The 72,089-nt window shown below is 41.2% G+C and overlaps 1 protein-coding gene and 1 long non-coding RNA gene across 2 annotated transcripts; both read left to right on the forward strand.

Annotated features, from left to right (window-relative positions):
* The first annotated feature begins 31,473 nt into the window (after positions 1–31,473).
* On the forward strand, positions 31,474–32,881 carry LOC111920387 (growth-regulating factor 7). Its single transcript, XM_023915956.3, has 3 exons — positions 31,474–31,741; positions 31,829–32,165; positions 32,239–32,881. The coding sequence occupies exons 1-3, from the start codon at positions 31,549–31,551 to the stop codon at positions 32,747–32,749; spliced, it is 1,041 nt and encodes a 346-aa protein (XP_023771724.1). The 5' UTR covers positions 31,474–31,548; the 3' UTR covers positions 32,750–32,881.
* A 1,016-nt stretch (positions 32,882–33,897) lies between these two features.
* LOC128132263 (uncharacterized) lies at positions 33,898–37,237 on the forward strand. The gene is made up of 3 exons (XR_008230528.1): positions 33,898–34,244; positions 35,040–35,104; positions 35,673–37,237. It is a non-coding gene; the product is annotated as an uncharacterized LOC128132263 (long non-coding RNA).
* Positions 37,238–72,089: the final 34,852 nt, after the last annotated feature.

Raw genomic sequence — 72,089 nt, forward strand, 5'->3', positions numbered from 1 at the left:
GTCGATGAATTCATGTATATTGGTATGGTTTTGAGAGATTCTCTCATTGGTTCTTTGATAACCGAAAATTTGGCCTTCCTGGGTTGAGCTTCATCTGTGCCTTCGTCAAAGTTTGAAAGTTTTTTTTTAATGTCGCAAATCAATGCTTCTTCATTTTGGATTTTTATAACCATGTCATTGACATAAACTTCAATGGTTCTACTAATTTGGTTTGCAAACATTTTGTCCATCAGGAGTTGGTACGTCTCCCTTACGTTCTCGAGGCCGAATGGCATCTTCTGATAACAAAAGGTGCCATGATCACTATGGAAGCTCGTTTTCTCTTTGTCTTCTCTTCTCATCTGAACTTGGTGAAAGCCCTTTTGGGCATCGAGGAAACACTTGAATTGAAATCCTTCTAGGGGATTAAACTTTTGATCTATCTCTGGGAGAGGGTAGTTATCCTTTGGGCAGGATTTGTTTAGATTGACATAGTCAATACACATTGTCCATGATCCATCATGTTTTTCACCATCACTGGATATGCTATCTTGATAGGGAAAACTACTTCTTGGAGAATGTGTAACACCCAGAATCAGAAAGACCAAGAAAGGAAAGGAAAACCCTAATAGGGTCCAACTCGTCGAGTCCATTGGTGAACTCGACGAGTTGGAGCGGGTTTCGTGTCGGGATTGAAGTGACCGACTCGGCGAGTCAGGTCTGGGTTGGGAAACCCTGATTTCCGGGCTTGGTGCCCTCTTTAAGCATCATTTCCGGCCTTCACCCCAGCCTCCATCACTCCCTTTACCTTCTCTCGTAACCCTAAGCCTCCATTGTAGTACTCTCAGGTTTCCTTTATCATTTTTGGGTGCTTTGAAGCTAAAAGGTAGAAAGGAACCTTGGGTGATTCAAGAAGTGGCAGTGGACTCTGTGTTGGTGTGCTATTTCAGATCATTGGAAGGTATGAAGCTCATACCTTGGCTTTTATTAATTTAGATCCCCTTTCCTAGTTAGATTTTGTCATTTTTGGGCCATTTCCAAGGCCAATTCGTGTATTGTGCCTTTGTGAGCAAAAAGAACTTCGGATCTAGGATTGTCTTGGCCCAGAAACCCATAAAGTATCAGTCTTTGGTGTGTTGGTGAAGCATGCTTGTCTCAAACTCTAGCCCTAGAGTGTTTTAAGCCTATAGCTCCTTGGTTTCACGTAAAGTTTGCAACTTTACGTGAGGAATAGACTTTGGAAGAGTGGATCTATGAGTTGGAGCCCCTGCATGGCTCGAAAAGCCACTGTATGGATTAAGAACTGAAGCTACTCGGCGAGTCACATGGGTAGGCTCGACGAGTTGGATGAAGACAGGCAGGAACTCGACGAGTTGGAAGAACAACTCAACGAGTCTGGTCGCGGAACCCCCAACCTTTTTGGTTAAGACTCAAATCAGTGAGTTGAGTGGTGACTCGGTGAGTTGGTCAGGATGGGACTCAGAGATCGTCGAACTCGACGAGTCTTGGGGTGACTCGGTGAGCTGAGTGGTATTTTGAAGGTTTATGATTCCAAGGACTCGGCGAGTCTACGAGTTGACTCGGTGAGTAGGGTCAACCTGGAAGGTTGACTTTGACCAGGACTTTGACTTGGACCAGAGTTGACTTAGTTTGACTTCTAGAGTTCAGTTTGGGACTAAGTGTTATATTGATATTAGTAGCTCGGGGAGCTAGTGGAGCAGCGATTCAAAGAATTGTCAGCAACAGTTAGAGGGTTATCAGCAAAAGTTCAGCAGTGCAGGTGAGTCTCCCTTGTGTGAATGGGTCTACGGCCACAATGCTGGCCCATGTAGTCAGGAGTAGGAAGACTCGGGGGTTAGCCCTTGGCATTGTTTACTTGTATGATATTCAGGACCAAGGTCCAATGTCGGGCGGGTACCCAAGGAATGGTTGGCATGATAGTTTATACTTGTTGTCTGTGTGATGCATGTATGTGCCTGGTAGGGAGGTGAATATGGGTGAGGTCCCGTATCTCACCAATAGCAGAGTATGGACAGTGTTCCATATCTCATTAGTAGCAGAACAGGGGCGAGGCCCGAGATAGGTATGGAACGAGTGTGGGCGGGGGCCCGTATCTCACTTACAGCAGGAGCTTGGACGGGGTTCCATGACTCACTAGTAACAGGATAGGGGCGAGGCCCAAGACAGGCGAGGCCTTAGGATAAGAATACAGTAGGGTATGTTCAACTATGTGTTATATGCTATTTTGTACTATATGTTTAGAGGGCGGGGCCCAGAGACAGGCGGGGCCTAAGAGAAACAGATATGTATCCGAGCGGGGCTCGAAGCCAGGCGAGGCCTGGAGCAGCGGGGCCGTTGTAGCGGGCGAGGCCTAAAACAGCGCGTGTGGCCCAGTATGTGATGTAGGTGTTTGTGAAGGGTATATGGTAGGTTGGGGAACTCACTAAGTTTCATGCTTACGGTTTTTAGTTTTGGTTTCAGGTACTTCCGGTAGCGGAGGGAAGAGCTCGGGGTGATCGCATGTTACACACCAATAATTAGACAGCCTGGGATGTTTTACTCTGATGAAAAGAATATGTTTTGAATTGATACTCTGAATTTATGTTATGAGTTATGATATGGTTTTTATAAATATGGTATTAGTACTGTTTTAAAGGAAATTTTTAGTCGCGATTTTTGGGTCGTTACAAGTTGGTATCAGAGCCTTGGTTTGAGGGATTCAGACATACTCTCGGGTGTGTCTGAACTTAAACTAAGGGATTGGTATAAAAGTTTTCAAAATGAAAATGGAAGTTTTGTAAAAAGGGTTTGAGAAAGAAAAAAAAAATAGAAAGCAAAAGAATTCGAAAAGAAAAGAACTTTGATAAGAGAAAAGGGTGTGGTGCATGCAATCAGCCGAGCTCAAGTAAGTACCCCAAAATACCCATACAAGTTTATGTTATGGTTATCAGTTAGTAGAACAACATGCTAGATTAGGACTAAGGATCTAGGTAGGATGCCTCATGTGCCTGAAATATGTGCTTTTGAGCTGCATGGTAGTACTGGTTAGATAGTAGTAGGATAGCCTGTTTAGGTTATGCCTGAGTTTATGAGCTTATGTCGCATGCTAGTACAGATTATTGATATGGGATTATGATTGCTTGAGTATGTTATGGTTAGATTTTCCCTTGTCTGGATGTTGATTGCTTTGTGCATTGTGGGATTCTGGGTGATGGGAGTTAGCCATTAGGTGAATACGTCACATCACATGTGAATAGGGTTGAATAATCTCAAAGTGTTGGATTTGGCCCTATTGCGCAGCTCTCGTTTGAGTCTAACCGTTGTAGGGACGAGTCTTTTACTTGAAGGATTATTTGAGCCTCGTCACATGTGATGGTAGTTAGGTGATGGCTAATGGGCATCACAAGGAAGCCTTCAGCAGCTGAGGACTGGTTTGGGTGGAGTCAGAGGTTTCCCTAGGGTATGCCTAGGATGAGATAGTGCTGGGAGCTGTAGTAGTAGAAAAAGGGACCTGGTGGAGTCGAGGCAGTTCTTGAGGAAGTACGGATAGATGTGGAAGGTAGTATGGGCTCGTACTACTGAAAGTAGATGATCCGTATTCGATTCGGGAAAGGCCGAGATGAGACCAGGAAACTTGTAGTGTGTGTGATTCCTTAGTAGTGACGAGTATCGTGATAGTTATTGTGATGTTTTTTCAGCATGGTGACATTGCGTGAGAGACCAGTGGGCGGATCAAGCGCCAGAGAGGGTTCAGGCTCGGGTTCAAGAGCTGAGCAGTTCGAGAAGCGGATGAGGGAGTTGATATCAGCTGAGGTTACGCGCAGTATCCTAGATCAGACTCCAGTGATCTTTGGCACGATCAAGGATGGTATACTAGAGATCTTGGATGAGAGGCTGGGAGCCTTCCGTACCGAGATGTGGCTTTGATGGGAGCGCGTACTTTGACATTCCGAGAGTTTAGAGCTTGCGGAGCACCAGATTATCATGGGGCTAGGGACCCCATCGCTAGCAGCAGGTGGTTGGCCGATATCTCCAACGCATTCCGTACGAGCCGGTGTCCCGAGGGGGACAAGGTCAGACTCGCCTCCTGTCTTCTGAAGGACAGAGCGAGGGATTGGTGGGAGGAGGTTGGACATGCCATTGGTGATGATGCCGCGTTGGACGCGATGACATGGAGCAATTTCTTGGCCAGGTTCAGGGCTGAGTTTTCACCAATTATTGAGGTGCAGCAGTTGGCACGGGAGTTTCAGGATTTGACGTAGACTACTGAGACTGTGGCCGAGATCACCGCCAAGTTCAGGGAGAGGGCCCTTCTTGTTCCGTAGTACGTCGCAGATGAGGAGATGAAGAAGGCCCGATACCACGAGATGTTGAGGGATGACATCAGGCAGTTTGTGAGCAGGTCCAGCTGCAAAACGTTGGAGGATATGATCGCACGAGCTAGAGAGAGGGAGATCGATTTGGAATAGATCCGGAAGAGGAAGTCGGATGAGGTTCAAGTAGCCACAGGTTCGGGCAAAAGGCTCAAGGGGTCAGATTCGAGATCGAGGGATTACCAGAGCCGAGGCCGATGCGGGAGGTGCGGCAAGACGCATGAGGGTGCATGTAGGAGTGGTAGTGGTGGAGACTCAGGCTGCTTCAAGTGTGGCTGGACTGGTCATCTAAGTAGGGATTGTACTGCTACCACCACACAGGGATCAGACCTGATATGTTTTCACTGCAGTCAGCGGGGCCACAAGAAGGCCCAGTGCCCCAGTTTGCTTTTGGTAGGATGGGTGATAGCACCTGCCCCTGCAACTCTGAGGATCAAAGATGACCGTCAGGGCCGAGTAGAGGTGCCTGCGGTCGGAGGCAGGGCTTTTCAGATGACTACCAAGGAGATGCAAGCAGCGTCGGACGTTGCAGGTATGCGACTTTCATTTTTTTCTTTATTCATGATTATATTGTTATGCTTTTGCATCGTTATTGGTATAAGTATTTTAGAATTGTGTAGCTTGCTTGTGATTTAGTTATATGCCATATGCATACCTTGTATATTAAAATGGTAGTTAGGGGTCGTGCCCTATGGAAGCAGGTTACTTAGGATGTAGTAACTATAGCATGCTTGTGTGGAACTCAATAGTGACCCACTGGATTCAGAAAGGTGTTACTAAGTGATGGATCGGTTAGATCCCTAGCTGTGGCAAGCTTGGTTTTTTAACAGATTGATTGCGGTATAGCAGAGAAGATTGGGAATTCTTCTCAAGCATTGAGCAGTGAGGTATAGGCAGGATCAGAGTGGGGGAGAACCCTCTGAGTATACAAGGGTAAGAGCACGTAGATCCAGAATGAGTACACGACCTCTGAGAAGGAAATGAGGTAGCACAGTGATTGATGGATTCAGGAGTTCAACGTTGGGAGTTTGAGAAACCTCCCAACAGTTAGTTCATGTAATCGAGATGGTTAGTATCTGGTTTGGAATTCGGGTTGGAGGATTGCCTGTAGGACTTGAGGGAGTCGGAATGAGGATCTTGAGAATGGTTAGCATGGGATGTTTTCGTGTTGGCATTCAGTGGCAGAGACAACATGAAGAGGCATGGTAGAGCGGCGGGGGAGCCGCAACATTTTTCCAGCAGCGAGCCAGTGGTGAAAGGTGTTGTAAGACTAAGGGTACGCCGTAGCATTCCCTAGCAGCTTAGTTAGCGGAGGATGGGCGGAGGCCCGTATCTCCTAGTTAGCGGAGTTTGGGCGAGGCCCTTAGCTCCTAGTGATCAAGGTAGGAATCAGGAATGGGTAGTTGATGAGAATAATATGGAGCTAGCCTACATAGCCCATGAAAGGTGAGACCTTGGGAGAGGCCGCTCCAGGATGTAGTTGGGTGAGACCCATGGGCGAGGCCTGTATGTGAGTAGCATTATAGGTGAGGCCTGAGAGCAGGGTTGCTCAGTAGTATAGTCGGGTGAGACCCGTGGGAGGGGCCCGTAAGTCTTAGTAGCACAGGTGGGACCTGGTAAGGACCTTAGGGTCAAGTTAGGGGATCGAGGATCCCAGGACTTTCAGCGCCAGAGTGGCGAAGTAGAGGGAGCAGTATTAGGTAGCCAAAGTTTATTCAGAAGTCGCTGGGAGCGACTAAGAGATTGTGATAGGACTAGCGACCGGTGGTAGCCCGGTAATCCAGATGTTGATAGATTAGTAGGGACCAGGGTGGTCTCGGTTCATCCGGAAGGCGGATAAGGGACAACAGAATTTTCAAATCAGGGTGGTCTGGGTTACTCCAGATGCTATGAGAAGTTTTCGCGGGGCAGACAATGAACGAAGAAGTGCTACGCCTCCTATAGCAAAGGGTATGTTCCTGTAGTTTTAGAGGAGGTTTTCGTTTTTGGATATTTTCCTTGGGAAGGCCAGTGATCGCGTAGGTCAAAGGGAAGTGAACCCTAAGGGGTTCAGTATGAGTGCTCGGGGAAACACTGGAAGGATTACCAATGGATCAAGACGTGTTCTCTGGATGGTTGAGGACTGTCATTGCAAGAATTAGAGTTTATATGCATGACCAGGCGAAAGGCCAGCAGAAGTAGTCAGCGGGCATTAGAGTTTTTCGGCAGGGTGTTGAGAGCAGATTGCAGAACGATTGGCCGTAGAGAAACTTTCAGGATGAATTTTAGTTTAAGTGGGGGAGAGTTGTAACACCTAGAATCAGAAAGACCAAGAAAAGAAAGGAAAACCTTAAGTCATAGGGGTCAACTCGTCGAGTCCATTGGTGAAATCGACGAGTTGGAGTGGGTTCCATGTCGGGATTTAAGTGACTGACTCGGCGAGTCAGGTCCCTGATTTCCGGGATTGGTGCCCTATTTAAGCATCATTTCAGGCTCACCCCAGCCTCCATCACTCCCTTTACCTTCTCTCGAAACCCTAGGCCTCCATTGTAGTACTCTCAGGTTTCCTTTATCATTTTTGGGTGCTTTGAAGCTAAAAGGAAGAAAGGAACCTTGGGTTATTTAAGAAGTGGCAGTGGACTATGTGTTGGTGTGCTATTTTAGATCATTGGAAGGTATGAAGCTCATACCTTGGCTGTTATTTGTTTAGATCCCCTTTCCTAGTTAGATTTTTGTCATTTTTGGGCCATTTCCAAGGCCAATTCGTGTATTGTGCCTTTGTGAGCAAAAAGAACTTCGGATCTAGGATTGGCTTGGCCCAGAAACCCATAAAGTATCAGTCTTTGGTGTGTTGGTGAAGCATGCTTGTCTCAAACTCTAGCCCTAGAGTGTTTTAAGCCTATAGCTCCTTGGTTTCACGTAAAGTTTGCAACTTTACGTGAGGAATAGACTTTGGAAGAGTGGATCTATGAGTTGGAGCCCCTGCATGGCTCGAAAAGCCACTGTATGGATTAAGAACTGAAGCTACTCGACGAGTCACATGGGTAGACTCGGCGAGTTGGATGAAGATAGGCAGGAACTCGACGAGTTGGAAGAACAACTCAGCGAGTCTTTCGAAGATTGTCGTGGACTCGGCGAGTCTGTTCTTGGGCTCGACGAGTCTGGTCACAGAACCCCCAACCTTTTTGGTTAAGACTCGGATCAGTGAGTTGAGTGGTGACTCGGTGAGTTGGTCAGGATGGGACTCAGAGATCGTCGAACTTGACGAGTCATGGGGTGACTCGGTGAGTTGAGTGGTATTTTGAAGGTTTATGAGTCCAAGGACTCGGCGAGTCTACGGGTTGACTCGGCAAGTAGGGTCAACCTGGAAGGTTGACTTTGACCAGGACTTTGACTTGGACCAGAGTTGACTTAGTTTGACTTCTAGAGTTCAGGTTGGGACTAAGTGTTATATTGATATTAGTAGCTCGGGGAGCTAGTGGAGCAGCAGTTCAAAGAATTATCGGCAACAGCCAGAGGGTTATCAGCAAAAGTTCAGCAGTGCAGGTGAGTCTCCCTTGTGTGAATGGGTCTACGGCCACAATTTCGGCCCATGTAGTCAGGAGTAGGAAGACCCGGGGGTTAGCCCTAGGCACTGTCTGCTTGTATGATATTCAGGACCAAGGTCTAATGTCAGACGGGTGCCCAAGGAATGGTTGGCATGATAGATTATACTCGTTGTCTGTGTGATGCATGTATGTGCCTGGTAGGGAGGTGAGTGTGGGCGAGGTCCCGTATCTCACCAATAGCAGAGTATGGACGGTGTTCCATATCTCATTAGTAGCAGAACAGGGGCGAGGCCCGAGATAGGTATGGAGCGAGTGTGGTCGGGGGCCCGTATCTCACTTACAACAGGAGCTTGGACGGGGTTCCATGACTCACTAGTAACAGGATAGGGGCGAGGCCCAAGACAGGCGAGGCCTTAGGATAAGAATATAGTAGGGTATGTTCAGTTATGTGTTATATGCTATTTTGTACTATATGTTAAGAGGGCGGGATCCCAGAGACAGACGGGGCCTAAGAGAAACAAATTTGTATCCGAGTGGGGCTCGAAGCCAGGCGAGGCCTGGAGCGACAGGGTCGTTGTAGCGGGCGAGGCCCGAGGTAGGGGGCGAGGCCCGAAACAGCGGGCATGGCCCAGTATGTGTTGTAGGTGTTTGTGCAGGCTATGTGGTAGGTTGGGGAACTCACTAAGCTTCGTGCTTACGGTTTTCAGTTTTGGTTTCAAGTACTTCCGGTAGCGGAGGGAAGAGCTCGGGGTGATCGAATGGCATACACCAATAATTAGACAGCCTGGGATGTTTTATTCTGATGACAAGAATATGTTTTGAATTGATACTATGAATTTTTGTTATGACTTATGATATGGTTTTTATAAATATGGTTTTAGTACTGTTTTAAAGGAAATTTTTAGTCGTAATTTTGGGGTCGTTACAGAATGTTTGCATTCACCATCTTTGCCACCTATGCATTGATTTCCTTGTTCTTATCCCCTCTTTTTTGGTTTGATGGGAGTGCTCCCTGGGATAATATTCAAGTTGTGCTTGATGACCTCACAATTGACTCCTGTCATGTCTGTAGGTAGTCATACAAACACCTTGGAGTACTACTTTAGGAGGGCGACGAACCTTACTTTGGCTTCTTCCGATAAGATGGCTCCAATTCGGAATTTTTACTCTGGGTAATCCAGGTGAATGATGTGTTTTTTTGTGTGGTAATCTTCCTTCTACTTTTTCAGGGCTCACACCAACTCTAGTGCAGCTATGACTTGGTGGCAGTGGTACATACATGAGTTAGTAGCAATGATTGCGGCTGACCCGACTTGTGTGCTAAACTTGAAGATACCATTCATTGTTGATGATATGGCCTATAGCTGGAAAGCGTTGGTCGCCCGAGCCAAATGTTATGCTCTGCTAGAAGGTGTGTCACTGAGAATTCGATTGTTCGTGTTATCTTATCTCGCCCATCGTGACTAACTAATGTGAGCAGTAGATGTATGGTGCCCAGTAGCTCTAGGCTATGCCCGATGAAGCCTAGCTTTTCTTCAATGTGTTCTTCTTTGTCTTCATAGCTTTGTAGATTCTTTATTCAAACATTTCATCACTTTTTTTCAACTTTTTTTTTTTTGCTTTTTTTTCTTTTCTCTTTTTTTTCAACACACTTTTTCCATTCAAAACTAAAAACCTAGAAAAACATATGCTTAAGCAAGGGAATTTAACTTCATCCTTTATTGGTTAAAGGCATTAGTCTAGTGTGCAATGACTACTTAAGCTTTCCTGGATACATTTCTGGTACACGATGCTAAACATGTTGCGATCCTCAAACTAAGCGAGGTTGTGTTTTTGTCCCATAGAATAAGGGAGGCCACAAATGCATTATAACATATATAGGCTCAACTAAACATTTGAGTCCTCATGGAATCATCAAATATAATACTAGCATGAACCCTAATTGCTTTTACCAAAATTTTCTAATTTAGCCTTAGCAATTTTAGTGCAAAATTTTCAAAATTTAACTAAAATTTTAACTAATGTAACCAACCCCCTACCCCACACTTAATTTATGCAATGTCCCCATTACATATCACGCTTCGTAAAGAACAATAAAAATAAGGAGAGAATTGGAACAAACTCCTCTGGGATAGTAGTGGCAAGGTTGATATCTCTTCTCTTCAACTCCATCTTCAATTGACTTTAGACATGGGAACAACTCATCCATGTCTTGGGTGCCAAAATCTCGTGTGGTACAGTCTTTATAAAAGCTCCAAATATAAGAGAAAGACTCTTGGAAATGCTCGGAAAATGATCTTCAAAGAATAGAACCAATGCCCATATCAAATGTCATCAAATCTTCAACTCAAAAGTAAGAAGAATGAGTGACTCATCGAGTAACTATGTAGACTTGCCGAGTTGAAGCGTAAATGGCAGAAGAATCGTGAATTTTCACATGGACTCGGTGAGTCCATAAGATGCACTCGGCGAGTAGACCGCTGTGTGACAAAAATTTTATTCTGCCCAAGTCCGTTTCTGATGTATGGGGGTTATATAAACTAATAATTTCCCTCATTTTTCTTCAGGGAATAAACACTCTATAACCCTTCTATCAATTGGACTCATAGCTTGACTCAAAACTTCATTTCCTCTCTCGCCTAGACTCGATTTCTCGCTTCGTCAGCCTTGACTCTAGACCCTCACATGCAATCCTAAGCTTCAAACTGAAAAGATCAAAACAACACACAAGTAATAGAAAAAGGAAAACAAACATCAAAATTAAATTCCAAAATTACCCTAATAAACTAGAAATTTAAAAAGAAAAAGAAAAGCAAACTCTAATGACGGGTTGCCTCCCGCAAGCGCTTCTTTTTGTGCGAGTCTTTAGCTGGACTCTCAACTTAATAAACTTCCAATAAACTAATGCCCATCCATCCCTTTCATTGAATAACTTCTTTGGTGGACCAATTTGTAAAATTTGGCTCTTTGCTTCTATAATTGGCCAAACGAGCTTGAATATATAAAACCCAAGAATTCTGACAAGGGTTGGGACCGTTCAGGTACTAATCAGAAATGGATCACGCTTCAGAACTTTCTCCAAAGTTGGAGTCGTCACCCCACACTTAGAAACACAAACCGAAAAAACAGGGTGCCATGTCGTGGTAGTGGTCAAACCACAACTTGGTTCCTGCAATTCAACTTGTTCTTGTTCTTCGTCTAACCCTTCTACCAGCAACCTTTCCAGCTCCTCCAAATCTCTTTCTGGACTAAATTCTTCATATTGTAACTTTAGCTCTTGTGACTCAAATTGTTGTTGATCGTTAGACAAGAAGTTATCTAACCATCTTCCAAATTTCTTCAAATCATCATCTGAGTGATAGTCCTCATCTTTTTGCTCATTTACCTGCACTACTTCCTCAAGAAAAGAATCAAAAGCATCGAGATTTGTAAAATACATAATAAATAAAAATTAAACTATATAAAAAAAATAAAAAATATATGATAACAATTAGCAAATAAAACTAACTATTTGAACCGTTCCCCGTCAACAGCGCCAAAAACTTTATGTGTGTGAAACAAACTAGTTTTAATCCTACTAACTTAGACACAAAATAAACACACGAAAGGCAGTGTACCTATCGATTAGTAATATAGTTCAAGCAAGTAGAGTATCGAACACAGGGAACGGTAAACAATTAAAATAAATGCTAATATTATCTAAATAAAACAAGTAAAAAAAGAGTTTTCATTAGTTTTGCAAGACTAGAAACTTAAATACTTTACTAACACGCAAACTAAGCAACTAATAGCTAAGAAAACAAAGATCAGCTAAATTCAATAACGAAGGGAAATTCTGTTTAGTTCAACTCAATTGATCCTATGGTTGATATTATGGTAATGGTGCAATGGATTAATTCCTCTATTGGCTACCGATTCAAGTGATTAGATTCACGTTCGCTGCACTAATCCTTAGAGAACAAACTAACTCAAACAGTGGCCAGTTGTCTAATTTAATTCAATTCACTAGGTTATTTATTCGGGTTAATTTAGACTTGTAATGGTTAACTAATTTGGTCCTTTAGTTAACCTCTTGTTGATGGTCATCACACAAGCTCACACATGATTTTACCTATTTTTCTATTAATTCTAGTTTCACAGTCATTAATCCTAGTCATATAACAAAGTGGTCACATAAATTATATGAGGTAGCAATTAAGAGATGTTCATACAACTTAATTAACTTCCTAATAACAGAAAAATAGTTTTCAATCATACATAAGGTTCTTTAACAAGCTAAAATCAACAAAATTACCAATATTAAATCAATCCTACCATAAAATCAAACCATAATCACAAAATTATCTATCCTAAACAGAAGTTATGAGTTTTTAACTCATATCTACAGCAGAAACAAGCTCAAAAACGAAACCAATTGGTAAAAACATAGTTCAAACAAGAGATTAGGTAAAGAGTAAAATTGATTTTGCCTTGATTCTCCTTAAAATTGAATTTAGGGTTGATTCCCTTGTTTCCCACGCTCCAGCAGCACCTTTAGTCGACAATTGGCCTCCAAGGGTTTTTCTATATGCTAGGGTATCGATCTGAAAGTCCCTTTATATATATTTTCACAAAACAGAGTCTACTCAGTGAGTCCAGTGACCTACTCGCCGAGTACATCACTTACAACCAGTGTACGACAAGTCAACGCGTCCGGAATCGTGAAAGTTCGATACAACTCGTCGAGTAATCGACCCTACTCGCCGAGTAAGTTTCGAATCAGCATTTTCTCAAAACACGAAAGTCGTCCGAAATTGTGTCTAATTTTCAGAACATTTTGAATCTCGTCAATCGGAGTTACAGTTCATGAGATATGGCCAAAACACTGACGAGGGGTCAAGCTGTCCAACAACATCCTTCTTTCTTCAAAATCCAAGACCCAAGCTTCCAATCGCCAATTCCGCTTCCTTTTCCATCCGAGCATGTAGTTGTTGCTGAAAAATGAAATTATAAACTAATTAAGCACCTTTTGTTCATTAAATGAGACAAACTCAACATAAAGTATTAAGATAATGCATGAATTTTATAACTAAATATGCCCATATCAGGAAGCGAAGCTGCCCTGACTACCTGAGAAGTTTAATCAGATTATATGGTTCTGCTTCAGGTAAGTCTACTGTCTAACTCTATTAAGTTCCTAATTGTTGATTCTGAATACATGATGTGACAAGATTGCATTTTGATGTTCTGTAGGATCATGCAAAGGGAAGGAAACTTAAAGGAAGAGTGTGCTGAATCTAATCATGAAGATGGATTTCAATCGCATGGTTAGAAGATCGGATTTTTGAGCTGCTGCTTAGGAGTTATGATAGATTGCTAGGAAATATTTAATAGAATAGTTTTCATTTGAAGTTGCATTGTAAGGAAAAGTTTTTTTTCCGCATTTTATAAATAAATAAAATTTTGTTTTATTTTTATTAAATCTCCTTGCAATGGAATTTGTGAAAATTGATGGTTGTATGTTTCTATTGTTAGCAATATGGATTTGATTATTTCGTTTTTGGTAGTGTCATAATTTAACAAATAAGGAAAGGTTCTCATCACCCAAGTTTCAATTGGACAGAAACTTGGAATCATGCAAGTTGTATGGTATGATTAATGAGAGTGGGTTGGAGAGTTACCTTAGGGTAAACCTAGGACGATATTAGCAAAGATATAGAAGTAGAAGAAGGGACTTGGTGAAGTCGGAGCAATCCTTGAGGAAAGTACAGATAGATATGGAAGGTAGTATGGGACCGTACTACTGAAAGCAGAGGATCTGTACTCGAGTCAAGGAGGGCCGAGATAGAACCAAGGAACTTGTAGAGTGTGTAAGATCTCTCGAGATTATGTATGAACTTGACATTATCTATTTTGTTTTAGAATGGTGATGATTACGTGTCACGGAGTAGGAGGATCGGGATCAGGGCTAGGATCAGGATCAGGTTCGGGTTCGGGTTCCAAGCCAGTGGATGAGAGACTACATGAGTTCATGGCATCAGAGATCATGAGAGGTATCTTTGAGGAAACCTCGATTATCTTTGGGTTGATCAAGGAAGGGATCGTTGAGCTGATAGAGGATCGTCTCAGGACGTTCAGGAGCGACATGGCGTCTAGCCAGTCAGGGTTGCGCACACTGTCCTTCAAGGACTTCAGGGGGTGTGGTGTGCCAGATTTCCATGGGGCGAAGGACCCTATTGTAGCCAGGAGATGGATTGCAGACATCGAGTATACACAGTTCACGAGCTTCTGCCCTGAGGGATTGAAGGTTCGATATGCTGTAGGTTGTTTGAGGGACAGGGCTAGAGACTGGTGGGAGTCGGTTGGTGAATCTCTGGGAGCCTCAGCTATTAAGGCTATGACCTGGTCAGACTTTGTGACCCGATTCAGGGATGAGTTCGCGCCAGCTGTGGAGCTTCAGTAGGTGGCCAGGGAATTTCTTGATATGAGGCAGACAAATAAGACAGTGGCGGAGATTACCGCCAAGTTCCAGGATAGGGCATTATTGGTGTTCCATTATGTGGGGGACAAGGAGATGCGGAAAACCCGCTATCATGACATGTTGAGGGATGATATTCAGGAGCATGTCAACTACTCAGCTTGCCTGACCCTAGATTCTATGATTTCTAGGGCGAAGGAGAGGGAGATTGACTTGGAGCACATCCGGAAGAGGAAGGCGGAGGTGGGGCAGGTGACTAGGGCTTCAGGGAAGAAGCCCAAGGAATTCAACACTAGGCCGAAGGGCCAGTCGGGCCAGAGCCCTGCAGGAAATGCGGCAGGCCGCATGAGGGAGCTTGTAGATTAGGATCGTCGGGCTGCTACAAGTGCGGAAGTACGGAGCACTTCAGCAAGGATTATACCGCCCCTTCTCCCATTGTTCAGACATCAGAGTTGTTGTATTTCCACTACAACCAGCGATGCCACAAAAGGGCCAATTTCCTGAGGTTGACAGCAACAGCAGTAGCGCTAGTAGCGGTGCCAGCTCCAGCGACCCTACGGATCACTGATAGCCGGCGGGGCACGTTAGAGGCTCCAGTGGTAAGGAGCCGGCCCTTCCAGTTGACTACCGTGGAGGCACGCGCTGCACCCGATGTGGTGACGGTTATTATTTCTCCCCCTAGCTTTTATTTTATGTTGCTTATGATATTAATATTGATGTACCATTTTATATGTTTTGTTTAGGATCGTTCCATGTGAACGGTATCCCAGTTCAGGTGTTGTTCGATTCGGGTGCTACCCGATCATTTGTCTCTCTTGCGCTTAGCAAGAGGTTCCCTGAGACTTCGGGCATGTTGGATTGCCCTCTAGAGGTCGAGATTGCAGATGACCGATCAGTACGAGGGTTAAAGGTTTTCAGGGATTGTGTTTTGAGGTTGTTCGAGGAGCGCTACTTGGTAGACTTGGTTCCCACACCATTGCGGGGGAACAAGTTTATTATAGGCATGGATTGGTTGAGCCCCAATGGGGCAGTGATTGATTGCGCGCATCAGTTAGTCCGGGTCAGGACCCAAAGTGGGGGAGAGCTAGTGATTCAGGGCGAGAGGCTACAACGAAGAACAACTTTATGTTTAGCAGCGAGGGCTAGGCGCTACCTCCAGTAGGGTTGCGCAGGGTATTTCGCCTATGTTATGGATACCCGGGAAGCGGGTAAGGCAACAATGAGCGATGTACCTGTGGTGCGAGAGTACGCGGATGTATTCCTAGAGGAGCTGCCTGGGATACCTCCAGAGAGACAGGTGGAGTTCAGGATCGACCTAGTCCCTGGTGCGGATCCGATAGCCAAGGCACCATACCGGTTGGCTCCTCGTGAGATGCAGGAGTTGTCTATGCAGCTGCAGGAGCTATTAGACAAGGGATTCATTAGACCGAGCAGTTCACCTTGGGGAGCCCGGATTCTGTTTGTGAAGAAGAAGGACGAGTCGCATCGGATGTGTACAGACTACCGAGATCTGAACATGGTAACGATGAAGAACCGTTACCCATTCTCGAGGATTGATGACCTGTTCGACCAGCTTCAGGGAGCATCTAGGTTTTCCATGATAGACATGCGGCCAAGCTACCATCAGATGAGGGTCAGAGAGGAGGATGTTCAGAAGACAGCTTTTCGGACTCGCTGTGGCCACTACGAGTTCGTGGTGATGCCCATCGGACTCACCAATGCTCTTGTCGCATTCGTGGACCTCATGAACCGTGTATTTAGGGTGATGCTGGATTGGTCTGAGATACTTTTCATTGACGACATCTTGGTTTATTCCGAGATGCAGGAGCATCATGAGGAGCACTTGCGAGAAGTGTTAGATACCCTGAGGAGGGATATCTTGTATGCCAAGTTCTCCAAGTCCGGGTTCTGGTTGCACGGGTTGCAGTTTATTGGGCACCTTGTTAACCAGAACAGGATTTTGGTTGACCCGGCCAACATGGAGGCCGTGATAAGATGGGAGGTTTCGAAGTCTCCATCTGAGATTTGGAGTTTCCTGGGACTGGCAGGCTATTACTGGAGATTCATTCAGGATTTATCCAAGATAGTTGTACCCTTGAATCACCTGACAAAAAAGTCGTCGTATTTTGCTGGGAGGCTGAGCAACAGGCATCATTCGAGACTTTGAGAAAGAGGCTATGCGAGGCGCCAATCCTCGCCCTGCCTAAGGGTGTAGAGGATTTTGTAGTGTACTGCGATGCGTCCATTTCGTGTTTGGGCACAGTACTGATGCAGAGAGGGCACATCATCACCTACGCCTCGATACAGCTGAAGCCTCACGAGGCAAACTACCCGACGCATGATCTGGAGTTGGGGGCGGTCGTCTTCTCCCTCAAGATTTGGTAACATTATCTCTATGGGGTCCATTGTACCATTTACACGAATCAAAAGAGTTTGAGGTACCTCATGGATCAGCCGAATTTGAACATGAGGCAGTGTCGATGGCTTGACGTGGTGATGGATTATAATTGTGAGATCCTCTACCACTCGGGTAAGGCCAATGTGTTAGCCGATGCTCTTAGCCGTAAGGCTGCCCTGATCAGAGATATTTGCATGCGGATGAAAGTAGTGACTCCACTGTTAGAGCAGATCTAGGAGGCCCAGCACGAGGCGATGAAGGAGGAACATCGGAAGAGCGAGTGTATTGTAGGTTAGGTCTCCTCATTCGACTATGATAGTCGTAGGTTGTTGAATCTACACCATAGGGCATGGGTCATGTATCATGGAGGTGTGCACTAGGTGCTGACAGAGGAGGCGCACAAATCCAGGTTTTCTATTCATCTCGGGGCGATAAAGATGTACAGGGATCTTTTTCCTGATTACTGGTAGACATGCATGAAGTGGGATGTAGCATGGTACGTCAAGAGATTCCTAACCTGCAGGAAGGTCAAGGCGGAGCACCAGAGGCCTCATGGAAAAACGCAGCCGTTGGACATCCCCATGTGGAAATGGGAAGATATTACTATGAATTTCATTACCAAGCTTCCCAGGACTGCACGGGGAGTGGATTCGATATGAGTCATCATGGATCGGTTGACCAAGAGTGCCCATTTCATACCGATCCAGGAGAGGATATCGGTCGAGAAGCTGGTCGACATTTACATTCGGGAGGTTGTGGTCCGACACAGAGTGCCAGTCTCCGTGATTTCTGATAAAGACATGCAGTTTACTTTCAGATTCTGGAAGAAATTTCACGATGAGTTGGGTACTCATCTGCATTTTAGCATTGACTTCCACCTGCAGACGGGTGGTCAGAGCGAGCGGACCATCCAGACATTGGAGAATATGTTGTGGGCCTACGTTTTAGACTTCAGTGGTAGTTGGGACACCTATCTCCCTTTGGCTAAGTTCTCCTACAACAGCAGCTATCATGTGAGTATCGATCGTCCTCCCTTCGAGATGTTGTACGCGAGGAAGTGTAGGACCCCGATATGTTGGGGCGAAGTTGGACAACGGGTCATGGAGAGTACCGAAGTAGTGCTCAAGACTACGTAGAGGATCCAGCAGGTTCGGAGCAGGCTTTTGACTACTCAGAGTCAGCAGAAAATTTATGCCGACAAGCATCGTTCAGACCTGGAGTTCCAGGTCGGAGATATGGTCCTCCTGAAGGTGTCACCTTGGAAAGGTGTCATCCGATTCAGGAAGCGGGACAAGTTGAGCCCCAGGTACATTGGCCCTTTCAGAGTTGCAGCTCGGGTGGGCAAGGTGGCGTATAGGTTGGATCTGCCAGCCGAGCTTAGCCAGATTCACAACATTTTTCACATCTCCCATCTATGGAACTGTCTAGTAGACGATTCAGCATTAGTGCCTTTGGAGGACATTCAGGTGGATAATAGCCTGAACTACATCGAGCGGCCAGTAGCTATCCTCGACAGGAAGTCGGGGGATCTAAGGAACAAGAGGGTAGAGCCGGTGAAGGTGCAATGGCAGCACCGCAAGGGCTCAGAATAGACTTAGATTCGGAGGACGAGATGAGGGAGCACTACCCCGATCTTTTTTCCGGATTAAGCAACAGACTTCAAGGATGAAATCTAAAATAAGTGGGGGAGAATTGTAACACTTGGTTCCTAGTACGTATTTAAATTCAAGTAGTTTCATGTTTTGCCATGGGACTCGACGAGTTGGAGGCCCAACTCGTTGAGTAGACTCGATTTTGACCGGGAGGTTTAGTGACCTACTCAACGCGTCGGGGGACCGAATCGACGAGTAGAAGCTGTCTGGATGAAACCCTAATATTTAGGGTTTGCACCCTATTTAAACAACTTATCTCGTCCCAAACCAGCCTCCATCGTCCCTCTCACTTCCAAAAGACCCTAACTCGAAACCCTAGCCTTGTTTGAGTGTTCTTAAGCCTTTTTTTGCATTTTTGTTGGTTGTGAAGCTTGAGAAGGAGGAAGGAGCTTGGGAGTTCAAGTTCAATCTAGTAGATCCAGGAATTGTGTTCTATTTCCATCTCATTTGAGGTAAAAAGCTTCAACCTTGACCTTCCATTTGTTAGATCCTCTTTAGGGCTTGAATCTTGTTATTTTTGGGGCATTTCTATGTTACCTTCGGGTATGGGGCATTATATAGAGGAATAACTTCAGATCTAGAACCTAGGAGGGTTCTCATGGCATAAAGGTGCCAACTTCACTGCCATAAGAGCCCCATGCATCTTGAAGACTCCATTTTAGGGCCTTTTGAGCTAAATGCCCATGCATGAACGTAAAGTTTGAAACTTTACATACAATATGGACCCTAGGAGGTCAGATCTATGGTTTAGATGCTTTGAGGCCCACTGAAATCGATTGTATAGTTTTGGACAAAGAGGGACTCGGCGAGTCGTTCATGGGACTCGGCGAGTCGAGTCATATTTCCCCATCAAATCCTTCTGTTGATGGACCTGATGCTAAGATAGAAGAACACTCAGTTTTCTAGACTCATTAGGGACCTGAAAATCATGGAACTCGGCGAGTGTATGAGCGGACTCGGCGAGTTCAAGCCAATGTCCCAATCACATGAAGACGGACTCGATGAGTTCAAGGAGAACTCTGTGAGTCATAGACTAAACACCTTCATACGGATGAAGATGAACTCGACGAGTTCAAGGATGAACTCGACGAGTCGGTTGAAGAAGGTCCCGATGTGTTGTTGAAGGCGAACTCGTCGAGCTTTTGCTAGACTCGACGACAGGGACAAAGTTGTAGCATTTCATGGACGTGGGGACTCGACGAGTTGGTGGACTAACTCGGCTAGTCTAGTCAACCAGACGTTGACGTTGACTAAGGTTTTGACCTTGACTTTGACCTCGACCCTTACAAGGGTTATGAGTATGAAATGGTAACTTGGAAAGGTTGTTGTGTAGGGATTGAGGAGTTGATTTTTATATTGAGGACAGTGCAGACACTACATGACATCGATGTGAGTTACCTTCCAGTAGGAGTGAGTCTAAGGCACCAAGGCCGACCCACTAGTAGTTGATTATAGTTGAGATGATTGTCTCTGTGATAATTGTCTGGTTTGATACTACCAGGTATGTTTATGTGCTAGCATGATATGTTGTATGTGATAATGGTAGTAGGAGGGGTATAGTCCCCAAGTTCGGTTGTTAGGACCGAAGGGTAGGTCGAGCACCCCATATATGCTTAACAATATGATTATGTTGTGATATGTGTGGTAGTAGTAGTAGGGGGTAGAGTCCAGTTGTTAGGATCGCATGGTAGGTCAGCACCCCAGAACTTCTTGACACGGGTAGGTCAGCACCCCTGAACTGCTTGACAGGGTAGGTCGGCACCCCAAAATGGCCAGATCGGGTAGGTCGGGCACCCCAAAATTGCCCGATAGTATGTACAATATATGATTGTATGGTATGTGGTATGATGGGGGAAATCACTAAGCATCGTGCTTAGAGATTTTAGTTTTGTTTCAGGTACCTCTTCATCGAAGGGGAAGGAGCCAGCGCGGTAGCAGCGCATCACATACACACACTGGGTTCTGCATTCTGAGATTTATGGGCTTGTACTCTGATTTTATTATTGTTCGATGTTATGATATTGAGACATGTTTATTATGGTTTTATGGATCGATATGATATCGACAATTTTTTTTAGTAAATGGTTTTATAAGTTACTTAATTAAAAATGAAATTTTTGGACTCGAAATTTGGGATGTTACATTTTGGGTGTACTGTCGAGTGATCTACCAACTAAATGAGTGTCCGGGTCTTTTGTAAAGTTCCCAATTTTAGTTTCTCAAAAACTAAAAAGGGAAGGAAATTCATTATGCACTTTGGAAAATTAAGGTTCCCCAACTTACAAGTAACTAAGAAAAATTCTCAGATCCTTGCACTTTGGAGGTAAACCTTTTTGCAAAATGGCAGAAATATTTTCGCCAACTTTGATAGTTTAATTTATTTTAAATCTTTTCTTTGAAACACATAAATTTTTCAAAAACTTGGCATAATGAGGGATATGTTGAATAACATCCAAAAGTGGAATATTTACCTCAACCTTACGAAAAATTTCCATAATGTCTTCATCCTCTATTTCGCGCTTAGTATTTCCCAGTATTGATGGAAATGGAGGTAGGGGCATGTACTCATTCAAATTTTGATTAGCTGGTTATGGAGTTTCTGTTCTTTTATCTTCTTCAACCAACACCTTTTCGTATTCTTCATCTTCTTTTTCTGTTTCTTTTACATTTTCTTCTCCAACCAAAAATCCTTCATATTCTTCATCAGCTTCTTTTTTTGGTTCAGATGCGCATGGGTCTTCATAATTTTTCCTACTTCTCAAGGAAATAGAACTCACATTGTGCTTTGGATTGTTTTCAATGTGAACTGGTAACTTTCCTTAAGATTCCAAACGACCCATAAAAGTGGCAAGTTAAGACACCTGTTGCTCCAGATTCGTGATACTAGTTCTTGTTTCGTTCTAAAATGCTTGGATGCTCATGGCAAGACTCTTCAAAATTTATTCTAAGGACACACTGGAAAATACTTGGTTGCTGATGCTAATTCTGGTTATGAAAATTTTGACTCTAATAATTTTGCTGATTCAGATTGTAAAAATTAGGCTGAAAATTTGGTTGCTGTTAATTTCGTTGCTGATGGAATCCAGGTGGCATCTGATATTGCTCTTTCGACTGAAAATTATTCTAATAATTGTTCTGATAGCCTCCGATAACTTTTACGAGAGCAACATCCTCTTGCAATATTGGACACATATTTTGAATGTTCAGTCTTCAAGCAGATTCCACATGGTTTCTTTGCAATTATTTTTTCATTTCTCAAGAGAAGAACAACTTTTGTCAATTTAGAAATCAAAGACTCCAGATGGGCATTGATGGCTTCTTTTACTCCTCGTGGTTGAACAGTGTACCACTCGTCTTCGTTTCTGGAATTTTTTGACTTTATTACCAGTTTTTCGATCAGTTCCTAGATTTTTGTTGGTGTCATATCACCTAAGGAACCGCCACTGTAAGCATTTGTCAGACGTCGCTCCATAATGTGTCAGACCTTCACATAAATAGTTGTAGAGCTGGTAGTCACTGATCTTATATTGTGGACGCCGAACCAGAAGCTTTTTGAATCTCTCCCAGTAAGTGTGTAAAGCTTCTCTTTTTCCTTGTTTGATACCAAGGATTCTCTTCTGAGACTCGAAACTCGCGTTTCTCGAAAATACTTCTCTAATAACAGCTTCGCGAGTTCTGTCCAAGTGGTGATCGATCCGGATGGGAGCTCGTACAACCATTCTCTTGCTGAATCTTGAACTGAAAAGGGGAATCCCTTAGCTTTATCTGATCTTCAATAACAGCATGCGACTTAATTCGTAAGCATACCACATGAAATTCCTTGAGAAATTTATATGGGCCTTCATTTTCTAGACATTGGAATGTGTCTAAGCCTGTAACTATATTTGGTAAGTATTTGACCCGGTTGTGCATGGTCCTTTTGGGTTGCCTTCACCATAACAACTTGACAATGTAATTTTATGGAGAGAGAGAAAATATTATGATTTATTAATATATTATAAGAATAATATATTAAAAGAGAAATCATATTATTTGATTTATATTGGTCATAAATTAATTAGGAATTAATTTGGTGACTAAAAGAGATTAATTAAATAAAGGGGCATAAACTGTCAAATGTGTGACAGTTAAGTTTTGGGTTGGGAAACCAAATGGACTAAGGGGGAATGAAATTATGATGAAGGATCATCATATTTTCGTCCAAGGCCCCATTCCAAAAGGTTCCATGGGCTGCTTGGTGATTAAGTTGTCCATTAGGGTTTTGGCAGAAACCCTAGCAGCCTATAGTATAAATATGACCCTTGGGCTATGAAAATCGGACACACTTGATCTCAGGAGAAACCCTAGGCCGATTTTAGCATTCATTCCTCTCTCTCATAATTGCCTTCTTGCTAGTTGGTGTTTGTAAGCCATTAGAGGAGTTACACTTGTGACTTTAAGCTCCAAGACAAGAAGAATCAAGAAGGAATCAAGCAATCAACAAAGGTAATCATCTAGATCTGATTTGTTATGTTACATTTCGAGTTCATACTATTAGATCTAGGGTTTGCAAGTCTTGGATTCATTGCATGTACAATAGAGAAGCCTAGATCCAAGCATTAGGGTTTGCATGAGCACATAGGATGTTTATTTGTGTAAAACCCAATAGTGGTATCAGAGCCTTGATTGGCTTCTATTGTATTGATGCCTTGTTTATTTGTTCAAGCTTTAAAACCGATTTTTATGCCTTCTGCCTGATGAACTCGACGAGTTCCAAAGTTGACTCGACGAGTTTAGACGTCAGACAGAAAGATTTTCAGGATTTCTTGCTGTTTTGCATAAGGATACCTACCTAAATTGTTTTGGTTCAATAAAATCCGAATTTTATTACCTTTTTGTCAATATCCTTAACAAAACAAAAGATAATTGCCAATTAATTGAATGATTAATTCCTTATTTGATAATATTTGATTATTTGAAGTTATTTGGTGAATTATCTTAATCTTGTATAACTTAAATGCCAGTCTTACCGTTAGTAGGCCTCATTCACGAAGCCGATCTATAAGGGGGTATAAGGTTATGGCCTATAAAATGGTCATTTAATGTGTGTCCAGTCTCACCCACCGTTTCCTTGATTGGTGGAGGGTTGTTAGCCGAACAGGTAGGATAGGGCAACCCTTTCTCATTAATAAGTATAATGAATCTATATAAAGTAACTAAACGTTTTTACAAAATTCCCAATCTTAATTACTTTAGGCAAAGTGAATTGATGTAATCCCATGAAATTACACTTTGTACCCTTGCTAAGAAGTTAGTGGAGTGTGTGTGGTTAACCGGCACACTAATTGGTTCTAAGAAAAGGTGGAAAAGGGTGACTCATTTTTTGTCATAGTTCGATGGAGCGTGTGTGGTTAACAAGCACATCGAATAGGTGACTGTAACAATGAGGGCACCATGTACATTTGCACGGTTATTCACACCCGCTTTGTGATCCTCGACATCCTAGTCACAAACTAGAGGGGTATATCAAGATTTAAACATGCCATTGAAAAGTTCAATGAATCTCAAAGGAATCTAGGAGTTTTTCAATACATTTAAAACTTAATCCTTTTATGTTTTTCATGGTGAAGAATTAGTGAATCGCCATTCACTTACCTTCAAATTATTTGCATGTTAGATTACGACATCCCTTTTCTAATGTGTAAATAATGTTGTTGGATCCTAGCCCTAATTTCTCATTTTGGGTGTTTAATTAGGGATTCATTTCTAATCAACTTTGTTCTTTTTTATTTCAGATGTCGAACACTAACAACAACAATGCTTCCGGCTCGAACTCCTCCTGCTCGTTCTCACTCATGAATTTGTGTGGGAGAGTGATATTTGACGAGTCCAATTTCAATGGTTGGATCCGTAACATCCGAATGGTCACTCGTTACAAGGACAAAGAGTATGTCCTCGACAGGGAGCTGAAGGAGGTAAACCTCAACACTACTACTCCCGAAGAGATTGCTGCCTTTGAGGCCCATGAGCATGATGCTATGAAAGTTCATTGCATCATGCGTGATCCTACGAGGACTAATATCCCTATGATATGCATCAAGACTTGGTGGACCGTTACCACCAAAGCGCAAGGCAAGAGAGGTATGAGATCATCACTTCGATGATCACTGCCAAAATGGGCAGTGGAGAGTCCCTTACCGTTCATTTGCAAAAGATGTAGAGATATGTTGACCGCCTACTGAAGTTGAATGTTAACTTCGATGAAGAGCTGGCAATCGACATTATCCTTCACTCCTTGCCTCCCTGCTACAACCAGTTCCGCATGACCTACCACATGAATAAGGAAGAGGTCACCTTGAGCAAGCTTCAAGGATTGCTTAGGACTGCTGAGAGCAATCTCAAGGACAAGTCTGTTGCATCAACTCCCACTCCAACCGCTGCTCCTGTTTTGGCCATTGGGCAAGGGAGGGGCAAGAAGAAGAATGCTCCTTCAAAGAGCCACCACAAGGGAAAATCCCAAGATGGTACCTCTTCTAGTGGAACCAAAGTTGGCTCTCCTAAGCCCAACTCTAACCCAAAGGAGGCAAAGTGCCATCACTGCCACAAAATAGGGCATTGGAAGAGAAGTTGCCCGGAATATCTGCAAGCCATCAAATATGGGAAGATCAAGCCATCTTTCGTAGGTATTTACATAATTAAGTCTAATGATTCATCACATGCTATTTCTTGGGTTCTTGATACAGGATGTGGTTTTCACATATGTTCTGATTTGCAGGGACTAAGAAGAGATATGGATGTGGAGCGTGGAAGAATAAATCTAATCATGGGGAACAGAAGATTGTCGCCGGTCACCAAGATTGGAGTGTATTCTCTTGCGCTTAGTAATGGATTAGTTTTAGATTTAAATAATTGTTGCTATTTGCCAGATATGGCAAGAAACATCATTTCATTTCATGGTTTGTTTAGATAAGGATTTAGATATTTGTTTGATAATGAGATAGGTTCTATTTATGCTTATCTAAATGGTGTTTTATATTTTGAATCATTGCCTTGTAATGGAATTTAAGAAACTGTTATGGTTGTAGATAACCTAGGAAATGATGTATCATGTGTGGATTCTTCCAATAGTATGGATAAAGCATGCTTGTAGCATTGTCGTCTTGGACGTGTCAACAAGAAACGCATAGCCCAACTCCAAAAGGATGGAGTGTTGGAGTCATTCGACCTTAGGGACGATGACGTGTGTAAGTCTTGTTTACTTGGAAAGATAACCAAGTCACCCTTTACTGACACTTGTGAAAAGGGTGAGAGTTTATTGGATCTCATACACACCGATGTGTGTGGGCCCTTTAGATCCACCACAAGGGATGCGAACCGCTTCTATGTGACTTTTACCGATGACTATAGTAGATATGGGTATATCTACTTAATTAAACACAAGTCAGAAACCTTTGAAAAGTTCAAAGAGTTTAAAAAAGAAGTGGAGAATCAATTGGGCAGGAAAATCAAGATGCTTCGATCCGATCGAGGAGGAGAGTACCTAAGTCTTGAATTCCACGAAAACCTCAAGGAATGCAGAATAGTTTCGCAATTGACGCCACCGAGGACACCACAATTGAATGGTGTGGCTGAGAGGCATAATTGAACCTTGTTGGACATGTTTCGTTCCATGATGAGTCGTGCTTCACTACCTATCTTATTCTGGGGGTATGCCTTAGAGACTGCCGCCCATATCCTTAACTTAGTCCCTACGAAGAAGGTTGCAAAAACACCTCACGAGATGTGGACACGGTAAGCTCCCTCGTTGGCACACATCAAGGTTTAGGGTTGCGAGGCTTTCGTAAGACGAGAGACTCACGACAAGCTTGAACCTCGTAGTGAGCGGTGTATTTTCATCGGCTACCCACAGAAATCCTTTGGATATCTCTTCTATAGACCGAGTGACAATGTTATCTTCGTTGCAAGGAGAGGGGTTTTCCGAGAGCGAAAACTCATAAGCCAAGGAGACAGTGGGAGGCAAATCGATCTTGAAGAGATTCAAGAGCCGAGCGATGAAGGAACCTCTAACGCTGGCGCTCAATCCGAGGAGGAAACTCCGATTGAACTGATTGACGAGTCCTTACCTCTTAGACGTTCCGAAAGAGTTAGGGTTCAACCTCAGTTTTATAGTTTTCATATTACTATGGAAGGGGATACGTTCATTAGCGATAGTACACTAGTGAATTTGGACGAACCTAACAGCTATAAGGAAGCCATGACAGGCCTGGAGTCTGCAAAATGGAAAGACGCGATGAACAGCGAGATTCAGTCCATGTATGACAGCCAAGTTTGAAATTTGGTTGACCATGTACCCAGACGTAAGACCGTCGAGTGCAAGTGGATCTTTAAGAAGAAGACCGACATGGATGGGAATGTGCACACATATAAGGCACGATTAGTTGCGAAGGGCTTTACTCAAACTTCCAGAGTTGACTATGATGAGACCTTCTCACCAGTTGCGAAAATAAAGTCTATTAGGGTGATGCTGGCCATTGCTGCATTTCATGATCATGAAATATGGCAGATGGATGTCAAAACCGCTTTCCTTAATGGGAAGTTGGCTGAGGATGTTTACATGGCTCAGCCAGAGGGTTTTGTCAATGTGAAGCATCCCAATAGAGTGTGTAAGCTTGAGAAGTCCATTTATGGACTTAAGCAAGCGTCTCACATATGGAATCTATGCTTCGATGATAAAGTAAAAGAGTTTGGGTTTATACGAAGCGAAGATGAATCATGCGTATATGTCAAAGCCAGTGGGGGTATAGTTAGCTTCCTCGTATTGTATGTCGATGACATACTGCTCATAGGAAACGACATCCCGACACTGCAGGAGGTTAAGTCCTGGCTCGGGAAGTGTTTTGCTATGAAGGACCTCGGAGAGGCTTCCTCTATTTTGGGAATAAGGATAGTGAGAGACCGAAGTAAGAGACTAATAGGAGTTAGTTAGAATACTTACTTGAAAAAGTACTAAAACGTTTTAGTATGGAGAACTCAAAGAAGGGAGAGTTACCAATCCAAAGTAATGCCAAGTTGAGTAAGACTCAATGCCCGAGTACCGAAGTTGAGATGGCAGAAATGAGCCGAGTACCATACGCTTCCGCAGTTGGCTCGATTATGTATGCTATGACTTGTACTCGCCCTGATGTGGCCTTCGCTTTGAGCATGGTCAGTAGATATCAAGGGAACCCTAGCAGAGCGCATTGGACCGCAATCAAGAACATTCTTAAGTACCTTCGTCGGACCAAGGAATGGTTTCTAGTCCTTGGTGGGAGTGATGACTTAAAGGTGCGAGGGTATAGTGACGCCAGTTTTAGACCGACAGAGACAACTACCATTCGTAGTCGGGCTGGGTCTTTACCCTTAATGGAGGAGCAGTGACTTGGAAAAGTTCCAAGCAAGAAACCGTAGCTGATTCAATGTATGAATCAGAGTACATTTCAGCGAGCTAAGCATCGAAGGAGGCGATATGGTTGAAGAACTTCATTAGAGACCTTGGAGTTGTACCTGCCATAGAGGAGCCCATGGAAATTTTCTGTGATAATGAAGGAGCGGTTGCCTTGACCAAGGAACCGAGGGATCGTGGTAGATCTTGACATATCGACATAAAATATCACTTTATTTGACAACGGGTAGAAGAGGGACTCCTCGTAGTAAAGAGGGTATCGTCAGAAGATAACCCAACAGATCCGCTTACGAAGGGACTGAGTAGGGTTAAGCACTTGCAGCACGCTAGGAGCATTGGGCTGAAAGACGATATTAGTTTAGATTAGATAGTTTAGAAACATGTAATAGATAAATGTAATAGATATTTGATGATTAAATAAAAGAGTATTATTTATAAGTAAAGTTGCCGTCTTATGTTAATTGTTTAACTATTGTTTCATTTTGCATGTTTTGACTTCCTAAATAATTGAGTTATTTAAGGATAATCGATTAATCGAACGGTCCATAGTCGTTCATATGTTGGAAGTAGATATGAACGAAGACTGCCATGAATAGGTGTGTAGATTGTCTAAACGGTATTAGACATAGCAAAGGTTTGCTACAACGTTCATGAGTGCTTATGAACAACTTTTGAGCACTGGAATAAACCCGCACTTGCTGGAATCAGTTCATGGAATTTATCATGAGTGATCGCAAGACGATAATATCATATGGTCTTAAAACCTAGATATATGGTTTATTGTTTGCTGGTTGGTTGTACATTGATAATGTGAAAACGCATTAGTAACTTGATGTCATAAAACGCATTGTTGTGTATGATTTAATTAGTGAATAATAAATGCATATAAGTCGAAGTTTATCGGTTCCTTTTATCCTAAGAGGGTAAAAGTGATATCAGGGCCCCTCGATGAATTGATTTGACTTATGTATCGGGCCTGGTCAGGACTGAATTGATGTGTTCAATTAAGTTCTATGTCAAATGAATCTGAGATCGAGAAACATACTGCTGGACAATAAGTATGACTATGCTCCATGTGATTGTCCGCACGATGTCTAGAACAGAGGACTATACGATCCCTTATCTAAAGGACATGTTACTGATAAGATCAGAGTTCGACAACGTCTTTGAGAGCTACGATTGCTAATCAGAATATGCTTACATTATAGTTACTAGAGTTATCCAAGTGGGAGACTGTTGGATTAGTGTCTAAGCCCGTAACTATATTTGGTAAGTATTTGACCCGGTTGTGCATGGTCCTTTTGGGTTGCATTCACCATAGCAACTTGACAATGTAATTTTATGGAGAGAGAGAGAAGATATTATGATTTATTAATATATTATAAGAATAATATATTAAAAGAGAAATCATATTATTCGATTAATATTGGTTATAAATTAATTAGGAATTAGTTTGGTGACTAAAAGAGATTAATTAAATAAAGGGGCATAAACTGTCATATGTATGATAGTTAAATTTTGGGTTGGGAAACCTAATGGACTGAGGGGGAACGAAATTATGATGAAGGATCATCATATTTTCGTCCAAGGCCCCATTCCAAAAGGTTCCATGGGCTGCTTGATGATTAAGTTGTCCATTAGGGTTTTGGCAGAAACCCTAGCAGCCTATAGTATAAATATGACCCTTGGGCTATGAAAATCGGACACACTTGATCTCAGGAGAAACCCTACGCCGATTTTAGCATTCCCTCCTCTCTCTCATAATTGCCTTCTTGCTAGTTGGTGTTTGTAAGCCATTAGAGGAGATACACTTGTGACTCTAAGCTCCAAGACAAGAAGAATCAAGAAGGAATCAATCAATCAACAAAGGTAATCATCTAGATCTGATTTGTTATGTTACATTTCGAGTTCATACTATTAGATCTAGGGTTTGCAAGTCTTGGATTTATTGCATGTACAATAGAGAAGCCTAGATCCAAGCATTAGGGTTTGCATGAGCACATAGGATGTTTATTTGTGTAAAACCCATCGGGAAGAAGATGTATCAACCCACATTGGGCTTCCGCAAAAGTGATGCAAAGGGGCTGCTGATTCACTTCTTGTGTGCCCCACTCTCTGAAACTTTTTTCGGCTTCTTCTCCCACGTCACCCATGGATGCTTTTTCATATTGGGTTTCAGAAGAGTCTATTTGCTCTGATTTGACTGAGGATGGTGGGGAGTAGGTTTTATAAGGGCTGGTAGAAGGTGAAGATGGGGGTACTTTCAGAAAAGACGAAAAAGTTGGGTATGGTTCATTCCATGAGGGAATGCCTTATGGCGTGGTGATTTCTGGTGGTAGGGAGGATGATGATGAACCAAAGAAACAAATTAATTGTTTTTTATTTGTTGTTTCTTTCATCAGTTTCCTTGTAGTTCTTTCAATTTATGGATCAAAAGCTAGAGGTGTACTTAAACGAAAAATTATGGGCATAAAACTATTAGAAAGCACTGTGTCCACAACAACGGCGCCAATTTGTTAAACTGTTGCCGCACTTGATTTAAAAAATAAATTTTCACTGCTGGTTGCACTAAAAATATAACACATGGAAGTTGAGTCTAATCCTCAGGGACACAGCCTAACGGTCAATGCCTTTTTGCATCAGGCACATTCTAGTCAAAACCGAAATTATAAAGGCAGAGCTTAATAGAAGTTTTGGGATCAGGGGCTCTACAGAGACTTAACTAATCTATGCCCATTGTAGAGCTACGCCCTCCGTATTGAGGCTACACAGGGCGTAGCCTCTATACGCAGGGTGTAACTCTACACTGGGCATAGATTAGTTACGTAAGGCGTAAGTCAACTGAGTGTTGACTGTTGACTTTTTGACAAGTTTGAATTTTGGTCAACCATGTTGGAACTTAGTATGGGAAGTGCAAAATGGTCTTTTGCCTAAATGAGGTTTAATTTTGAGCCTATAGCTTTCGTGGGCCAGTGATTTCCTTAATTGTTAATTAGGGTTTTTTTGTGGATATGTTTAGCAAAGGGAGACTTGATATCATCAGTTCGAGTGGGTGGTTTATCTTGTCTTTAGGGTTAAGGCGAGTCTTCTCATTATATTATGTCGGGTGCTAGTTGTCTATGTGATACTTGCATGGAATACTAGGTGGTGACTCCTGGTAAATTGTATGCAAGACCAGGGTCTGACCCCCGAGAATTATTTGTATGTTGTTAGTTGTCTTTGTGATGCTCGCAAGGAAGACTAGGAGGTGACTCTTGGCACTTATACATAAGACCAGGATTTGGCTCCTGATATGTAAAAGAAAGACCATGATTGGCTCATGGTTGATAGTGACAATAAGACTATGGATGACTCGTAACATTCTATATCTCGTGTATGATATGTGGTATTTCGGGGAACTAAGTTTTGTGTTTACGGTTTGTGGTTTAACATTTTTTAGGTACTTTCAGTTCGAAAGGGAATGACCCGACTTAACTGCACAACATCCTTGATCGCGTTTTCTTCACTAATTAACTTTGATTTACTCTAATATTTGAAAAATATGTTTTATCATGTTTAGTTTTGAAATAATTACAACCTATAGTTTTAAATAAAAATTTTAATGGTATTTTAAAAACATTACATTGTTTCTATCTCTACTTCCTTCTCTCGCTGCAGCCTTTTGACATTTTTTATTTCCCAACCGCCTTCAATTTTCAAGGTCCATATATAAATTCTTATAATGATAATAGAGGAAAGGTAATGGGGTGTTTCTTATTCAGTCTCATTTTGGATTTGATTAAACAGACAGAGATGGCTGCAACATTGGGGTTTCCATTTACAGCTGCTCAGTGGATGGAACTCGAAAGACAGGCAATGATCTACAAGTACATGGTCGCCTCTGTTCCTATTCCTTACGAACTTCTTCTACCCATCATCCAAAATCTCCCTTCATGTAAATTTATATCACTTCATTTACAACTCTTCATCCTTGTGTGTTATGTTGATATGGAATGATTTGATCTTGATGTGTTGTTATTAGTGGCAAGCCAGTTGAAGTATTCAACGAAACAAGATCTGGAGCCCGGGAGGTGTAAAAGAACGGACGGCAAAAAATGGAGGTGTTCAAGAGATGTGGCGCCTAATCAGAAATACTGTGAGCGTCATATGCACAGAGGACGTCCCCGTTCAAGAAAGCATGTGGAACTTTTTAAAAACCCAACAACAAACAACAGCAGGATTCGTCTTCCAAACCCAACTTCTCAGTTATCAACTCACTCCAATCATTGTAGAGTTCTCGGATCTACAATTTTGCCTTCTGCCACTGAAGCCCCTTTGTTTCTTGATAGTAATATGCATTCCAAAACTGTTAATAACAGGTAATTAATTAGTATTAGTATTGTACACAATACAATGCTTTTTAGATGAGATACAACTTATTAATGTTTTTAGGGGTTTGGATTGGAGCTTGGATGTTGAATATGAGCAACAATGGCGACAGATTATGCAGACAAGTTGCTCTATCTTCAATAGTGATTTTGGGAATTTTACAGATTTCGGGACCCCAAGAAGAGATTTTATCACCGACAAAACCAGTGTTGTTAAAGATTCGTCTACTCTGGATCTGTCAATGGCTATGGGTTTGGGTTTGGGTTTGGGAAAGCATGAAAGGGACTTGGGGTTGGTAAGCCCTGTTTCTTGTGGCACAGCACCCGGCGGCCCACTGGCGGAGGTCTTAATACCAGGACCAAGTTCGGTTGCGGTGGGTTCAAACCCTACCTCTCCATACCCCACCGGATCCGACTCGATTAGCGTTAGCCCAGCAGCAACAACAGTGTCGTCACCATGTGGGGTTTTACAGAGCCAGAGGACAATGCTATCACTCTCCGATGGCAGTGTTTGCAATAGTCCAACTCTTGCATCTACACCTACAGACATTGTCGCATTTCAGTGGTTCACTTGAGAAATCCAGTATTTTGTTAAGTTTATGTTCATTGTTTCTGATTTCTAGGTGCGTTCTTTTTGTTCTTGCAGAAATATGTTGGTAATAATAATAATAATAATAATAATAATAATGGACAGATGAATTGATGAACCGATGTAGTAGGGTTGATCCTTAATTATTTAGCTGGTTGAATGCTGCTGCTGTGGCCCCCAAAGTTGAAATCTTGAAATTCATTCACACTCAGGATTTGGAGTGTGATGATGCCATGATGGGCAGGATTTTGGCTCCATCTTGCAATTGATGTGGCCCTCTTTCTTTTTCTCTTTTCTGTCGGGAAAAGATCTGGTTGGTTTGGGTTTACCCAACACCCACTTTGCTTAGTTGCTTTGCTTGCTCCCTGAGATGAGATTTTGATTACTTAATTGTTATTCCTGGAATAATAACGTACCATCCCCCAAATAAATGAAATGAATAATAATACTCTTTACTCTTTGAGAGGAGTGTTGGGTGTGTTCTATTTGTTTAAAGTAACGTTACAGGCTAAAACACATGCGGCCAAAATCTTTTCTACCATTCCTGCCTCGCAACCAAAGCACCTGATATTTTTAGATATTAATTGATACATTATCAATACCTTCATGCTAACCATGAAATAATTACAAGATACTTGAGCCTTGAGTTGTGGTGATACCCAATCCATGACATGACATGGGTAATGTCTTGTCCATCTGGTGTAGCTGAATCCATATCATATGGGGGCACGTACTTGCAGGGTTCATTTTTAAATATTTTGATTTTATAAAAAGTTTTATAAATGACAAAAAGGTAAAAGGACATAATGGTATTTTTTTTTTAAACATTCCATAAGTTCACGTCTATTAGTTTAGATATGATCTTATTCTCTTACAATTTTCCAAAAACAAAATAATATCATCTCATTTATTTCAACAGCTTCTTATGAAACCATCACAACCACCACCGTCGACAGCCAGCCCACCACCGTTACTTTCCTTGTTCGTGGCATCCTCGTATCACCGGAGATAACACCTACATCTGTTGTCGAAATTGCAGATCTAGAACCTCCGATTTCTCGTCTCCACCGTTGATCCGGTGAATTGTAACGCCCCGATTCTCAGGTATGACTTATATAAGATTTGTTGGGTTAAGCTCTACTCGACGAGTTGGTTGACCTACGCGTCGAGTAGCAGCGGGATGGGGTTGCAGGTTAAGTGACCTACTCGACGAGTCCATGGGGGGACTCGGCGAGTAGGAGCTGACAGTGGAAACCTTAAAGCCCCGGGTTTGCACCTCTATTTAAAGAAGCCTTAGCATCCTTTGGCCCCTTTACAGTCTTTGAGAGCCTCCTTAAACTCTAAGACGCGTGCGTGTGCCCATTGTGTGTTTGAAGCCTTGGAGGAGGATTTTGGTGGGAAAGAGCTTGGGAAGCAAGTGGTTCGAAGCAAGAAGCTTGGGGGAAAATCCGGATCTACTCCAGTTGTCATCTCTTGGGAAGGTATCAAGCTGTTATCCTCCTTTCTATTTCGTTCTAGACCTCCTTGGTTGGAGATTAGGGTTCTTGGTTGGGTTATAAAGTCATTTCCTAGAGTATGGGCCAAGATCTGAAGTTGTAACTTCAGATCTGAACTCTCTATGAATTGAAGGACCATAAAGTTCTTAGCTTTGGCAAGTTTGATCCCCTCGCTAAGTGTAAAACCCCATTTCAAGCTTAGTTTGGGTTTTTTGAGTCATTGGAGCCTTGCATGCACGTAAAGTTTGCAACTTTACGTGACAAGCAGGCCTAAGGAGGTTGGATCTGCAATTTGGGGCCTTGTCATGGCTTAAAGTTGTCTGCATGATTAAATGACTGAATGGACTCGGTGAGTCGCAAGGTTGACCCGGCGAGTCACTTGAAGATGGTCGGGAACTCGACGAGTTGGATGAACAACTCGGCGAGTCCGATGAAGATCGCCATAAGACTCAACGAGTTGAAGAACAACTCGACGAGTCGGATGAGTTTTCCCTAGATTATGTATGCGTGTGTATCCGTCGAGTTGCAAGGAGGGAACTCGACGTGTGATCTTAAGTTTGATCGAGGATCAAAGGAACTCGACGAGTCACTCCGATGACTCGGCGAGTTGGAATATACTTTAGGGAACTCGGTGAGTAGCCAAGGGTACTCGACAAGTTAAGGTCAACATGGACTGTTGACCTTGATTGAGGACTTTGACTTTGACCAGGGGTTGACTAGTGGTTTATGGGGTACCTTGTAAGGTTAAGGACTTATGAGTATGATGTACTATGATGATAGGTGGTGGAACCTATGTCAAGTGATCCGAGAATTTGGAGTTTACCTTTCGTGTTGACATCTGCGAGGTGAGTTATCCTCACTATATCGATAGGGTCTACGGCACCAAGGTCAGCCCTTTAGTTGTTATTGTTTTGGTATGTTGCATGTGGTTATGATTTGTTAGTTCGGAATCGAGGTAGACAATATGTTATGCTTTTATGATCCGTAGGGATTGGTGTGTTAGTGACCTGATAGGTCGGTACTCTAGTTACAGGAGAATTCTATGATTATGATAAGTGAGATAGATATACTTGATGTTTGTAAATGCCAATATATGATAGTTAGGTGCACATGATTATTTGCTTGTTGGTTGGGTTGAGGCGGTCCTACTTTGTGCTGAAGGCCAACATACCCTATGAGCGGTCCGGGGAGACTGTACGCCCACGTGGAGGACCAGTCATGCCGAAGGCTCGAAATAGATTCAGACAGACTGTAGGCTCGGTAGGGCGGTCCAGTCAGGCCGATGGCCCAGTATACATGACGATTGATTGATTATTACTGATATGATATTGTCCGTGTGGTATTGGTATTTTAGGGGTAGCTCACTAAGCCCTCGGGCTTACACTTTTCAGTTTATTGTTTCATGTACTTCAGGAGTCCATGGAAAGACGAAGGCGTGACCGTACCGCTCCTCATCCTTATGTTATGATTTTTGGGACGCTCTGATGGAAATGATTTGAAAACATTTTGTAAACAATGCTATATGGTTTTTATTTATGATTGAAAAAGTTCAAATTTGGCGTAAAATTTATGGTGTTACATGAATCGTCTCAGATGACGTCAAACAACCACCAACAACGTCAACCTCCTTTGCTTCTATTTTCTTTCATATCTTCGTGAACATCGTCAAACCACCTCATCAACTTCTACTTTTCTCTCTAAACCACCAGAAAATGTCAGGTGCAGATCTAGATCGTCGAAATATCTCAGATTTAGTGAGAAACTAACGACAACTACATGCCGAAATATCTCAGATCTGGAACCATAACATAGGACGAGAATCAATGGTGAGAATGTTTTGATGAGATCGACAAAGTTCTTGCGAGATTGACAACGAGAATAAGTTGAAAACCATCAGATCTACCGTTGTTGCCGCCTAACACCACCTCTACATCTATTTTTCTCTGGTCTCCGCTGAAAACCGTCAGATCTAATGCTTCTCTCGATTTCTCTCCCATTTATCTCTTCTTCTCAGATCTGATGTGTCTCAAGTAGATCTAAGTCATCCTCTTCCACATCCACTCCTAACTGGTGTTTTCTGGTGAAATTGACAATGTTCTGACAACGAGAATCAGTTGAACCATCGTTTGATCCACATCAGATCTGTTCTCCCTCATTTGTGTCACCATCGGAGCATCAAAAAGCATAAATCACAGTCATCTTCGTAAGGTGTTATTCTTGAACTTGTTTTTCTTCCACAACTCTTTTTTTGTTTATCTAATTGGTTTCAAAACTCGTTTTTTTTCTTTCTGATTTGGCTTATCATCTGTTAAATCTCTTTCTAGACCCATACCAGATATGTTCCTTCACCACAATCTCCTCTCCTGGTGGTATAGTTTAAAGGGTGAAGTTATGAATGAGTGCACTAAACTCTGAATATAACATAAATTAAACTGTGATTTTTATAAATTAAACTGTGAATTTTGTAAACTAAATTGCTTTTTTTTTCCTGTGCTTTTTTGTATTTTTTTATTTTCTTTACTTTTAACTTTGTTTTATAAATAGTATAAATAAATTTTAAAATATTTGAATGTTTTGTTTTAACCTGTGATTAGTGTATGATGTATTAAACCAGGAATCGTCTCATTAAGTTGGGAATGAATCCATTAATTTGTGAATTTATTATGAATGAATTGTGAATATACTTATTAAACTGTGAATTTGTAAAATAAACTTTTTTTTTTATTTTTTTTTAATTTTTTTACTTTCTTTACTTTTAATTTTGTTTATAAATAATGTAAGTAATTTTTTAAAATTTTGAATGTTTTGTTTTAAACTTTGAATGTTGTATGATTGGATATACTAAGTTGTGAATGGCCCCATTAAGTTGTGAGTGACTCCATTAATTTGTGAATGATTCTATTAAATTGTGAATTTATTGTGAATGTGTCGTGAATATTCTGATTTAAGTTTTGAATATTGTATGAATTTTATGTTAAATTGCGAATAAGTGAAATAATATGTTTATTGATTTTTTATTATTGTATTTATGCTGTGAATATGTGTAACATCCCAAAATTCATGACCAAAAATTTCATTTTTAAATAAGTTATTATAAAGACCAATAGTATAAAAACGTTCATAACATCACCCCACGTCAAATCAGTATATCAATAATCAAAACATGTCATCATAAAACAATATTAGAGTATAATCCCAAAGATTTCATGTGCGGAAAACATAGTTTGATGCGCAGAGATCGTGCTGGCTCCTTTTCTTTGAAAGTGAAGTACTTGAAACCAAAATATATACCGTAAACACAAAGCTTGGTGAGTTCCCCCATCATACCACATACCATACAATAAACATACTGCCAGACATATCTGGTGCTCGACCTATCCTGCTGAGCATATCTGGGTGCTCAACCTACCCTTGTCAGGCATACCGGGGTGCCCGACCTACCCCTGTCAAGCATATCTGGGTGCTCGACCTACCATGTCAGGCATATCTAGGTGTCTGACCTACCCTCCGGTTTATTTCAACCGGTTACATGGACTATTTCACCCCTACCACTACAACATAATAACATAGCATAACATACTGTCAGACATATCTGGGTGCCCAACCTACCCTGCCGGTATATCTCAACCGGGTCCGGGGACTAGTCCCCTTCCTACCACTATCACATAATATCATAACATACTATCACAAATAATGTAACAAATAGTGGCATACCAGACAATTATCACAAAGACAATCATCTCTACTATAATCATCTACTAGTGGGCCGATATTGGTGCCTTCGACCCACTCCTACTAGAAGGTAACTCACCTTATACTGTTGAAGTCCACTACAATAGTTCCTTAGCTGCTGCCCTGACACATACTCAAGCTATCAATATAAAAATATCTCCCAATTAGCAATTGGATCTCAATCCATGATCCAAAATCCTTACTTGGGGTGAAATGACCATTTCACCCCTGACCCATCAAGGTCCATACTATATAATCCATGAAGGCCCATTAATGACCTAATTTTCCAAATTGGGCCCAAACCCTTACATCGAACTACCCTCTAGAATCCATTTTGTACTTCATAACCCTCCAAGGGTCAACCTTGGTCAAATTCCACGTCAAAGTCAAAATTCTGGTCAAATTCAACATCCTGGTTGACTCAATTCGCCGAGTTGGTCCATCAACTCGTCGAGTTCCATGAATCAGAATCCCTGAATCGCGATCCAACTTGTCGAGTCACCCCTGACTCGCCGAGTTCCTTGGCTACTCACGGTCGCGATAAAGCGAGTCAACTCATCGAGTCCCTTTACAGACTCATTGAGTTCCACCTTAAACTGAATCAGGACATAACGACTCAACTCGCCAAGCTCCCTTGTGGACTCGCCGAGTTCCATGAATAGAATCGAGAATATTCGACCGAACTCGTCGAGTTCTTCTATGAACTCGCCGAATCCCTTGCATTCCTAGACGATACATCTTTCTCCTTAGATCCAAGGTTCCAAAATACAGATCCATATTGTTTCCACAACCTATTTTTGTAAATTTGACAACTTGATAGCTTTGAACGCCTCAAATGCACCAAAACTCGAGATATAGCAATCTACTTCCATGAACATGGGCTTTTCTTGGACAAAAACGGGGTTGAGACCATTTTTATGATTCTAAGGGCCAAATGTTATCGGAAAGTGGGAATCCTTAACATACATGGAGGGTATCATTTTTCCCACAATGGGGTCAAAAGATCTATAAATCAAACTAGAAGAGATCTAAGAAATCATTGAGTGAGTTGGGGACTTGCTTACCCGAAAATGCTGAGAATGGGAAGATGTTTTTGTATCTAAGAGCCTCTTCTTGAATCCCCAAGCTTCTCATTCTTCCACAAGCTTTAATGCACACAAAATCACTCAAAAATGGCTCACACACTCACAATGCATTAGGGTTTTGAGATTTAGGGTTTGGGGCTTAGAGGCTGGAAATAAGTCCAAAACCCTAGAGTTCAGTTGTTTAAATAGGGTGCAAAATCCCGGATTTAGGGTTTCCCAAACCGAGTCCAACTCATCGAGTTGGTCCTGCCCAAATTGTCGAGTTGGTTTCTAATCCCACGTCCCAAATGATTCCTACTCGTCGAGTTTTCCTCCTCGAAATCGACAAGTTGCCCTTTCTAATGAAGTTTATTTTTTTTTCTTTTATAATTCTTCTAGATTCCGGTTGTTACTACTCTCCCCCACTTAAACTAGACTTCGTCCTCGAAGTCCACCGCAGTCACCTATTACGAAAATGGCTCACACGATAAGCCCACAGCTCCCAACAATTGCCATGAACCAACTGATGTTTCTTACGAGAACTGACACCTGCCATCCTGAGGGTACAACCATCACCCCGCGTGATCAATGACCTTCCCATGGCAATCAAAACTTCTATCCTAGAGATATAACTCGACCCTTCAACCCTTGCAAGCTACTTCTACCTTTTGAGATCTGAAACCTGTCATAACCTGGCTTCCTGATAGCTCACATGTGCTGAAACAACCGGAAACAACTCTCCGTCAATCCCTTAACTGCTAGTAGAACAATCACAACCCTTCCAAATCTATTCTTTTATTGGCCTATCCCGATCAACTAGAACCATCCTTAGAGTAGTTCTTCAAACTCGGTGAAGAATGAATCCTCCATCTCTCAAGTAAAACCAATCCTACTTTCCCTAGAATCCGAACCCTAAGGTCGTAGTGGTCTGGCTCCTTGCCAGACCCCTCAGACCGAGCTGTCACCCATCACGTTACTGCTGAAAAAGGAAACAAGTCACTGTCCATACACGACTTCAGAAAACTTATACTTGACAGAAGGCACAAATAATCCTTCAAGTAGAAGATTCATCCCTTCAACGGTTAGACTCATACGAGAGCTGCACAACAGAGTCAAACCAACTACTTAGAGATTATTTAATCCCACTTCGAGTGACTTATCACTTCCCAAATCAATTAGATACTCCGTCCATTCATGAAATCTTAAAGCACCAATACTTCCCGAAACATTGGAACTGCCTAAAACGCTGATCTACTTGAAACACTGGACCGCCTGAAACACTGAACTTCTTGACATAGTATGCTACTTCCCGACTGCTTTCCAAAATCCACTAAGACTTTCCCAGTCTCAATTCATTTGTCAAACATTTGAAATACCGAGTTCCTACCTGGTTACTGAGCCAAAGGCTCCTATGCAGTCGCCCCTCGTGACTTCTGAACGAAATCCTCATCTGTCTATAGTTTCCACTAGTCATCTTGCCACTATGGCTCTAACGAACTTCTGATCTAAGTGATCGGCTCCATACGTCGAATCCTGATGTCACCAAACCCAAGGCTACAAGTGAATGCTACAAGAACAACTATAGCCTTATATCACAAACGACCTTATACGATCCATTGCTTCCTTGATCCCATGACTGATGTGGTGTTCCCATGGTCTTATCACTGGCTTGTCCAAGTCTAATTCATCTGGGGAAATCTGTAAACCGATCCATGGACTTGCCATTCCGTCACTGTTGTACCAGAACTGGTGGGTGCTATGGTTCTTCCCGTGATCTAACATCATTCCCATACTATCTACCAACCTAATGAAAGCTACGGCTACCCCCGCAGACTTACAACACTTCTAACACTATCTGACAACCTTGTGAATGCTACGGCTACACCCGTAGTATTACAAGACTTCGAACACTATTTGACAACCTTGTGAATGCTACGGCTATACCTGCAAACTTACACCACTCTAGCACTATCTTCCAATCCTGTGAATGCTACGGCTACACCCGCAGACTTACAACACTCTAGCACTATCTGCCAACCCTATGAATGCTACAAATACACCCGCAAACTTACAACACTACTATCTACCAACCTCATGAATGCTACGGCTACACCCGTAGACTTACAACACTCTAGCACTATCTGTCAACCTCGTGAACACTACGACTATACCCGCAAACTTACAACACTTTGGCACTATCTGCCAACCTTGATCCTACCACCAATCCATCTATACTCATCCTAAGTTGAACACGTACTCGACCTGACACTCAACTGAACTCGAGTCCTAACTGGACTCCTAACCAGTTTCCCGAGGCCTACTATCCGATGCTAAGGGAAAGCATGGACTACATGTTGGAACGTGTTCCGAACTCCCAACTCACCTAATCCTCAACCTAGATGGCCACTCGACCTCCTCCCTCTCTGACAGGGATGCAAAACCCATCCTAGTTCCATACCCATTTTGCTCCTGAATACCTGATCGATTCTCCCCCAATTAGATTTGACTAAGTCTTCACGGAATATGAGAATTGAAGGATTCCCAATCATTCTCACCTTATGAAATCCAATTGCTGACGAACAGTGCTTACCAGTGCTAATGATCGATTACCAGTCTACCCTAAGATCGCTCATCCTCTAAAATCTTGAAGAGTACTCTTGAAATCTGATCCAGTCTGATACATCAATCCTCTTTCCATGATATTATACCAAACCCTTGTGTAGTTGTTGGCCTTTCAAGAGCTTATCATCTCAAGTGTGATGCCTCAAACAAGCCACAACACCATGAACAAATGGAGGACTTTGAGAGAGAGGCTAGAACCACCAAAATCGGCTAGGGTTCTCTTAGAACCCTTGGGGTAGTGAATTTGGAGCTAAGGGGTTACTTTTATAGTGTAGAATTCCTAGGGTTTCAAACCTAATTCATTCATTGGGCCTTTAGTCCAATAATCCATATGATAAGCTTATGGACAAACACTTCATGGACTCTCACATAAACTTAGTCCTTCACTGATCAGTCATGGATCATTGGCCCAAACTATATGTATTACTGATTTACTTAATCAGTCCCCTTAATTTAATTAATATCTTTTGATCACTGAATTAATTCCAAATTAATTCTTGACCAATATTAATTAAATAATATGATTTCTCAATTAATATATTATACTTATAATATATTCATAAATCACAAATAACATCTTTCTAAAATATCCATTTTGTCAAATTGTTCTGGTGAAGGCAACCCAAAATGGACCATGCTACTCTCTAGTCAAGTACATACAAATTATAGTTATCGGCTTAGACAACTAATCCAACATATAGAGCATATACTCTCGACTTTTGGCAGCCCAAATGTGACAAGCCGAAATTTCCATTCAGTCAAACCCTAAAAGTCAACCACTTCGTATCATAAGTTAATGTCATTATTTCTAATTTTTAAGAAATTTAAAGTTCGTTTGATTATTTTAATATTATTTTTAAACGAACGGGTGAAAGAAAGTGCCGTCTCAGGTTTTGAATTTTAAAAACCGCAAACACCTCGTGTCTTAGAAGTTCCCGGCCAAACTATTATGTTTGGGTCGAAAAATCATCCCAAAAATCCGTGAACTCATGCTTATCCATGAGTTTACTCCCCAAGACTAGCCATTATGTGTTTACTCCCCAAATACCCAAAAGAGTAAACTCCAAAATATCCTTTCAAGTATCATTCTAGATCTTCAAACTAGTAAGTGTTCTAACCATTTCAAGTTGGTTTAATACTTAATCTAGTGTTTGTGCATCTATTCATCCATTCATTTATGTATTTTGATTAGATTTCCAAAAACACCAAGAACACCAAGAACACACACTAAGTGTTCTTGGACTTTTAGCTCAAATCAAGCTTCCTAATAGTAAGTACTTCCATCCTTAAGTGTTATTAAACTAGTATTACATTTAAACATCAAGAAAATATGCCAAGAACACAAGGTTTGATGTGTTCACAGTCCAAGAATGTTCTTGGGCCGTAAACACCAAGAATGGCACCAAAGTGTGCCTAAGTCCCTTGTTTAGCCCTAGTTTGATGTTTAAGCCTTACCTTGACATGTTTAAACCTTCCATTGATGTGTTTAAGCCTTGAAAAAAACCAAAGACCAACATTTATAGGTGTTTACGGTTTGGGGATCTACCAAAACCGTAAACCCCCTAAAGTGTGATTAAATGGGTCATATTCCTTCCTTAGGCCTAAAAACTAACCTAGACAATTACCTAGTTTTGTTAAGGACTTGAAAACATGGCAATACCCTTTTCCATAAGGGTTTATGGTAGTAAACCCAAAGGGAAATGACCATGAGGCCGTAAACTCCTCCAAGGAGTATTTTTGTTGCCCTAGTCCCTTCCAAAGGCCAAACCACCAAGTAGGAGTGCTTCAAAGGACTTGCAAAACCTCAAAACAACATATGGTCAAAAAGAGAGGAATTTACGACCGTAAAATCATTAGTTCAAGGTCATGAAAACCATAAACTCCAAGGGAGTTTACCCTTGAACCCCAAACACAATAGCAAGGTCCTTTAGCACTTAGATGCAGTCCTTATGGCTTGTAGCACTTATATAAGGTGTTTTATATGCCTTAGGATGTCTTAACCTTGTTTAATTAGTTGTTTAAAGACTAATTGGTTATATACATATGTCCTCGTATGTAATTAGGATCTTTGTGCGTGTCTAAGTCTTCACTTGACACCAAGCACTTATCCGACACTTCCTTCCGAACCACTCACATCAGGTGAGTTCATACCCCTTAATCAATGTTTTAAATTATTTTAAATGCTTCAATGGGGGGGGGGGGGGGAATACAAGTAGAAAACATCATGTTATTAAATCACTCATATGTATTTATAACTGTGTTTCCATCCAGTAGATTTCACATACTTCAAAATGTGATGCATGAAATGGTTTTCTGTCTTAAAAATACACTAGTAGCAAAAGTTTTATGTTTTGAAATGTTTATTAAAATGACATCAAGTCATTGTTAATTATTGTTCAAAAACTCATAGATGTCTTACAAAACTATTTTTACCTTCTTGAACAAAACTATATCTATACACTTATGTTCTTATATATGTATTGATGCTATAGTTTTCATCCTTCATTTAGTTTCCCACACTCTTGTGTATCAAGGGTGTATAAACCTGTTTGGATGATCAATTACCTTCCTGTTAACTAATATAGGTACAGTTAGGAGATACGAAACAATATTCCTATTACAAGTAATTACACCCGAGTCAGTTCATTCATGAGTCTATACTATACATTACATGTTACATGAGTACGCCTACATAGATACGCTTACATGAATACCTTACATGAGTACCTTTACGTAGACACATTTTCCTGTATACACTTACATGGATACTTGTACCTCGATTCACTAGGATGATTTATTAGTACCTTCTATGTAAATTGTCCTGCCTATCCCAGTTCAACGGGATATCTAGACGGGACTAACCATTCCGAAACCCACATGTTAGCACCAGTGGTAGATGAACATCTACGGATGCCTACGGTTATTACTTATATTAGGGGTACCTTTACGGGACTAACCATTCCTTGGGTCTACTGTTCAATACAGAGGTTGATGAACATCTACGGATGCCTACGGTTAATACTTATACTAGGAGTACCTTTACGGGACTAACCCTTCCTCCCACCTGCTGTAGCTACAGAGGAAAATTGAACAATCTACAGATGTTCAAAGGTTATGCATGTCGCTATTCGCGATGTCGTGTTAATCCTAGTACAAAAGGATAGCACTTACATAGTTATATTTTTCCTATTACCTTATTTTATGATACATTCACATAAACGATGAGTTAGACTAAGTACTGTTAGTAATAGTCAAAAAGAAGGAAAAACCATCTTTGTTATAGCAAAACACACGAGTCTTGGTAGAAGACTACTTACAAAACACACGAGTCTTGGTAGAAGACTACTTACATAACACACGAGTCTTGGTAGAAGACTACTTACATAAAACTTAGGTCTTGGTAGAAGGCTACTCGTTATACTAATAGAAATCATAGGGATTTGCTAGAGTATTTAAACATTTTCAACTGTTTTCAAACAATTCACACTTATACAGTCTTTTTCCAAAGGTTTCCAAGTCATTACCTTACAGTTTTTACAAATCAAAGACACATTAATACTTATAAATTCACCAGCTTTACGTTGATACTCGCTTTCAAAATAACTTGTATTCTCAAGTCACCAGTTAGACAGGTACGATGGCCAGGTTTTGAGAAGACGGAGCACAGACAAGACTCATCTTATTTTGATTATTCATTTTATTGTTGTACATTATGAAAGAATACACATGTATTAAAACTTTACTTTTAATGCAATGGATGATGTTGTTGCTTGTTTACTACTTTACACTGTTATGATACTTCACATGACGTCCTCCATCCCAGAACGTTTCCGCCGTTCTTGGTTTTGGGGTGTGACACTAAAGGAGAGAGAGCATGTGAGTGGTAAAAACTACCTATTTTTCTTCATACTCTTCCTTATATACTTGCATTCACATATCAAGGACAATGCCTTAAGGTAGTCCAAGGTTTTGTGGGCAAGGACACAAACCAAGAGTTTGTTTCAAATAATCTCATAACTATATATTTATGTTCCAGCTAACTGGTTACTCTAAGTGACCAAAATGTTGTGCATAGCATTTAAATTATACCATATGAAATTTACTATTTTTTTATTCTCTTTAATATTATTTCCTACAAAAAATAGTTCCTAATTTGTTGGTAAAATATTATTTTTGTAGAATAATAATTCTCCGATTAAATACAAGTGTTGATTATATTTATTAATAATCATACTAAAAATAAATATACAATATGTGTCAACTTGATAAAGGTGTGACTCTATATGATCATATGTTACTAGCGATATCATTGAAAAATGATTCTTGAGCATATAGATCCAGAACATCCATGTATAGAAACATATATATGTAGGAACTGTTAAACAATTCATTTGAGTAAACACAATTATTAATATAGTTTCTATTATAGTCTTGTGAATAATTAAATAATCAAATCTCTTGTACCATTTTCGTGGAGACTGTTCCAAACCATAAAGAATTTTTCGACCAACATACATGATTTTTCAAACAAAGAACCTTTTTGTATGGAAAATATAAATCTTCTCGTCTAAACAATCATGAAGAAATGTTTTTTTTTAACATCAAGATGCTTAAGCTCCAGGTAAGTGCACTCATCATGGTTAACATAACCCGAATCATTTTGTGCTTTACAAAAAGTGTGAAAACCTCGTGATAATAGATTGCTTCTTCTTTTGAGAACGCATTTGTAACGAATTGTGCCTTAAACCTTTTTGGTTCAACCTTAGGAATTCATTCGTTTCTCCGTAAGACCCTATTGCATCCTATTGGTTTTGCTTTTCATTTTTCTCTAATGATTGAGTTACTTAATTCATCATCATTAACTAGTGTGTTGCTTCTTTTCTCATTACAATTTCTTCATATGATCGAGGCACGTCAATATCGATGTTTTATCCAATTGCCACTACATATGTTATAGAACTGATGTCATAGGAATTGAAACATCCAACATATATAGTAGTCTTCTGAATGTTCCTTTTTTTGTGTTGTTTTGGCTATATTTTCGTCCTCATCTTCTGACCTATCAACACTAGGATCTCAAGAATTTTGCTCCATGGGTTGATCTTCAGATCCATCTTGTCTAGGTTGTTCACTTCGAACTTTTTTTCTTTACTTATCACAACTTTATCTAAGGTTTGTGATACAAACTCCACCCTCTGGCTTGATCTTATTTCCCTGCAAAACTTGTATTTTCTCATCTCTAGTTTATATAGTAGATTCATAAAAGGTCACATATTTGCTAATTATAAAATAAGGATTTATTTTTTCTTCTATACACCATAGTCAATAACCTTTCAATATAGTTACATAAGCTAAAAATATGCACTTCATATCCATTGGCTTCATTTTACCATCATTAACATGAGCATAACTAGGGCATACAAATCTACATAAACTAGAATAATCTGAAGCTTTAGTGGACCATACCTCTTTAGGAGTCTTTAAGTCAATTATAGTTGATGGAGATCTATTCACCATATGACAAGCAAGGTTCACTGCTTCTCTCCAGAATTGCTTCGATAAACGCATGTACTTTACATGCCGCATTAGTGTTTGGTTCATCATTATGCCACTCTATTTTGTTGTCGTGTGTGTCGTATAATGTGGTGCCTTAATAAACATTCTCCAGAGCAACAAGCTTAACGCTCAAAGTGTTGCCCTTTGGTGGTTCTGCACTAATAGCGGATAATTGCTGGTGGTGCACGATCAGCCAATAGGACGTCTCTACGTCGTGTTGACCCAGACAAGACAAATGGTATTGTCCGGTACGTGCTCTGATGACTACAGGTATAAAAGAAACCCTTCTTCTAGAGAATAAGAGATCACCTCACTCTCTACCTTATACTAAACCCTAATTCTACCATCCAATTACTCACCAGACCATCGGAACCTCGTTCCAGGACCACATTCTGGACAACGATTGATGTTGGTTCTTTCTTTGTTGTGATTATCAGGCTTAACCTAGAAGAAACCATTTGAAGAAGACGTTAAGCGCGGAGAACATATCACAACATTTGGCATCATCCAGGCATGTACTCAGAGTCACAAACCCTTGATACGACCCTAGACTTGGGTGATGATGGGAAAGGAACCTACAGTGTCCAGCGGAGGAGAAACGAGTCCACTAAGACCAATATCGTCGCTCGATGGCACACAACCATCTACGTCAGACGTACAAGCCTCCACCTACATGCCAAAATCACATACATCTGTTCCGATAACGGGAACCGCATCGGCAACAATCGCTGCCCTATATCGACCGTCACCCGTCACAAAAGAGCAGCTGGATGCAACCACAACTACAACGCTTCAGTCGACAACGACTTAATAGTCGCAACCACCAACCCAGCAGTCACAGCTATCGAGTCAACAGTCGTAAGCAGTGGTTTCTCAGTCGCAATCATTACTGCAGTTGGCGCGGACGAACACTTGGTCCTCATGAACCATACTTTCCTACACACAATACCCAGTGTTAATCCATCAGTTCTCTTTGGTAGTAGACACGCCGCACATACCGCTATTTATGCAACATATACCGGAGTTCAACTATTGTATAAGCCAACTCTAGGAAACCCTTCCTCAAGCATACACTATCGTCGAGATGGAAAGAGGGAACCTAGTGTGCACCATCTCCGACATCAGAAATAACTTGAGGACCAAGCTTGATACCAATAAGGAGAATGCTGAGTTTCAAAAGGATGATGGCAAACAATAAAATCGCAAGAATGAGATTTATACCATCAGGAGATTGCGCAAGAGACGCGAACATCATGAGGCTAACGATGACATAGAGGTGCTATCTAAAAACCTCATAAGCATCAACTTTTGATTAGAGGACCTGAGGCCACACAACTGGAACCCAAGTGATTTGCTCTTAATCATTGCTTGTATGCGCCAAAAGCGAATCCATCACATTTACATGGATAATGGAAGTAGCACCGACATCCTCTATGAGCATTGCTTCCTACAGTTGCTGACTTAATGGAAGGAGGACTTGAAGCCACCGACATGCGGCCCATTGGTCGGTTTCACAGGACATAGTCTATAGCTATTGGGCATCATACACCCCCCTCTTACACTGGTTAGCCACGACGGGAGGGAGAGCATCACACGAACAATTGAGTTCTCGTAATACGCTTCCCAGCGGAACAAAACATATTGCTTGGGTGACCAGCACTTTTCCAGTTGAAGGCCATACCATCTACCATCCACGGTACCATCAAGCTTAGCATACGCACCGGTTCAGCCACAATTATCGCTAGTATCCCACGTCCACATTTATGCAATAAAATCATCACAGCTCCAGAGTTAGTATGGACCCCAAAAAAGTCAAAGGAGGATTGTCACATAGAAAAACACGTGATCCACCCATACCACCCGGAGCAAGGACTATGGGTAGGCGCCGATCTATCGGAGGAAACGAAAGTCAGGTTAATCGCATTCCTAAAGCAATTCTCCAATGTATTTGCTTGGAAATTCGCAGACATGAAAGGGGTAGATCATACGGTCATTGAACACAACTTGAACATTGTGTTGGGAAGTGTCCCAATCAAACAAAAAAGAGGGGGCAAGCGGGCGATAGGCGTGACATTCCCAATTTTACGGCCAGAAGAAACCGATTTTTTTATGCTTTATTTGAAAATCAGAATATCCTTTTAAAGAAAATATGTTGCTGAAATTGTTCCCAATATATGATAAAGAATTTATCAAAGCATTTTCGAAGAAATGTACTTTCATTATATTAAAAACCTCGGGATGTCATTGTCAATACAGATCAAAAGCATAAACAGAAACAACATAGGCCTTACAACGTTCTATTTATTTCTACTGGCCTATAATACATAATCTCTCATTAGATCATCACATGTATGCTCTTTTTCCACTACCTGTAATACAAGAAACTGAGTGGTTCATGCTTGGGATCATGGTGTGCACATAGGGTTTTCAACCCACAATAATTAAGTTTATTAATTTCATCAGATCAATCAAACTGATTATCCATTCCCATTATCCTTACTTTTTGTCCCTAAAGCATCTAAATTAAGGGACCTAGCCTAAGGGTCATCATCGGGATGACAATACTACTTAAAGGATTCCTCATCAATATATGTTAGTAAGGTAACCAGGAGGGGGATGGAGTACACCGGTGAACACATCATTCACAAACACCTACAGATTGCGATCCTGCCAACGTTCCACTAGATTGTCTAGAATAGTCCGTGGTCATCATCTATACTCCGCTAGATGACTAATTCAGCTTAAAAATAAATGCCTCTCATCATTTTATTTCATCGCTCATCATCTATTTCATCCAGCCATCTTTCCCAACATATTGATAGGTATAATATATATATATATATATATATATATATATATATATATATATATATATATATATATATATATATATATATATATATATATATATATATATATATATATATATGAGATTTTCTAATATGTGCCCTAAGGGCACATATAAGAACATTAATTGAAGTATTAATTATAACAAATATTACTATAATTAAATGTGATAAATATTAATTATGTATAATATTACCATAATTAAATGTAAAATACATTTAATTATGGTAATATTATACATAATTAATGTTTATCATATTTAATCATGGTAATAATGTAACACCCAAAAATTTTCGCCAAATTTAAACTTTTAATACTAACAAAAGAGTCAATAGTAACTGTTTTTACAAAACATTTCCAATTTGTTTGTCATCATAGTGTCCCAAAATAGATCTTGAGGATGAGGAGCGGTACGGTCACGCCTTCGCCTTCCCTCGCTCTCCTGAAGTACCTGAAACAATAAACAGAAAACTGTAAGCTCGAGGGCTTAGTGAGCTACCCCCAAAATACCAACACCATATCGACAAAAACCACAGCCATAACGATCAATCAAACAACATACGTATTGGGTCATCGGCCGGATTGGTCTGCCCTACTGGGCCTACAGTCTATCTGAATCTATCCCGAGCCTTCGGCATGGCTGGTCCGCCGCGTGGGCTTACAGTCTTCCCGGGCCGCTCAGAGGGTGTGTTGGCCTTCAACACAAAGCAGGACCGCCTTAACCCAACCAACAAGCAATTAACCATGTATGCATACTATCATATACTGGCATATACACATAGCAAACATATCTATCTCATTGATCATCAATCATAGAGTTTCACTCGTAACTAGAGTATCGACATAACAGGTCACTAACATACCAATCCTTACGGATCATAAAAGCATAACATACCATTTATCCTGATTCCGATCTAATAGATCTGAATCATATGTAGCATACCATAACAACAGATCTAACCGATCTCTAGTATAACAACCATCCTAAAAAGGATGAATTCTAACAAAGCAATAACATAACACCCATCCTCAACCAGGATGAAATCTATCATGGCAATAACAAGCAACCATCCTAAACCAGGATGTAAATCATAAAGGGCCGGCCTTGGTGCTGTAGACCCTATCATGTAGTGAGGATAACTCACCTCGCAGATGTCGATAGAAATACAAACTCCAACTATTGAATCACTTGACACCGACACCACCACCTATAACCATGGCACAATATACTCATAAGTTCTTACTCTTATGAGACACCCCATAACCTCATAGTAATTCCTGATCAAGGTCAGAGTCCTCAGTCAAGGTCAACAGTCCATGTTGACCTCAACTCGCCGAGTCTGTGGAGCACATTCCAACTCGCCGAGTCATCGGAGTGACTCGTCGATTCCCTTCGAATCCCGATCAATCCCTAAGGGCCACCCATCGAGTTTCCTCCTTGCAACTCGACGGGTACACATGCATGCCTATCTAAGGGAAAATCCATCCGACTCGGCGAGTTGTTCTTCAACTCGTCGAGTTTTATGGTGATCTTCATCGGACTCACCGAGTTGTTCAATCAACTCGCCGAGTTCAATGACTATCTTCATGTGACTCGCTGAGTCATCCTTGAGACTCGCCGATTCCATCCAGTCCTCTTTCCATACTGACTTGTTTTGAGCCATGGAGCGGCTCCAAATCACAGATCCAAGCTTCTAGAGCATACTTACCACGTAAAGTTGCAAACTTTACGTGCATGCATGGTTATAAAGGCTCCAAATGTCTATTTTAAGTTCTTAATGGAGCTTCTAGTCCAAGAAGGACTTCAACCACAACCAATACAACAACTTTATGACTCTAGCATCCAAGGAGGGTCCATATCTGAAGTTACAACTTCAGATCTAGCCCATAGCTCAACATCCCAACTTGAAAATCCATAAAAAGCCCTAGAATCAACCAAAAGGGATGAAAAGGAAGTAAGAATGGTACTTTGATACCTTCAAACGATGCTAGCTGAGGCAAAACCCGCTTCCCACTCCTTTCTTGCTTCAATTTCCTTTGCAGTCTTAGCTTCCTTCTTTCAAGATCCTCTTTTCCAAGCTTCAAACCCACAACAAGGCACACACACGAATTAGGGTTTCCAAGGGTTCTCAAAGACTGTAAGGAGTCCCAAAGGAGGTTGAGGCTCCTTTAAATAGGGGTGCAAACCCCGGGATTTAGGGTTTCATCTGCCAGCTCCTACTCGCCGAGTCCCAATAATGGACTCGCCGAGTAGGTCACTAACCACGCGGTCTCACCCCGCTGCTACTCGACGAGTAGGTCGACCAACTCGTCGAGTAGAGCTTAACCAGAAATTCTTAGTTAATTAATACCTGAGGATCGGGGCGTTACAAATAATCCTCATAATTAATACTTTAATCAATGCTTCTTATATGTGCCTTTGGGCACATATTAGAAAATCCCTATATATATATATATATATATATATATATATATATATATATATATATATATATATATATATATATATATATAGTTTAAATCAAATAAAAACATGTATATTCTGTTCATCCAGCATAGATATCAAGAACACAAATAATATGCACACATAGCACGTAATTTATATTAAAATTCTTCATATCTATGTGTAAGTTGAAAGTAACTATGCATTCACTTGTTAAAGTGATGATTCCAAACTCGGGCAACACTTCGCTTCTAAAAATTTTATTTTTCCTTCGACGAAACCTAGTATCATTGCCACTAGATTTTAGTCTAATATTTATTGAGGCTATTTACAAAGGATATTTTTTATAAGTGTTAAACAATAATTTTCAACCACTATGTACAGACAGGGGCCAGACATAAAACACCGGAGTGTAGGACCATTTTAGCATTATAGCACTTCTGATATCCAACAACCCTATGCGGCCCTTCAAACCAGATTCCCCGTACTACGAGTAGTTAAAAGATATTATAATAACACTTTTTATATTAGATTTTATAATACATATATTGTTTATAGGTTCATAATAACGATATTGAACTTAAACATAAGATATACTTTAAGTAGGGTAAGCATAACTCACTTACTAGTAGGTTTGGCTAGGAACCGGGCTTTGAGGGGGCAGAACTTCTGAGCCAAAATCTCTTCTTCTCGAAGCCTTCTGGCTCCCCAGGACTCGCCTCTAGCACTCAGGAAGTACTAGGGAATGGGAGGGATAGTTTTGGAGTGTTGAGAGAGAAAGAATGGGAAATGTGTGAAGAAATGGGTGAATTACGCCTCTATTTATAGGCTGAAAATGGCCAAAACAACGTCTTCTGAGACCCAACACATCATGTGGAGGTGCCAAATGTCACCATCTGGTGGTAAGGCGTGGGGAAGAAGCAGTGGCTCAGATCGCGCCACGTGTCACGTACAGATTACCCCAAAAACTAATTATCTTCTAAATCTGTAACTTTTGCCTACAAGCTCCGTTTTTGATGTTCTTTATATCCACACGTAGGTATTGATAAGATATACAACTCTCCTTTTGACTCCATCGGCTAATTCTCAACCGATTTTAATTTTAACAGTATGAGAATATTACATTGTTAACGACCGTGTAAAATTCATAACTTCTACATACGGACTCTGTTTTCGACTGTCTTTTTATCGTTTAAATCCTATTAATGAGATCTTTAATTCTCATGTAGGTTGTGTTGGCTAAAATCGATCGATCTAAAATCCGATTTTCGGGTTATACACTACTATGCTAAGTCGTAGAAAAATTATAACTTCCCATACGAAGTCAGATTTAGACGTTCTTTTTATATATGTTCTCGGTTTAACGTATACTACGAATTTCATTTACATTACTAAAAAGTAGTTTATCAAAAATTCACTTTTTATGGTATGCGGCGTCGTGCAGGTTTAGTCGTAAAACTTCGACAGTCATAACTTCTTCATTATAAGTCTGATTTCATCATTCCTTATATCCCCGAAATACTTGTTATGACCACTTCAACTTTCTTCATAGATATTGGGTCTATCTATTATTTTATTTTTTGATGCATATTTTATTCTTAATTTACAGTAGCGTTAATAGCAAGTATACTGCACATAAAATCACATAATTCACATAATAGTTAAATAATTCTTCTTTATTACTTCAAAATAGGTTACAATTGTTGACACAACTATTACATCATTATATTAATGCTTAGCCAAAAACACAGGCGTTACAATAGGAACAAAGCAATCAATGAGGAAGTCGCAAAACTGGCAGATGTAGACATCCTCAGGGAAGCAATTTTTCCCACGTGGATAGTTAACCATGTATTGGTAAAGAAGCATGATGGTTCATGGCGAATGTGCATTGATTACTCCGATCTAAACAACGCCTACCCAAAAGATCATTACCCCCATCCAGAGATAGACAAAAGGTTGAGTCCCTGGAAGGCTTCAAACTCAAATGCTTCCTCGATGCTGATAAGGGCTATCACCAAGTCCAAATATACAGGGAAGACGAGGACAATACGACATTCCACACCGATCGTGGCACGTTCTGCTACCTGAAAATGAAATTTGGGCTAAAAAACGATAGGGCAACATAACAACGCCTGATGTATAAAGTCTTCATCGACCGAATCGGCAGGAACGTTGTGGTCTAGATTGACGACATGGTTATCAAAAACAGTCACGACACGGGGTTACTTGGGGACAATGAGGAAACCTTCTAGACTCTAGCACAAGCACATATGAAACTCAATCCAGGGAAATGCATCTTTGGAGTAGAAGAGGCATAATTCCTAGGTTACCAGATAACCTGTCACACCCCGAAACCGAAACGGCGGAAACGTTCGGGGGTGGTTGACATTATGTGTAGTATCACCATAGTTGTATTATAGCAAGCATAGTAAACACAACCAAACATTGAATACATATTTGAAAAAGGTTTACACCGTCTTAATACAAAGTTTTGCCTTTATCAAAAGTAAAATAGAAAGACGTGACTCTAACGCGTCGACTTCTCCAAAAGTCCTGAAAGTACCTGTCAACTAATTCCCTGGGAATACAAGCAGTTTTGAAAGAATATCAACATAAAGCTGGTGAGTTCATAAGCATTTAGTTTTGGTGGGAAAAATGTTTCTTTGATCTTTTTGAAAAGTGTTACTCAAGAAAATCCTATATTTTCTTATGAAAAGCGTGTTTGAAAGCCCATTCCTTCCATGACTTCCAGATTCATACAAGGTATGTACAATCCAAGGGGTCGTGGAATGAATATGAACATCCGTTAGTTGCATGTTAAACAATCTGTTTATGAAAGCCGAGTTATCCCCAGAAAATCCTATATTTTCCCTAAAAGTTGATGGTTGGTTATCCGTTCTAAACTGAGGTGTACAAGTATCTCCCATACTTATATCGATAAACGTAGTTTTCATTTAAAAGCCCTGGTTACTCCCAGTGAGGTATATTAGCCCTATTACGTAAATAAAACTAATAAAAGAAAACATGATGAATTAAATCCTGAAGGTACTATTAATACCCTCCATTAATCAAATCGATTATTACTATGAGGTTAGTTCACTTGATTCATTATTACAAAAGTAAATCACTGCTATCTAGGTTGCAAGTTTTATAACCATAACTGACTGGATATGGCCCGCAACGGCCGATATCCGTTATAACTTTGTCAACCGTAGACCTGCCGGTCCGACTGTAGCTAGCATCCAGGTGCGGGGTTGTCAGTCCCGTATAGATCTATACACAACAATCATGCTCTCCCTACAAGAGATTCTGGTCACAAGTGCTAGTCCTACACTCTGATTCTTGTGGTGAGTGTTACCAAGGACATGTCTCCAACTTAGACTAAAAAATTTACACGTAATAATATAGAAAATCCTATGTGATTAACATGAATCCTTTATAAAATGATACATTTTGCTACATGATTCATAAGTTCATTGCTCTAGTTTTGAAAACTGTTTCTACGAGTTGATTTGTTAATCGTTTGGTAAAACTGTTTTCCGTGTTAAAAGCATTCTGAAAATATAACTATCTTAAACAAAATAATATACTTTGAGCACAAGTTTCCTTGTACTTTTGCTTGTCTTCCCCCCTGAAAACATGAAAAACTCGGAAAAGCGTAGGGGTATGAACTCACCTCGGGCGATTTGAATGAAAGATCGATACGGAATGTCGGATGTTCAAGTGAAGCCTTGAACACGATTTGATCCTAATTAACATGTAACGACACATAAAGGAGTCAAATTAAGGTATTTCTCTGCTAAATGTGATGGAGAACCGCTCTAAGAACTTGGGACTACCTACACTAAGTGCTAGAACCTTAAAGGATTGCATAAGGGAGGTGTATGGCCACCTTAAAGGTGTGTACAGCCATAGGTGTGTGGCCCAATGGGTGTGCGGTCGTACATTCATGATGGAAGGTGCTTTTGAGGTGGTTTTAAGGTCCATACTTGCATCCATGAAGTGTTCTAGGTCCTTAATAAGTTGTAGTACAAGTTTAGGTTCATAGAAATGAGTTTGTGGTCCTAGGGTGTGTGTGTGGTCGCACACGGGAGTGTGCTGCGACACACAAGGAGTGTGCTACCGCACAAGGGTGTGTGTGGCCATACACAGGTGTGTGCAGTCGTACACCCTACATGATGATGTCCGAAAATGCTAATTCTAAGGTGCAACAAAGCTAGGTTCATGTCCAGCTCGAATTTGGAAGTCCAACTCTCCCTTTGGAGGGTCTTTTAGGAGTGTGAGGCCACCTTATGTGGGTGTGCGGCCACACTCCTTCAAAGAGTGATGAAGTGACAGGACTCAATGATTCAAGGCTTAGATTAAGTGGTTCTTCAAGCACAACAAGCTAAGGGATGGATTACTCACGTTTTTGAAGCCTTGGGAGGGTTTGCGGTTGAAGAAGCATGAGAGAAATGGTGTTGTGTGCTGTTAAGGTGTTAAAGGAATGAAAGGAAAGGGGTCTACCCTTTATATAGGGGTGGGTGTGTGGCCATGAGGGGTGTGTACGGCTGTACACCCGTGTGTGCGACCATACACTCCTCTAAAAGGGGTGTTTGGCCCAATTTTGTCACTATATGACTTGCTGACTCGTTCCTAATCTCGACTTTGGTTGTACTCAAGTTTAGAATGTTTAAATGAACCCTTAATCAGTGTTAGGAGTTAAAAGAAATGATTTTAACTTAGATTAACTGACTAGATGTACCAGGTAGAAGTTTCGGGTTGTCACATAACCAAAGAAGGAATACCACCAAACCAAACCAAGGTCCAGGAGTTCCTCGACTCCAAGACCCCCCACAACCTATAGGGGGTTCAGAAGATCAATGGAAGGTTCACGGCATTTGGCAGGTTCATCACCAAGTCAACTAAAAAAGCCATACTGCTCTTCCACACCATAAAGGGTTGTGTTGACAAAAACCAACTCAAATGGATGGCGGAGACTGATAAACCCCTGCAACATCTGAAAGAAGCCTTAAAGCAGCTCTCGGCCATGGCGAGGCCCTACCAGGAGAGACCTGTAAATGTACCTAGTAGCATCTGGCGAGGCTATATTGTAAGTACTGATAATCAAGAGGGATAAGAAGCAGTTGTCGATACACCTTGTGAGCAGAGCACTGCAGGATCTAGAGCTTAATTACCCAATCCTTGAAAAATTAGTCCTCGCACTAATTTATGCCTCCAGATTCCTTCGATGCTACTTCCATGCTCATAATATTGAGGTTCTAACCAACTTCCTGGTGAAGGAAATCCTCTTAAGTCCAAAAAAGCCAGGACGACTGGAAAAATGGGTCATCGAGCTAGGGTAGCATGACATAGACTATCGACCACACACCAACATCAAAGATCAAGCTTTAGTGGACTTCCTAGTAAAAATCCCTGATACACTCAAAGGGGTACCGACGGTCGTGTCGATAGACCCCTCGGATCCCGGAGCGAGTAAAGATGTGTGGGAGCTACATACCAACGGTGTTGTAAGTAAGGAAGGGTCTGGTACATGATTAGTCCTCAAAAACCCCAATAGCGAAGAAATCATATATGCCCTGAGATTTGAATTTCAGGTCTCCAACAAAAAGGTCGAATACAAAGCACTTCTTACGGGTTTTTGCCTAGCATGAGAGGTTGGAGGAAAATACCTCTCAGCTTTTAGCGACTCTTTGCTCATCACCAACCAGGTCAATGGAACTTATGAATCCAAACACCATAGAATCCAAAGATACATGGACACAACATGAAAGTTAGCACATTCGTTTAAAGCTTTAAGATCAAGCAAATTCCACAGCAGAAGAACGCGGGGATTAACGCTCTCAGCAAGTAGGCCTCGACATCTTTCGATCACTTGACCAAGAAAGTATTGGTAGAGGTTATCATGGAGAAAAGTATTGAAAATAAACAAATCGATACCATCGTAGCGCCCCCGACTAGAGCAAGCCCTATCTAGACTACCTCCTGCATGGTGTCTTCCCAGATGATCTAGAAGCAGCCAGAAAAATCAAAGTCCAAGCATCAGAGTTTTCTATAAGGGAGAAACAATTTTACAAGAGAGGGTATCTAACACCGTGGCTCAGATGCATCTCCCACACGGAGGGACGATCGCTTTTGGAGGAAAGTCAAGGAATGGTGCGAAGAAAAGAAAATACACCGTCAGTTCACCTCAGTAGCCCACCCTCAAGCCAATGGCCAGAATGGGGTATCAATTATGATCATTTTCAATGGTCTCAAGAAGCATTTGATGAACTGTCGATAGTACTCTGGTCGTATCACATGACCTCAAGGTTTAGTATCGGAGAAACACCTTTCAGCTTGACGTATGGAACGGAAGCAATGCTACCACTCAAAATCTTAAGTATATCATTACGAGTGACGAGGTTCGATGCAAATACCAATGAGGCCGAACAACATCATGACATGGACGTACTCGATAAAAACGCGAAGGCAGCTAACTCCGCCTAGCGGCCTATAAGTACCATACTGAAAATTACTAGAATCGACGTGTGCGAGTAAAAAACTTCAAGGTAGGAGAATGGGTATTGCAGAAGAATGAGTCCAGTCACGCATAGCCCCAAGGTAAGCTAAGTATTGTTTGGGAAGAACCATATAAGATTGTAGACGCACACCAGAACTCAGCCTATGTCCTTAAAGCATAGGACGGGAGCTCAATCCCCCGCACCTAGAATGGCCATAACCTTCACCACTTTTACTCATAGAGCAAGGAGCAAGATAAGTTACACTCAGGGGAAGGGTAGCTTGATCAAACTCCGAACAAATAATCACACCCTAATGACTGGCCCAAGAGCTAGGCCCTAGTTTGTTTCATAGTTTAGTTAATTTTGTGTTCTCACCAAACAATACTGATATCCTATATGTGTTATCAGTAAGGTGATGCAAATTGGCCACTATAAAAAAAACTATTACAACATTTTTTACTATCCAAGCTTGGTACCATTTAAACAAGAGGTTGTACACCTTTACCAAATGATAACAAGGACTAATTATCCACATAATTTGAGCAAAACTGTTTTGAGAATGCAACCAAAGGCTTCAAAGGCTCATAATCTTTCCCTGAACATGTCAATTCAGTCGAAAGGGCCACAACTTTTGAACATGACATAAATAAAGGATTCAAAGGCTCGTAACCTTTCCCTTGTTATAAAAAATGCCTAAGTCCTAAACGCCTCAAGGTGACGATCTCGGCTTGACTTAGATGACTAGGGTCAAAATGCAACCCCCTGCAGCCGAAGACTTAGAACAAAGTCTGAAAAGGGTGATCAGAAAACTCTAGCTAAAAACAACGCCCTAACAAGATGAGATAGCCAAAGTTCACAACCAAAAGCTAATTAAAATGTTTTAGCTTAAAAACACAGGCCCACGACTAAAAATGGGACACATTCCAAGCTCCCAGCATGGGCCCCAGGGGTTGGCCCTAGGGAACTTAAAAAAGTGAGAGCTATGGAGTCACAGATTGAGCAGATGGCTCAACTATCAATCCAAACAAATCCCAAGGCCAATGTGGACCTTGGGTAAGAATTGCTTCACTAAGGAAAGAAACGAACACACGCAACCAAGTAGCCAACATAAACCATCGGAGACTAAGGCAAACAAACTTCCAAACGAGAATACAATGCCATAAAAACAAAAAATAAATATGAGTTGTCCACCGGACATCCCCAGACTTACATAAAGACTATGTAGGGCCACAAATAAACCAATCGAGTAAGACAATATGGTTTGGGGAAAAACAAAAAATTAGTTGTCAAGAGGAGTAGAAGAAGGTCAATCGTCCCGCAAGTAGCCCATCGGAGGACGCTCTTCTGCCTGAGAATCCAAACAGAGCTGGTGGACCCCACCAAGTCCAACTCACCAAGCCAAAGGTAGGAGGCAAAAGATGTCTCTAAGAACACCTTTATGGAAGCATGCATCTCCTGCTTTGACTGCGTTGCAGCACTCGACTCTGTCGGATTAAAATTCCTAGAAATCAACTGCTTCTGTACTACCTGCTCACTGCCCTCAATACCAGCACCCACGTATGTCGCCATCAGGCGCCGGACCCTAAGTAAAAATTCTTCATGCTCGATGATTCGATCTACCACGCGGACAACTCCCTATTGAAGGATCCAAGCCGAATCCTTTTCAAAGGCTCTCCCTATTGATGTTTCGACCACTAGCTGCTCGCTTTGCTCTCACACACACTTCCAACGCTTCTTTCTCTACCGCCAGGTTTTGCACTTAGTGTGAAAAATACTCTACCTCCCTATCCAAGCTCACAACTTGGTCCTCAATGGAATACTTCTCTCTATCTGGAACAACATAGATCTCCTCAAACTTGAGTTTCTCATCCTTAAGGAGCCATACCTTCTCCTCAAGCTTGTCACCTTCAGTCTTGATGGCAGCCAACTCCGCCAATTCAGCACCCAAGTAGCGAAGGCGACTGGAGGTCACCACCATATATGGAGCAACATGGGATGCAGCGTATTGGAGATCATTCGAAAAATGGGAATGAGAAAGGAGTTCCAGTGACTCCAAAGTGCCCGGAGGAAATTCATAACAACACCACTCATGGGCGTTAGAATGTTGTCTCAGAATGGACTTGTGAGTAAGATTCCACTCCGGGAGACACGCACTAAGGTTCCCCAGTAATGTAGGAACGAAGCCAGAGATGACACTGTCGGGGAGTGAAACCAAGTGGGAGTTGGAGACAATATTAGGGTCATTTGTAGGCTTTTTGCCAAGATCACTGTCACCAGATTCAGCAACATCTCTCGTTCCTTCTTTCGGTCGCTGGTGCAGTGCAGTTGCTCCCTAACTTACTCCCTCCGACTAATGCAAAGTGTAATCATCGAGGATGTTGATCACAGTGGGAGAGCCTCCACGCATGAAATCAATGGTATGCTTATTGTGTAACCAGATGCCAATCGTACTAGTCCCTACATCACCAAACGAGCGGGGAGTCCGCCCAAGTTGTGAACCGCTTAATGGAAACTTGACTACCGCCAATGGACTACCCTCCTTCACTATCCACTCCTTGCCAAATCAAGTTGAAGGATAATTACGATAAACATCATCAACACTTACACCCATCTGTCCTGAATCAGCTTGAGCGTCAGACCCTTTGTGTGCAGCGGTAGACAGAATGGTTGGGACAAGTGCACGAGTGGTGCTAGCGGGTGGTGAGAGAGCCTCTACCAAAGGAACCATGCGATATAGAAGGTTACCCTTAAACTTCCCACGCATCACTCTCTCGAGGGATAAAACCCTCTTAGAACCTGCAACTAAAACAGTAAGCATTAAATGACCGTTCACCTCCCCAATGGAAGCTTCTCCAAATTGGGAGACGTGGAGATAGGGAAGTGACACTTACAATCCTTCTCCACGTAAAATTGAGTCATCATCCCTTAGGCTTGCCATGCAGCACTTATCCCTGTCGTCGCCTGGATGCAGTCCTGCCAATCTTCCTTGTTGAAGCAGATCCCCTTCAACGCTTGAGCCGCGGACAACTTGGTGCTCCAAAATTGAGGTGGCCAACCAAAGATGATGGACACACAAGCATAGCCAGGACGGATCAGGTCACTTTTAACCCACAACCACTAATCCTTCAGTTCTTTAGATGAGCCTTTTGGTTAACGATAAACGCATGATTATTATGCCGATGTGAGAAAGTTTACATGCAAGACTGGGTTGACGAGTTAAACCAATCCCGGAAGGCCTGAAATTAGGGAAGTACACCCAAGGCTCGGTAGGCCAACTTGAACCCAACAATCTTATTCACGACATTAGGAGTAAGCTCTTCCATAGAGAGACCATACTTGCGCATGACCTCATCAACCTTCCCCACTCGCGGTTGATAGATGATAGCCCTTCTTTCAGAAACTGTACTTCGTGGCCAGGCATAAACCCAAACTAGAACTGAAGGGACTCAAACTCTTCCAGTGTCGGGTTCTTCCCAGATCACGTGGATGCCATTATAGATTGAGAACAGAAAATGGTAAGAAAAGAATAAGAATAGAGTAAAACTGCTACGGTTGAAGCGTAGGAGATACAAAGAATAAAATTGTCCCCAAAATAAGGGGAATTTTAAATACAAAGCGGGAGAATCGAACAGTTACCGCAATAAAAACCGTATGTTTATGTAAAGCCCGAAAACGGATCTACCAATGATCAAAGACAAATAACAGAATCAAAAGATGAAACAATAAGCAAATATTAGACAAACCAAGCTTGCATACGCCTTAAAGCAATAAAACGTCAGATACAACTTGGAGAAAACACGAAGGTATCAACAACATTTAAAGTCTGACACAATGCCCTATTTATAGGCTTGACTTACAACCGACTTACAACCGCATTTATGGCCGTAAGGAGTTTACAGCCGTAAACACATAACAACCGTAAACTAGACAAAATCGGTTTTTCCTACACAATCACTACCACTAACTAGTATGCCCAGACCAAACCATTATACAGGGTCTTTCAATCTCCCCTAGGTTTGGACTAGCTCGAACCCATTCCTTTGTTGACAATCATCACGTCCATCTGGCCCATCGCTCCATTCCACATTCTCTTGCTTAGAATCTCCGCGACCATTGTTGTGTACACCTTGGCTCCTTCCTCGTATATGTCTTCAACAACTTTAATTTGAAAGTTGCCAAGATAATGAATATCCCACTTCTTGAATTGCAGCAAGTCTCTACGATCATACAAATGGATACACCCATTTTTAAGTTTTATGACCGCTCTAGAAGTATTTTCATCACAGACCCAACATTCTAAAGAACTAAGAGATCCATCTTGATAGCCTTGAGGAATTGGAAATTGCTTGACCTGCTTCATAGGAGGCCACATAACCACCTGTAATGGCTTGTCGGTAGATTCTTCAAAGACATCTAGATGTTCAAAGATAACTGACTCTTCCGTTGGCATCGATGGAAAACCTTTCTTAACTTGATCATCCAGAAAGTGCTTAAACTGTGTAACCTGAGGATTATTCAAGAGATTTATAAATGGAGCTTGTGACAACTCCGTTAGATCAATTCTTGTTAAAGACCTAAAAGCATAGAAATCCTTGTACAATTCTGAATTACCACTCTTACGAATGATTATCCACAGTCTGAGAGGGTCATGAAATCCCCATGCAGCCACTCCGGATCTATCTCCAAATGTGTCTCAGAATCTAACAACTTCAAGATCAGTGGCAGTTATTAAGGGTTCACCCCGAGATGCATTTCGAGTAGTATTCCATTTAAACTATAATTGTCCTCTCTAAACATCGCCTTCTTGACCTCGTCGGAAAATCTCTTGAATATACGGAGCCACTGGAGGATCAATTATAACACGTTCAGTGGTACTAGAAGACTGACCGATCGACAAGTCTACTGGAAAAGCCTCCACGTGAAGATTAATTCTCTGTTCTTCAACAGTCGTCTGATATCTATCACCAAGATCAACCTCCAGTTTCTTCTTCAACTCAAAATAGCTCGAAGTCAGCAGATTAAAATGATCTTGTAAATCGGAGATCTGCTTGCTTTTCAGCTTCTTATCCTTCTTGAGTTCAGCCAGTTGTCCGCCAAGACTAGACTTATCTGATTGTAGCTTGGATACTTGGATACGAAGGTCGACATTCTCGGCACGAAGCTCTGCCACCTGAATATCGAGTTCAATGTTTTTCTGGCTAAGAACCGAAATTTCTTTCCTCGAGGACCAGGTGACAAAAGTTGTTCTTCTGCCATGTGTAGCGCCAGCCTTTCGGAAGTAGCATTCCGATTAAATCTAGGAACCAAGAAACCGGGTGGTGCTGAGGGATCAGCAACATCAAATGTTGAACTAGGACCAGTAGGAAACATCTTTTTAGTGGTGAGTCTTGTAGTAGTAGCAGTGATAGGTGGGGTAGGAAGACCGCTAACCAAACTTGCGATCAGTTCAGATTGTCTTACATCAAGTCTTCTTCTTTTAGATTGTGGTTGGTCAGCTTCTGGAGAAAACACACTCACAAACGGTTCGGAAGTAGGAGAAACGGACATAGGAGGGGAACATCCCATAACCATCTCCATAGGAATAGAAGTCGACACCATTTGCTTGGAAGTAGGAGTTCGCGTTTCAAACGTCTTGCTCGATTTCCTTGTCTCACTTGTTTGTAAAACAACATCATCGACATTGTTGAAAATTGTGTCAAGATCTTCATGAGACACAATATTGGCACTGCTTGCCAAAGAAGCGGATATATCATCATGATCAAAACTAGTTAGGTCAAAATCATCAAAAGAATCATTTCGCTCCTCACCGACATTCATATCTCCACCAGCTTGATCTTCACTCAACTCTTGTTCACGTTCTGAGACAGTTTGAGCTTTGGGAGTTGGAGAGTCTTCTTTCTCGGTTTCTTCATCTTCGGCCACATCTATAACAATTTTGGTTGGAGTTGACTTTTCAGCAGATGTCTGCTCCGAGGAAGTTTGCTCAGATGACTCATATGACTCTGGTGGTTCATCCAGTTCAGTAAACTTGCCGAACTTTTCCAAAGGATATAGTCCTTGAAATATAAATTTGCCTTTTCTATTCTGTTTGATGAGTCCCACAGTGTGCGGACCCAAGGACTTCATATCCAACGTCTCTCCCGTCCTCCTTACTCCAGGAAACTGAATGTTAATAAACACTTGCACAAAACGGGGATACAACAGGAAAGTGTCCCGAGTAGAAGCTCTGGTGTTGATAACAAATTCCTCAAGAATGAACTTTGAGAAATTAAAGAGAAACCCTGCAGCAAGAGATACCAAAGAACAAGTTGTGCGTTGAGAAATCTCATCTGCCCTAGACCTCCTTCCCGAGATGCAGCTTACAAAAACATGGGCCAAGAACCTCCAGTATGGATGTAACAACTTTTTCAGCGTCGGCAGAAAGGTTCCCTCGTAACTCATTCTTTGTAGAACTCTTTGAACATCCTCGATTCCAATCTCTTTCGGGAAGTTGGGTTGATCATCAATTAACAATGCTTCACGAACAAAGCCTTCATTAATAACAATCTCTCGATCCTGTACTTTCACCTTCACTGTAAAATTACCGTCATTATCCATGTGTGTCTTTGCAGTCGCCCAAAACTCGCGTATTAAATTTTGATAAACCACCGGATTGACAGTGATTGCGGATGCTAAGCAGCATTCATGCAATCAATGAATCATCGAACGCATATCCGAATGAATAGCCGGAGGATCCGCGAGTACAATTGCTAGGTTGTGCATATCTGCAAATTTTAAGTTCGCCATTGTCTGCACTCAAACACAACTGTAAGAAACCTCAAAATAAAATTTTTATTTTGACCAAAAAAAATATTCTAATTAAAAATATGACCAAAATAATATTTCATTATATAAAATTGAGTTTACTGCCAACAATATAAGGAAACTGTGAAAAATGATTTTTTTTTTTTAAATAAAATTAACTGAAAAATCCGTTCTTGGGCCGTAAACTCGAAGTTGACGGCCTAAGGACTCTTTTGAAAAACTATCACACACACAAATTCCTTATTTAATTCATTCAAAACTCAAGGCAGTAAATTCATTGTTCCTGGGCTGTAAACTAGGAGTTTACGGCCTAAGAACCGTCAGTTGAAAAATCTCCAAAAATCGATCCTACTCATCGAATTGATGCACAATACTTGAAGATATATCAATGTAAAAATCAGTAGCACCAATATAGATTAGTAACAAGTCCAAATTTCGAGTGCTTGGAGTTTACGGCCTAAGCTTACGGTCGTAAGCTCCGACGAATCGTTTTTCGTGATTTCCGACACAATGGCACGGTGAAAATTGAAACAAACTACATATTCGTGATCTAGAAGTGATTACCTTTCAGAACTCGTTCTCCCCTCTTGGAAGACTATAACTCACAAACATACGATTTAGACAATTTGTAGCAATATGACCACTAGTGCCACAATTAAAACAAATCTGCTTGTTATTTTTAGAACTTGTACTGCATTGATCAGATTTGTTTTCCCTATCTGCACCCTTGCTTTTCTCACAAGAACAAGCAACATTATTAGGTTGAGAGGCAAGTGAGGGTGCGTTAGATGAGGAGGGTTGTCAAACTAACGGTGTTCCAACATCTTTATCACAAACATTAAAATTTTCAACCACAAAGTTCAAACCAGACTTCTTCAAAACATTCAAACTAGTGTCAGAAGTCATAAAAACACCATCACAAAAAACTTTGTATTTAGAAATATTAGAAAACGTATTGTCATTATTAAAAACTAAAGCTTCAGATTTAGACTCGATTTTATTATCAGAAACACATCCTTTCAACTTTGTGCTTTGACTGATTTAAGGATTAATCTGCAGGAGAAGTAGAAATGTTAGTACTTTCAACATTAATAAATGTGACAACCCGATATTTCAACTCTTTGTAATGGCCTAATAAGTCAAGTATTGTAACCACTTTTGAGTTAAAGAAATTAACTTTGATAATAAAATGTCCAAAAAGTTCCTATTTAACTACCTACTATGTTTAATATCATTAAAACCGGGATCATACGTAAAAAGAATGCCCAAATCCGGCTTCGTATATTGAAGTTAAGATTTTTCCAAGTTCGGCTTAGTAGCAGACAGCTAAAAACTCGAATCGGAGATCGAGCGACTTTTGGGCGGAATGACCTAAACGAGAATCGAAGGTCTCGACAATGGTATTTCAGCGGTGAAAAGTCTGGCAAAAACCGACGTCAGATAAAGAAGTTATGAATTTTTAAAGAAATTCCTTAATCACGTCATTTTATAAATAAATAATAAAAATAATTTCGGAATTGGCCAACGGAGTCTAAACGAAAGTTGTAGAGCGTAGTCTCACCTACGCGTGGATATAAAGACCATCAAAAATGGAGTTCGTATGAAGAAGATATGATTTTTTTAAGTTTATTAAATAATTTATATATAAAATTAAATCAAAATCCTAGTAATATCCGAAGGAGGAGTCAGCGTCCTTATCCGGGTTACGCGCTGCGTAGCCTCGTACGCCCCGCATACCCGGAGGCCTTGGTCTCGGTCCGTCCACGTCGCCCCTATTCGAACCTACCCGATCCATCCCATCCGAGCTCCGGGGCAGTCGAGGACTCGCTCATGCATGACGCACGGGTACGCGCTGCGTACGCCCCGCATACCGAGGCCTCTCAGCCCCTATAAATAGAGGTGCGAGGGTTCCGGAAAAATCACCCCATTTCTGTCATTTCCCTCACGATCTTGCCTCGTTTTCTATGCCCGCACTACCCCGAAGCTCTGGTCTTTTTGCTCAAGTCCCGAGGGTCGATTTTACTCCCGAGATTCCCGAGAATCCCGAGAAAAATCCGTTTCCCAAGACGAAACTATGCCCGGTTTTCCATCTCGCTATCTTCAAACTTTCAAGTGAGTTCATACCCCTTAATTAACTTTTTTTTTTTTTTTTTTTTTTTTATATTCTAAATGCTTTTATATGCTTTCTAAGGGGGGAATATACAAGTAAAACACACGACTACTATCGGGTGTAATATATAAAGATTTTTATACACTTTTATTAAGTAGAATCATATGTGATTCATAAACTTTATAGGGAACTCTTGTATACAAAATATATTACAATGGAATCCTATCTTTAATAATATAAATTGTTGTAATGCATGTATAAAGTAAACATTTTCTTAGATTATATGTATACTTGCCTACCTTAGGCTCTGCAAAAATCTATACAGTTATAAAATGTGATTCCTTTTCTAGGCTTTTTCTAAACAAACAAGTCACACTTTTAGAACACTATAATAGGTATAGTTTTACGAGGATATTGCTAACTTTTACATACTAGAAACATGATTTTCAAGAAGTCACTTTCATATACAAGAACAAACGAACATTTTAACACGTAAATCTGTTTTTATACCACGGTTTTGTGAGACATAAACTTCACGTACGTTCGAGTACACATTTCAAGTCCTGTATTATATACTAGAATCCCTTGGAGGGGAGCATGGTGTTTGTGTATAGATCTATACGGGCTTGACAACCCGGGCCCTGACTGTTAGCTACAATCCACCATTTGGGGTGACAAACGTCATAACATTCCAACGCCTGAAGAACGTTGTGTATAGGCATTTCCGAGTCAATAGTATGGTTATAAAACTCACATGGGGTATTAAAAATGCATTGATTTACAAGGTTTTCAAACACATTGGTTATTTTACACTTACATACATTTTAGAAACAAACATTGGTCTTGAGAGAAGGCTACATTTATACTAGTAGAAAATATAGGACTTTCTAAACACAAACAAACAAGGACAAAACATTTCATTTCATACAAACATTGTCATTTAAATACTTATGAAACTCACCAGCTTAAATGCTGATCTACTCTTTCAAAATTACTTGTATGTCCCAGGGAATCAGTAATTTCAGGTATCATTATGCTTTTGATGAAGGGATGCTGCGGCGCCAGTTTAATCTCATATTTTGACATCATATTGTAATTGGTTTGAACATGTAACTTTTGACAAATGTAAACTTTCAATTATATATGAGATGGTTGTATTGCTTTCTTTACTATGTATTCATTTGTTACGTTACCACATGAAGTCATCTGCCCCCGAACGTTTCTGCCGTTCAGGTTTGGGGGTGTGACAGATTGGTATCAGAGCAATGTTTATAGTGAACTAAGTATATCGAACCACATAAGATATACAAACTATAAATGCTTAAGGGACTAAAACTCTCCGACAAAACGTTTTTTTTTTTACGCTTAAGCAGCGTTACGTTTAACTTAAACTGATAGTTCATTTATGTACAATTACATGCATACAACAAATTATTTTCATGATATCTAACTATACAACAAGTATTTAGACAAGTTGACACTACGATTAAGCCTCGATATATGTAATCAGATTTTGGACAAATATAGCGTGATCAACTATATTTGCCCGAGATTGGACCAACGTATATCGAGGAATGATCGTAGTAAGCAACAAGTCAAAACTTACCAAACCGTTACTAGAATCAAACACAAGAATTTAAATACTATAGGAGTATTTGCTACCTAAACTAGTTTAACTTACATGTTTTGCAAGTTTCAACTTTATTCAACTCTTATAACCCTATTTCTCGTACAGTCAAATGGCTGGATTTCACCACCCCGGCGACCCCTACTTTCCTAACCAAGGCAACGGAGGATGGGTCGAAGATGATCCCGAAGAGGACGAGGAACCCATAGAAGTGGATGATGACTCCGGTACCGACTCAGAACCGGAAGTGATCGATCCACCACCCGTTCAACCTCCCGTCTTCGTAAGGAACTTTCAAGGACCGACTCCCATCTGGGGAAGTCACCTCCATCATTGGAGCCAACAACAAGGCATACGCCCTCCCTACGGCATGTGCCGGGACTTCTATGATGTCCGCGGCGGAGGTTCGACTGATCGGGCACTCCCGGTAATGGTGGGTAAGCTAGCCAATCAGTCCTATCAGTCCGGAGTTCAAGCTAGCCGACTCCGGGATGTCAACGTGGAAGTGTAGGTTCACACTTCTGACATCCATAGGCTGGACAAGATACAAGACAATGCTCAACTCCAAACCGAGGCATTCCAAGCGCAAATGATTGCAGCCCTCGCTGAACTGAGGGAACAACAAGCCGCTTTTGATAGGCGTCTAATGGAGTCGAAGCAATAAGATGCAGAGTCAAGCTCCAAGCGCAACCTACATTGCAAGTAGTGCTTGTCAAAGACTCAAATTTTGTTATAGCTTAGGACCTCGGCTAAAAGTATTTAAATTTCTCGAACTTTGTAATCGGAGACCCTTATAGGGGTCAAATTTTCATGATCGTGTATCAACTCTTATATTAATATAAGTGACACTATTATTACTACGTTAAGTATTTCGTTCGAACCTTGAAAAGTCTTTGAGAAACCAAATACTTGTTTCATACTTTCAGTCTTACAAGTAACTTTCATTCTTCTATTTTAAGACTCATACTAGCATCTGTTGTTGAACTATAGCAATTTAGTTCATGAGACACATTAATTTTCTATTCTATGGAATTCTTATCTTTACCTTTTCAACCTATAGTTGAAGGATGCCTCCGTGTAGGAATCCAAGGCGAAGCAACGGTGGGGAAGCACCTGTACCACCACCACCTCCACCACCTCAATTTGACGCTGTTATGTTCCAAGCAGCAGTCACCGCAACGGTAGCAGCTGCCATGTCACAGATCAATAACTCGAGTACTAATGGCACGGGATCTGGCACACACCCATCCAACCATGGCGAGAGTCATGGACCACCTCGAGAATGCACCTATAAGGACTTTACAAATGCCAAGCCCCGGATGTTTTATGGATCTGATGGTGTGTTAGCCCTGAGATAGTGGATTGAAAGGACAGAGTCAGTCTTTGAAATCTGCTCCTGTCCCGAGCACAGCAAAGTCAAATTTGCAACTTTCACCCTTATTGATAGAGCTTTAACTTGGTGGAATGGCCACGTTAAAGTACTTACCCTGATTGTGGCAAACTCCATAAGCTGGGAGAGCCTAAAAGCCATGATGATGAGAGAATACTGCCCACAGGGAGAGATTCAAAAGCTCGAACACGAACTATGGACTCTCGGAATGGTTGGTACCGACATCGCAACTTATACCAACCGATTCTGCGATCTGGCAATCCTTTGCCCATATATGATTGCTCTCGAGAGCAAGAAAATAGAAAGATACATCTGGGGACTGACGCCCCAAATACGATCAAGCGTGTTAGCTTCCAAACCTGACACCTTTGAAAGTGCTAAGGAACTGACACAATCTCGGATTGACTACGGAGGTCATCAGAACTCAACCGTTTTTGCACCAGAACCACAGAAAGGAAACAACAACAACAACATGTAACGCCCGTGTTTCTGGGCTTGCCATTTTTAGCAATGTAATAGTCTAGGTTAACCTTTGTAACCCCAATTTGAAATAATAAAAAGTATTATTTGTGAATTATGTGAATTATGTGATTTATGTGTGTGTTCTTAATTATTATAATTTAATGAATTAAGAATAAAATAAGCGTCAAAATTAAAGTGTGAGATAAGCCCGATATCTTCGCATAAAGTTGTAGTGGTTGAAACAAGGATTCCGGAGATATAAGGAATGCCAAAATCCGAGTTATAACGAAGAAGTTATGACCTGTCGAAGTTTCGCGACAGAACCGGCACGACGCCGAGTGACGTAAAATATGAATTTAAGATAGAGCGATATTTAGCCCTAGCGATCTAAACGAAAGTCGTAGATTTCGTTAAACCGAGAACGTGCGTAAAAGGAACGCCCAAATCTGACTTCGTATGAAGAAGTTATGATTTTTCTAAGTTTCGACTTAGCAGTATGCAGCCCAAATACTCGATTTGAGATCGAGCGGTTTTTAGCCAAAACAATCTAAATGAGAATCGAAGATCTTGTTGCTAGTAGCGAAGCGATGAAAAGATAGGTGAAAACGGACATCGGACGAAGAAGTTATGATTTTATAACAAAGTTTTCCTGTCCGGGCCTTCTAAA

Source organism: Lactuca sativa, chromosome 2 (genome assembly GCF_002870075.4).
Source record: "Lactuca sativa cultivar Salinas chromosome 2, Lsat_Salinas_v11, whole genome shotgun sequence".
NCBI classification, from domain to species: Eukaryota; Viridiplantae; Streptophyta; class Magnoliopsida; order Asterales; family Asteraceae; genus Lactuca; species Lactuca sativa.

Excerpts from the sequence above, each read along its gene's own strand:
- LOC111920387 (XM_023915956.3), top strand. The coding sequence starts at position 31,549 with ATGGGGTGTTTCTTATTCAGTCTCATTTTGGATTTGATTAAACAGACA. Across the intron at positions 31,742-31,828 it reads CATCCAAAATCTCCCTTCAT|TGGCAAGCCAGTTGAAGTAT; the intron begins GTAAATTTATAT and ends TGTTGTTATTAG. Across the intron at positions 32,166-32,238 it reads TCCAAAACTGTTAATAACAG|GGGTTTGGATTGGAGCTTGG; the intron begins GTAATTAATTAG and ends TAATGTTTTTAG.